This window comes from Symsagittifera roscoffensis, chromosome 2 (assembly GCF_963678635.1).
Source record: "Symsagittifera roscoffensis chromosome 2, txSymRosc1.1, whole genome shotgun sequence".
In the NCBI taxonomy this organism is placed as follows: domain Eukaryota; kingdom Metazoa; phylum Xenacoelomorpha; order Acoela; family Convolutidae; genus Symsagittifera; species Symsagittifera roscoffensis.
In genome coordinates this window covers 1,072,235-1,144,323 of record NC_087063.1, presented here as the reverse complement: position 1 = coordinate 1,144,323, position 72,089 = coordinate 1,072,235, and the positions used below count along the sequence as shown (strand labels likewise).

General features: G+C 35.9%; 3 protein-coding genes across 3 annotated transcripts; 1 reads left to right on the top strand and 2 right to left on the bottom strand.

Annotated features, from left to right (window-relative positions):
- Positions 1–29,058: 29,058 nt before the first annotated feature.
- LOC134838920 (uncharacterized) lies at positions 29,059–51,051 on the bottom strand. The gene is made up of 8 exons (XM_063854237.1): positions 50,904–51,051; positions 48,634–48,739; positions 47,391–47,656; positions 46,987–47,067; positions 46,659–46,670; positions 34,526–34,762; positions 32,720–33,047; positions 29,059–32,312 (listed from the first exon to the last, which is right to left on the bottom strand). Exons 1-8 carry the CDS (start codon positions 50,994–50,996, stop codon positions 29,059–29,061), a joined length of 4,377 nt encoding a protein of 1,458 aa, XP_063710307.1. The 5' UTR covers positions 50,997–51,051.
- LOC134840262 (aquaporin AQPAe.a-like) lies at positions 41,080–46,512 on the top strand. Its single transcript, XM_063856009.1, has 3 exons — positions 41,080–41,504; positions 42,421–42,614; positions 46,091–46,512. Exons 1-3 carry the CDS (start codon positions 41,231–41,233, stop codon positions 46,478–46,480), a joined length of 858 nt encoding a protein of 285 aa, XP_063712079.1. The 5' UTR covers positions 41,080–41,230; the 3' UTR covers positions 46,481–46,512.
- A 7,991-nt stretch (positions 51,052–59,042) lies between the features above and the next one.
- On the bottom strand, positions 59,043–66,027 carry LOC134840079 (GMP synthase [glutamine-hydrolyzing]-like). Its single transcript, XM_063855760.1, has 4 exons — positions 65,300–66,027; positions 64,625–64,891; positions 60,827–61,067; positions 59,043–60,415 (listed from the first exon to the last, which is right to left on the bottom strand). Exons 1-4 carry the CDS (start codon positions 65,936–65,938, stop codon positions 59,469–59,471), a joined length of 2,094 nt encoding a protein of 697 aa, XP_063711830.1. The 5' UTR covers positions 65,939–66,027; the 3' UTR covers positions 59,043–59,468.
- Between the last annotated feature and the right edge of the window lie 6,062 nt (positions 66,028–72,089).

Genomic DNA, 72,089 nt, shown 5'->3' with positions numbered 1-72,089 from the left:
TGACAATGATAGCATGTGAGGACGAACTCTCACTGGTTTTCTTGCTTCCGTTCTACCACGCCACAACAGACTTAATGGTTTTATTCTGTTAAAATTCTTTATTAAAAAAGAGTTAAGTTGATAGCGTGTGAGGCCATGAATCTTCATTCATGACAATGATAGCATGTAATGAACGAACTCTCACTGGTTTTCATGCTTCCTTTCTACCACGCCACAACAGACTTAATGGTTTTATTCTGTTAAAATTCTTTATAAAAAAAGAGTTAAGTTGATAGCGTGTGAGGCGATGAATCTTCATTTATGACAATGATAGCATGTGAGGACGAACTCTCACTGGTTTTCTTGCTTCCGTTCTACCACGCCACAATAGACTTAATGGTTTTATTCTGTTAAAATTCTTTATTAAAAAAGAGTTAAGTTGATAGCGTGTGAGGCGATGAATCTTCATTTATGACAATGATAGCATGTAATGAACGAACTCTCACAGGTTTTCTTGCTTCCGTTCTACCACGCCACAACAGAATTAATGGTTTTATTCTGTTAAAGTTCTTTATTAAAAAAGAGTTAAGTTGATAGCGTGTGAGGCGATGAATCTTCATTTATGACAATGATAGCATGTAATGAACGAACTCTCACTGGTTTTCTTGCTTCCGTTCTACCACGCCACAACAGACTTAATGGTTTTATTCTGTTAAAATTCTTTATTAAAAAAGAGTTAAGTTGATAGCGTGTGAGGCGATGAATCTTCATTTATGACAATGATAGCATGTAATGAACGAACTCTCACTGGTTTTCTTGCTTCCGTTCTACCACGCCACAACAGACTTAATGGTTTTATTCTGTTAAAATTCTTTATTAAAAAAGAGTTAAGTTGATAGCGTGTGAGGCGATGAATCTTCATTTTTGACAAGGATAGCATGTAATGAACGAACTCTCACTGGTTTTCTTGCTTCCGTTCTACCACGCCACAACAGACTTAATGGTTTTATTCTGTTAAAATTCTTTATTAAAAAAGAGTTAAGTTGATAGCGTGTGAGGCGATGAATCTTCATTTATGACAATGATAGCATGTGAGGACGAACTCTCACTGGTTTTCTTGCTTCCGTTCTTTCACGCCACAACAGACTTAATGGTTTTATTCTGTTAAAATTCTTTATTAAAAAAGAGTTAAGTTGATAGCGTGTGAGGCGATGAATCTTCATTTATGACAATGATAGCATGTGAGGACGAACTCTCACTGGTTTTCTTGCTTCCGTTCTACCACGCCACAACAGACTTAATGGTTTTATTCTGTTAAAATTCTTTATTAAAAAAGAGTTAAGTTGATAGCGTGTGAGGCGATGAATCTTCATTTATGACAATGATAGCATGTAATGAACGAACTCTCACTGGTTTTCTTGCTTCCGTTCTACCACGCCACAACAGACTTAATGGTTTTATTCTGTTAAAATTCTTTATTAAAAAAGAGTTAAGTTGATAGCGTGTGAGGCGATGAATCTTCGTTTATGACAATGATAGCATGTAATGAACGAACTCTCACTGGTTTTCTTGCTTCCGTTCTACCACGCCACAAAAGACTTAATGGTTTTATTCTGTTAAAATTCTTTATTAAAAAAGAGTTAAGTTGATAGCGTGTGAGGCGATAAATCTCCATTTTTGACAAGGATAGCATGTAATGAACGAACTCTCACTGGTTTTCTTGCTTCCGTTCTACCACGCCACAACATACTTAATGGTTTTATTCTGTTAAAATTCTTTATTAAAAAAGAGTTAAGTTGATAGCGTGCGAGGCGATGAATCTTCATTTATGACAATGATAGCATGTGAGGACGAACTCTCACTGGTTTTCTTGCTTCCGTTCTACCACGCCACAACAGACTTAATGGTTTTATTCTGTTAAAATTCTTTATTAAAAAAGAGTTAAGTTGATAGCGTGTGAGGCGATGAATCTTCATTTATGACAATGATAGCATGTGAGGACGAACTCTCACTGGTTTTCTTGCTTCCGTTCTACCACGCCACAACAGATTTAATGGTTTTATTCTGTTAAAATTCTTTATTAAAAAAGAGTTAAGTTGATAGCGTGTGAGGCGATGAATCTTCATTTATGACAATGATAGCATGTGAGGACGAACTCTCACTGGTTTTCTTGCTTCCGTTCTACCACGCCACAACAGACTTAATGGTTTTATTCTGTTAAAATTCTTTATTAAAAAAGAGTTAAGTTGATAGCGTGTGAGGTGATGAATCTTCATTTATGACAATGATAGCATGTGAGGACGAACTCTCACTGGTTTTTTTGCTTCCGTTCTACCACGCCACAACAGACTTAATGATTTTATTCTGTTAAAATTCTTTATTAAAAAAGAGTTAAGTTGATAGCGTGTGAGGCGATGAATTTTCATTTATGACAATGATAGCATGTGAGGACGAACTCTCACTGGTTTTCTTGCTTCCGTTCTACCACGCCACAACAGACTTAATGGTTTTATTCTGTTAAAATTCTTTATTAAAAAAGAGTTAAGTTGATAGCGTGTGAGGCGATGAATCTTCATTTATGACAATGATAGCATGTAATGAACGAACTCTCACTGGTTTTCTTGCTTCCGTTCTACCACGCCACAACAGACTTAATGGTTTTATTCTGTTAAAATTTTTTATTAAAAAAGAGTTAAGTTGATAGCGTGTGAGGCGATGAATCTTCATTTATGACAATGATAGCATGTGAGGACGAACTCTCACTGGTTTTCTTGCTTCCGTACTACCACGCCACAACAGACTTAATGGTTTTATTCTGTTAAAATTCTTTATTAAAAAAGAGTTAAGTTGATAGCGTGTGAGGCGATGAATCTTCATTTATTACAATGATAGCATGTAATGAACGAACTCTCACTGGTTTTCTTGCTTCCGTTCTACCACGCCACAACAGACTTAATGGTTTTATTCTGTTAAAATTCTCTATTAAAAAAGAGTAAAGTTGATAGCGTGTGAGGCGATGAATCTTCATTTATGACAATGATAGCATGTAATGAACGAACTCTCACTGGTTTTCTTGCTTCCGTTCTACCACGCCACAACAGACTTAATGGTTTTATTCTGTTAAAATTCTTTATTAAAAAAGAGTTAAGTTGATAGCGTGTGAGGCGATGAATCTTCATTTATGACAATGATATTATGTAATGAACGAACTCTCACTGGTTTTCTTGCTTCCCTTCTACCACGCCACAACAGACTTAATGGTTTTATTCTGTTAAAATTCTTTATTAAAAAAGAGTTAAGTTGATAGCGTGTGAGGCGATGAATCTTCATTTATGACAATGATAGCATGTAATGAACGAACTCTCACTGGTTTTCTTGCTTCCGTTCTACCACGCCACAACAGACTTAATGGTTTTTTTCTGTTAAAATTCTTTATTAAAAAAGAGTTAAGTTGATAGCGTGTGAGGCGATGAATCTTCATTTATGACAATGATAGCATGTGAGGACGAACTCTCACTGGTTTTCTTGCTTCCGTTCTACCACGCCACAACAGACTTAATGGTTTTATTCTGTTAAAATTCTTTATTAAAAAAGAGTTAAATTGATAGCGTGTGAGGCGATGAATCTTCATTTATGACAATGATAGCATGTAATGAACGAACTCTCACTGGTTTTCTTGCTTCCGTTCTACCACGCCACAACAGACTTAATGGTTTTATTCTGTTAAAATTCTTTATTAAAAAAGAGTTAAGTTGATAGCGTGTGAGGCGATGAATCTTCATTTATGACAATGATAGCATGTAATGAACGAACTCTCACTGGTTTTCTTGCTTCCGTTCTACCACGCCACAACAGACTTAATGGTTTTATTCTGTTAAAATTCTTTATTAAAAAAGAGTTAAGTTGATAGCGTGTGAGGCGATGAATCTTCATTTATGACAATGATAGCATGTAATGAACGAACTCTCACTGGTTTTCTTGCTTCCGTTCTACCACGCCACAACAGACTTAATGGTTTTTTTCTGTTAAAATTCTTTATTAAAAAAGAGTTAAGTTGATAGCGTGTGAGGCGATGAATCTTCATTTATGACAATGATAGCATGTGAGGACGAACTCTCACTGGTTTTCTTGCTTCCATTCTACCACGCCACAACAGACTTAATGGTTTTATTCTGTTAAAATTCTTTATTAAAAAAGAGTTAAGTTGATAGCGTGTGAGGCGATGAATCTTCATTTATGACAATGATAGCATGTAATGAACGAACTCTCACTGGTTTTCTTGCTTCCCTTCTACCACGCCACAACAGACTTAATGGTTTTATTCTGTTAAAATTCTTTATTAAAAAAGAGTTAAGTTGATAGCGTGTGAGGCCATGAATCTTCATTTATGACAATGATAGCATGTAATGAACGAACTCTCACTGGTTTTCTTGCTTCCGTTCTACCACGCCACAACAGACTTAATGGTTTTATTCTGTTAAAATTCTTTATTAAAAAAGAGTTAAGTTGATAGCGTGTGAGGCGATGAATCTTCATTTATGACAATGATAGCATGTAATGAACGAACTCTCACTGGTTTTCTTGCTTCCGTTCTACCACGCCACAACAGACTTAATGGTTTTATTCTGTTAAAATTCTTTATTAAAAAAGAGTTAAGTTGATAGCGTGTGAGGCGATGAATCTTCATTTATGACAATGATAGCATGTAATGAACGAACTCTCACTGGTTTGTTGCTTCCGTTCTACCACGCCACAACAGACTTAATGGTTTTATTCTGTTAAAATTCTTTATTAAAAAAGAGTTGAGTTGATAGCGTGTGAGGCGATGAATCTTCATTTATGACAATGATAGCATGTAATGAACGAACTCTCACTGGTTTTCTTGCTTCCGTTCTACCACGCCACAACAGACTTAATGGTTTTATTCTGTTAAAATTCTTTATTAAAAAAGAGTTAAGTTGATAGCGTGTGAGGCGATGAATCTTCATTTATGACAATGATAGCATGTAATGAACGAACTCTCACTGGTTTTCTTGCTTCCGTTCTACCACGCCACAACAGACTTAATGGTTTTATTCTGTTAAAATTCTTTATTAAAAAAGAGTTAAGTTGATAGCGTGTGAGGCGATGAATCTTCATTTATGACAATGATAGCATGTAATGAACGAACTCTCACTGGTTTTCTTGCTTCCCTTCTACCACGCCACAACAGACTTAATGGTTTTATTCTGTTAAAATTCTTTATTAAAAAAGAGTTAAGTTGATAGCGTGTGAGGCGATGAATCTTCATTTATGACAATGATAGCATGTAATGAACGAACTCTCACTGGTTTTCTTGCTTCCGTTCTACCACGCCACAACAGACTTAATGGTTTTTTTCTGTTAAAATTCTTTATTAAAAAAGAGTTAAGTTGATAGCGTGTGAGGCGATGAATCTTCATTTATGACAATGATAGCATGTAATGAACGAACTCTCACTGGTTTTCTTGCTTCCGTTCTACCACGCCACAACAGACTTAATGGTTTTATTCTGTTAAAATTCTTTATTAAAAAAGAGTTAAGTTGATAGCGTGTGAGGCGATGAATCTTCATTTATGACAATGATAGCATGTGAGGACGAACTATCACTGGTTTTCTTGCTTCCGTTCTACCACGCCACAACAGACTTAATGGTTTTATTCTGTTAAAATTCTTTATTAAAAAAGAGTTAAGTTGATAGCGTGTGAGGCGATGAATCTTCATTTATGACAATGATAGCATGTGAGGACGAACTCTCACTGGTTTTCTTGCTTCCGTTCTACCACGCCACAACAGACTTAATGGTTTTATTCTGTTAAAATTCTTTACTAAAAAAGAGTTAAGTTGATAGCGTGTGAGGCGATGAATCTTCTTTTATGACAATGATAGCATGTGAGGACGAACTCTCACTGGTTTTCTTGCTTCCGTTCTACCACGCCACAACAGACTTAATGGTTTTATTCTGTTAAAATCCTCTATTAAAAAAGAGTTAAGTTGATAGCGTGTGAGGCGATGAATCTTCATTTATGACAATGACAGCATGTGTGGACGAACTCTCACTGGTTTTCTTGCTTCCGTTCTACCACGCCACAACAGACTCAATGGTTTTATTCTGTTAAAATTCTTTATTAAAAAAGAGTTAAGTTGATAGCGTGTGAGGCGGTGAATCTTCATTTATGACAATGATAGCATGTGAGGACGAACTCTCACTGGTTTTCTTGCTTCCGTTCTACCACGCCACAACAGACTTAATGGTTTTATTCTGTTAAAATTCTTTATTAAAAAGAGTTAAGTTGATAGCGTGTGAGGCGATGAATCTTCATTTATGACAATGATAGCATGTGAGGACGAACTCTTGCTGGTTTTCTTGCTTCCGTTCTACCACGCCACAACAGACTTAATGGTTTTATTCTGTTAAAATTCTTTATTAAAAAAGAGTTAAGTTGATAGCATGTGAGGCGATGAATCTTCATTTATGACAATGATAGCATGTAATGAACGAACTCTCACTGGTTTTCTTGCTTCCGTTCTACCACGCCACAACAGACTTAATGGTTTTATTCTGTTAAAAGTCTTTATTAAAAAAGAGTTAAGTTGATAGCGTGTGAGGCGATGAATCTTCATTTATGACAATGATAGCATGTGAGGACGAACTCTCACTGGTTTTCTTGCTTCCGTTCTACCACGCCACAACAGACTTAATGGTTTTATTCTTTTAAAATTCTTTATTAAAAAAGAGTTAAATTGATAGCGTGTGAGGCGATGAATCTTCATTTATGACAATGATAGCATGTAATGAACGAACTCTCACTGGTTTTCTTGCTTCCGTTCTACCACGCCACAACAGACTTAATGGTTTTATTCTGTTAAAATTCTTTATTAAAAAAGAGTTAAGTTGATAGCGTGTGAGGCGATGAATCTTCATTTATGACAATGATAGCATGTAATGAACGAACTCTCACTGGTTTTCTTGCTTCCGTTCTACCACGCCACAACAGACTTAATGGTTTTATTCTGTTAAAAATCTTTATTAAAAAAGAGTTAAGTTGATAGCGTGTGAGGCAATGAATCTTCATTTATGACAATGATAGCATGTAATGAACGAACTCTCACTGGTTTTCTTGCTTCCGTTCTACCACGCCACAACAGACTTAATGGTTTTATTCTGTTAAAAATCTTTATTAAATAAGAGTTAAGTTGATAGCGTGTGAGGCGATGAACCTTCATTTATGACAATGATAGCATGTAATGAACGAACTCTCACTGGTTTTCTTGCTTCCGTTCTACCACGCCACAACAGACTTAATGGTTTTATTCTGTTAAAATACTTTATTAAAAAAGAGTTAAGTTGATAGCGTGTGAGGCGATGAATCTTCATTTATGACAATGATAGCATGTAATGAACGAACTCTCACTGGTTTTCTTGCTTCCGTTCTACCACGCCACAACAGACTTAATGGTTTTATTCTGTTAAAATTCTTTATTAAAAAAGAGTTAAGTTGATAGCGTGTGAGGCGATGAATCTTCATTTATGACAATGATAGCATGTGAGGACGAACTCTCACTGGTTTTCTTGCTTCCCTTCTACCACGCCACAACAGACTTAATGGTTTTATTCTGTTAAAATTCTTTATTAAAAAAGAGTTAAGTTGATAGCGTGTGAGGCCATGAATCTTCATTTATGACAATGATAGCATGTAATGAACGAACTCTCACTGGTTTTCTTGCTTCCGTTCTCTCACGCCACAACAGACTTAATGGTTTTATTCTGTTAAAATTCTTTATTAAAAAAGAGTTAAGTTGATAGCGTGTGAGGCCATGAATCTTCATTTATGACAATGATAGCATGTAATGAACGAACTATCACTGGTTTTCTTGCTTCCGTTCTACCACGCCACAACAGACTTAATGGTTTTATTCTGTTAAAATTCTTTATTAAAAAAAGAGTTAAGTTGATAGCGTGTGAGGCGATGAATCTTCATTTATGACAATGATAGCATGTGAGGACGAACTCTCACTGGTTTTCTTGCTTCCGTTCTACCACGCCACAACAGACTTAATGGTTTTATTCTGTTAAAATTCTTTATTAAAAAAGAGTTAAGTTGATAGCGTGTGAGGCGGTGAATCTTCATTTATGACAATGATAGCATGTGAGGACGAACTCTCACTGGTTTTCTTGCTTCCGTTCTACCACGCCACAACAGACTTAATGGTTTTATTCTGTTAAAATTCTTTATTAAAAAAGAGTTAAGTTGATAGCGTGTGAGGCGATGAATCTTCATTTATGACAATGATAGCATGTGAGGACGAACTCTTGCTGGTTTTCTTGCTTCCGTTCTACCACGCCACAACAGACCTAATGGTTTTATTCTGTTAAAATTCTTTATTAAAAAAGAGTTAAGTTGATAGCGTGTGAGGCGATGAATCTTCATTTATGACAATGATAGCATGTAATGAACGAACTCTCACTGGTTTTCTTGCTTCCGTTCTACCACGCCACAACAGACTTAATGGTTTTATTCTGTTAAAAGTCTTTATTAAAAAAGAGTTAAGTTGATAGCGTGTGAGGCGATGAATCTTCATTTATGACAATGATAGCATGTGAGGACGAACTCTCACTGGTTTTCTTGCTTCCGTTCTACCACGCCACAACAGACTTAATGGTTTTATTCTTTTAAAATTCTTTATTAAAAAAGAGTTAAATTGATAGCGTGTGAGGCGATGAATCTTCATTTATGACAATGATAGCATGTAATGAACGAACTCTCACTGGTTTTCTTGCTTCCGTTCTACCACGCCACAACAGACTTAATGGTTTTATTCTGTTAAAATTCTTTATTAAAAAAGAGTTAAGTTGATAGCGTGTGAGGCGATGAATCTTCATTTATGACAATGATAGCATGTAATGAACGAACTCTCACTGGTTTTCTTGCTTCCGTTCTACCACGCCACAACAGACTTAATGGTTTTATTCTGTTAAAAATCTTTATTAAAAAAGAGTTAAGTTGATAGCGTGTGAGGCGATGAATCTTCATTTATGACAATGATAGAATGTAATGAACGAACTCTCACTGGTTTTCTTGCTTCCGTTCTACCACGCCACAACAGACTTAATGGTTTTATTCTGTTAAAATTCTTTTTTAAAAAAGAGTTAAGTTGATAGCGTGTGAGGCGATGAATCTTCATTTATGACAATGATAGCATGTGAGGACGAACTCTCACTGGTTTTCTTGCTTCCCTTCTACCACGCCACAACAGACTTAATGGTTTTATTCTGTTAAAATTCTTTATTAAAAAAGAGTTAAGTTGATAGCGTGTGAGGCGATGAATCTTCATTTATGACAATGATAGAATGTAATGAACGAACTCTCACTGGTTTTCTTGCTTCCGTTCTACCACGCCACAACATACTTAATGGTTTTATTCTGTTAAAATTCTTTATTAAAAAAGAGTTAAGTTGATAGCGTGTGAGGCGATGAATCTTCATTTATGACAATGATAGCATGTGAGGACGAACTCTTGCTGGTTTTCTTGCTTCCGTTCTACCACGCCACAACAGACTTAATGGTTTTATTCTGTTAAAATTCTTTATTAAAAAAGAGTTAAGTTGATAGCGTGTGAGGCGATGAATCTTCATTTATGACAATGATAGCATGTAATGAACGAACTCTCACTGGTTTTCTTGCTTCCGTTCTACCACGCCACAACAGACTTAATGGTTTTATTCTGTTAAAAATCTTTATTAAAAAAGAGTTAAGTTGATAGCGTGTGAGGCGATGAATCTTCATTTATGACAATGATAGAATGTAATGAACGAACTCTCACTGGTTTTCTTGCTTCCGTTCTACCACGCCACAACATACTTAATGGTTTTATTCTGTTAAAATTCTTTATTAAAAAAGAGTTAAGTTGATAGCGTGTGAGGCGATGAATCTTCATTTATGACAATGATAGCATGTAATGAACGAACTCTCACTGGTTTTCTTGCTTCCGTTCTACCACGCCACAACAGACTTAATGGTTTTATTCTGTTAAAATTCTTTATTAAAAAAGAGTTAAGTTGATAGCGTGTGAGGCGATGAATCTTCATTTATGACAATGATAGCATGTAATGAACGAACTCTCACTGGTTTTCTTTCTTCCGTTCTACCACGCCACAACAGACTTAATGGTTTTATTCTGTTAAAAATCTTTATTAAAAAAGAGTTAAGTTGATAGCGTGTGAGGCGATGAATCTTCATTTATGACAATGATAGAATGTAATGAACGAACTCTCACTGGTTTTCTTGCTTCCGTTCTACCACGCCACAACAGACTTAATGGTTTTATTCTGTTAAAATTCTTTTTTAAAAAAGAGTTAAGTTGATAGCGTGTGAGGCGATGAATCTTCATTTATGACAATGATAGCATGTGAGGACGAACTCTCACTGGTTTTCTTGCTTCCCTTCTACCACGCCACAACAGACTTAATGGTTTTATTCTGTTAAAATTCTTTATTAAAAAAGAGTTAAGTTGATAGCGTGTGAGGCGATGAACCTTCATTTATGACAATGATAGCATGTAATGAACGAACTCTCACTGGTTTTCTTGCTTCCCTTCTACCACGCCACAACAGACTTAATGGTTTTATTCTGTTAAAATTCTTTATTAAAAAAGAGTTAAGTTGATAGCGTGTGAGGCGATGAATCTTCATTTATGACAATGATAGCATGTGAGGACGAACTCTTGCTGGTTTTCTTGCTTCCGTTCTACCACGCCACAACAGACCTAATGGTTTTATTCTGTTAAAATTCTTTATTAAAAAAGAGTTAAGTTGATAGCGTGTGAGGCGATGAATCTTCATTTATGACAATGATAGCATGTAATGAACGAACTCTCACTGGTTTTCTTGCTTCCGTTCTACCACGCCACAACAGACTTAATGGTTTTATTCTGTTAAAAGTCTTTATTAAAAAAGAGTTAAGTTGATAGCGTGTGAGGCGATGAATCTTCATTTATGACAATGATAGCATGTGAGGACGAACTCTCACTGGTTTTCTTGCTTCCGTTCTACCACGCCACAACAGACTTAATGGTTTTATTCTTTTAAAATTCTTTATTAAAAAAGAGTTAAATTGATAGCGTGTGAGGCTATGAATCTTCATTTATGACAATGATAGCATGTAATGAACGAACTCTCACTGGTTTTCTTGCTTCCGTTCTACCACGCCACAACAGACTTAATGGTTTTATTCTGTTAAAATTCTTTATTAAAAAAGAGTTAAGTTGATAGCGTGTGAGGCGATGAATCTTCATTTATGACAATGATAGCATGTAATGAACGAACTCTCACTGGTTTTCTTGCTTCCGTTCTACCACGCCACAACAGACTTAATGGTTTTATTCTGTTAAAAATCTTTATTAAAAAAGAGTTAAGTTGATAGCGTGTGAGGCGATGAATCTTCATTTATGACAATGATAGAATGTAATGAACGAACTCTCACTGGTTTTCTTGCTTCCGTTCTACCACGCCACAACAGACTTAATGGTTTTATTCTGTTAAAATTCTTTTTTAAAAAAGAGTTAAGTTGATAGCGTGTGAGGCGATGAATCTTCATTTATGACAATGATAGCATGTGAGGACGAACTCTCACTGGTTTTCTTGCTTCCCTTCTACCACGCCACAACAGACTTAATGGTTTTATTCTGTTAAAATTCTTTATTAAAAAAGAGTTAAGTTGATAGCGTGTGAGGCGATGAATCTTCATTTATGACAATGATAGAATGTAATGAACGAACTCTCACTGGTTTTCTTGCTTCCGTTCTACCACGCCACAACATACTTAATGGTTTTATTCTGTTAAAATTCTTTATTAAAAAAGAGTTAAGTTGATAGCGTGTGAGGCGATGAACCTTCATTTATGACAATGATAGCATGTAATGAACGAACTCTCACTGGTTTTCTTGCTTCCCTTCTACCACGCCACAACAGACTTAATGGTTTTATTCTGTTAAAATTCTTTATTAAAAAAGAGTTAAGTTGATAGCGTGTGAGGCGATGAATCTTCATTTATGACAATGATAGCATGTGAGGACGAACTCTCACTGGTTTTCTTGCTTCCATTCTACCACGCCACAACAGACTTAATGGTTTTATTCTGTTAAAATTCTTTATTAAAAAAGAGTTAAGTTGATAGCGTGTGAGGCGATGAATCTTCATTTATGACAATGATAGCATGTGAGGACGAACTCTCACTGGTTTTCTTGCTTCCGTTCTACCACGCCACAACAGACTTAATGGTTTTATTCTGTTAAAATTCTTTATTAAAAAAGAGTTAAGTTGATAGCGTGTGAGGCGGTGAATCTTCATTTATGACAATGATAGCATGTGAGGACGAACTCTCACTGGTTTTCTTGCTTCCGTTCTACCACGCCACAACAGACTTAATGGTTTTATTCTGTTAAAATTCTTTATTAAAAAAGAGTTAAGTTGATAGCGTGTCAGGCGATGAATCTTCATTTATGACAATGATAGCATGTGAGGACGAACTCTCACTGGTTTTCTTCCTTCCGTTCTACCACGCCACAACAGACTTAATGGTTTTATTCTGTTAAAATTCTTTATTAAAAAAGAGTTAAGTTGATAGCGTGTGAGGCGATGAATCTTCATTTATGACAATGATAGCATGTGAGGACGAACTCTTGCTGGTTTTCTTACTTCCGTTCTACCACGCCACAACAGACTTAATGGTTTTATTCTGTTAAAATTCTTTATTAAAAAAGAGTTAAGTTGATAGCGTGTGAGGCGATGAATCTTCATTTATGACAATGATAGCATGTAATGAACGAACTCTCACTGGTTTTCTTGCTTCCGTTCTACCACGCCACAACAGACTTAATGGTTTTATTCTGTTAAAATTCTTTATTAAAAAAGAGTTAAGTTGATAGCGTGTGAGGCGATGAATCTTCATTTATGACAATGATAGCATGTAATGAACGAACTCTCACTGGTTTTCTTGCTTCCGTTCTACCACGCCACAACAGACTTAATGGTTTTATTCTGTTAAAATTCTTTATTAAAAAAGAGTTAAGTTGATAGCGTGTGAGGCGATGAATCTTCATTTATGACAATGATAGCATGTAATGAACGAACTCTCACTGGTTTTCTTGCTTCCGTTCTACCACGCCACAACAGACTTAATGGTTTTATTCTGTTAAAATTCTTTATTAAAAAAGAGTTAAGTTGATAGCGTGTGAGGCGATGAATCTTCATTTATGACAATGATAGCATGTAATTAACGAACTCTCACTGGTTTTCTTGCTTCCGTTCTACCACGCCACAACAGACTTAATGGTTTTATTCTGTTAAAATTCTTTATTAAAAAAGAGTTAAGTTGATAGCGTGTGAGGCGATGAATCTTCATTTATGACAATGATAGCATGTAATGAACGAACTCTCACTGGTTTTCTTGCTTCCGTTCTACCACGCCACAACAGACTTAATGGTTTTATTCTGTTAAAAGTCTTTATTAAAAAAGAGTTAAGTTGATAGCGTGTGAGGCGATGAATCTTCATTTATGACAATGATAGCATGTGAGGACGAACTCTCACTGGTTTTCTTGCTTCCGTTCTACCACGCCACAACAGACTTAATGGTTTTATTCTTTTAAAATTCTTTATTAAAAAAGAGTTAAGTTGATAGCGTGTGAGGCGATGAATCTTCATTTATGACAATGATAGCATGTAATGAACGAACTCTCACTGGTTTTCTTGCTTCCGTTCTACCACGCCACAACAGACTTAATGGTTTTATTCTGTTAAAAGTCTTTATTAAAAAAGAGTTAAGTTGATAGCGTGTGAGGCGATGAATCTTCATTTATGACAATGATAGCATGTGAGGACGAACTCTCACTGGTTTTCTTGCTTCCCTTCTACCACGCCACAACAGACTTAATGGTTTTATTCTTTTAAAATTCTTTATTAAAAAAGAGTTAAATTGATAGCGTGTGAGGCGATGAATCTTCATTTATGACAATGATAGCATGTAATGAACGAACTCTCACTGGTTTTCTTGCTTCCGTTCTACCACGCCACAACAGACTTAATGGTTTTATTCTGTTAAAATTCTTTATTAAAAAAGAGTTAAGTTGATAGCGTGTGAGGCGATGAATCTTCATTTATGACAATGATAGCATGTAATGAACGAACTCTCACTGGTTTTCTTGCTTCCGTTCTACCACGCCACAACAGACTTAATGGTTTTATTCTGTTAAAAATCTTTATTAAAAAAGAGTTAAGTTGATAGCGTGTGAGGCGATGAATCTTCATTTATGACAATGATAGAATGTAATGAACGAACTCTCACTGGTTTTCTTGCTTCCGTTCTACCACGCCACAACAGACTTAATGGTTTTATTCTGTTAAAATTCTTTATTAAAAAAGAGTTAAGTTGATAGCGTGTGAGGCGATGAACCTTCATTTTTGACAATGATAGCATGTAATGAACGAACTCTCACTGGTTTTCTTGCTTCCGTTCTACCACGCCACAACAGACTTATTGGTTTTATTCTGTTAAAATTCTTTATTAAAAAAGAGTTAAGTTGATAGCGTGTGAGGCGATGAATCTTCATTTATGACAATGATAGCATGTAATGAACGAACTCTCACTGGTTTTCTTGCTTCCGTTCTACCACGCCACAACAGACTTAATGGTTTTATTCTGTTAAAATTCTTTATTAAAAAAGAGTTAAGTTGATAGCGTGTGAGGCGATCAATCTTCATTTATGACAATGATAGCATGTAATGAACGAACTCTCACTGGTTTTCTTGCTTCCGTTCTACCACGCCACAACAGACTTAATGGTTTTATTCTGTTAAAATTCTTTATTAAAAAAGAGTTAAGTTGATAGCGTGTGAGGCGATGGATCTTCATTTATGACAATGATAGCATGTAATGAGCGAACTCTCACTGGTTTTCTTGCTTCCGTTCTACCACGCCACAACAGACTTAATGGTTTTATTCTGTTAAAATTCTTTATTAAAAAAGAGTTAAGTTGATAGCGTGTGAGGCGATGAATCTGCATTTATGACAATGATAGCATGTAATGAACGAACTCTCACTGGTTTTCTTGCTTCCGTTCTACCACGCCACAACAGACTTAATGGTTTTATTCTGTTAAAATTCTTTATTAAAAAAGAGTTAAGTTGATAGCGTGTGAGGCGATGAATCTTCATTTATGACAATGATAGCATGTAATGAACGAACTCTCACTAGTTTTCTTGCTTCCGTTCTACCACGCCACAACAGATTTAATGGTTTTATTCTGTTAAAATTCTTTATTAAAAAAGAGTTAAGTTGATAGCGTGTGAGGCGATGAATCTTCATTTATGACAATGATAGCATGTAATGAGAGAACTCTCACTGGTTTTCTTGCTTCCGTTCTACCACGCCACAACAGACTTAATGGTTTTATTCTGTTAAAATTCTTTATTAAAAAAGAGTTAAGTTGATAGCGTGTGAGGCGATGAATCTTCATTTATGACAATGATAGCATGTAATGAACGAACTCTCACTGGTTTTCTTGCTTCCGTTCTATCACGCCACAACAGACTTAATGGTTTTATTCTGTTAAAATTCTTTATTAAAAAAGAGTTAAGTTGATAGCGTGTGAGGCGATGAATCTTCATTTATGACAATGATAGCATGTAATGAGCGAACTCTCACTGGTTTTCTTGCTTCCGTTCTACCACGCCACAACAGACTTAATGGTTTTATTCTGTTAAAATTCTTTATTAAAAAAGAGTTAAGTTGATAGCGTGTGAGGCGATGAATCTTCATTTATGACAATGATAGCATGTGAGGACGAACTCTCACTGGTTTTCTTGCTTCCCTTCTACCACGCCACAACAGACTTAATGGTTTTATCCTGTTAAAATTCTTTATTAAAAAAGAGTTAAGTTGATAGCGTGTGAGGCCATGAATCTTCATTTATGACATTGATAGCATGTAATGAACGAACTCTCACTGGTTTTCTTGCTTCCGTTCTACCACGCCACAACAGACTTAATGGTTTTATTCTGTTAAAATTCTTTATTAAAAAAGAGTTAAGTTGATAGCGTGTGAGGCCATGAATCTTCATTTATGACAATGATAGCATGTAATGAACGAACTATCACTGGTTTTCTTGCTTCCGTTCTACCACGCCACAACAGACTTAATGGTTTTATTCTGTTAAAATTCTTTATTAAAAAAGAGTTAAGTTGATAGCGTGTGAGGCCATGAATCTTCATTTATGACAATGATAGCATGTAATGAACGAACTCTCACTGGTTTTCTTGCTTCCGTTCTACCACGCCACAACAGACTTAATGGTTTTATTCTGTTAAAATTCTTTATTAAAAAAGAGTTAAGTTGATAGCGTGTGAGGCCATGAATCTTCATTTATGACAATGATAGCATGTAATGAACTAACTCTCACTGGTTTTCTTGCTTCCGTTCTACCACGCCACAACAGACTTAATGGTTTTATTCTGTTAAAATTCTTTATTAAAAAAGAGTTAAGTTGATAGCGTGTGAGGCCATGAATCTTCATTTATGACAATGATAGCATGTAATGAACGAACTCTCACTGGTTTTCTGGCTTCCGTTCTACCACGCCACAACAGACTTAATGGTTTTATTCTGTTAAAATTCTTTATTAAAAAAGAGTTAAGTTGACAGCGTGTGAGGCGATGAATCTTCATTTATGACAATGATAGCATGTAATGAACGAACTCTCACTGGTTTTCTTGCTTCCGTTCTACCACGCCACAACAGACTTAATGGTTTTATTCTGTTAAAATTCTTTATTAAAAAAGAGTTAAGTTGATAGCGTGTGAGGCGATGAATCTTCATTTATGACAATGATAGCATGTGAGGACGAACTCTCACTGGTTTTCTTGCTTCCCTTCTACCACGCCACAACAGACTTAATGGTTTTATTCGGTTAAAATTCTTTATTAAAAAAGAGTTAAGTTGATAGCGTGTGAGGTCATGAATCTTCATTTATGACAATGATAGCATGTAATGAACGAACTCTCACTGGTTTTCTTGCTTCCGTTCTACCACGCCACAACAGACTTAATGGTTTTATTCTGTTAAAATTCTTTATTAAAAAAGAGTTAAGTTGATAGCGTGTGAGGCCATGAATCTTCATTTATGACAATGATAGCATGTAATGAACGAACTATCACTAGTTTTCTTGCTTCCGTTCTACCACGCCACAACAGACTTAATGGTTTTATTCTGTTAAAATTCTTTATTAAAAAAGAGTTAAGTTGATAGCGTGTGAGGCCATGAATCTTCATTTATGACAATGATAGCATGTAATGAACGAACTCTCACTGGTTTTCTTGCTTCCGTTCTACCACGCCACAACAGACTTAATGGTTTTATTCTGTTAAAATTCTTTATTAAAAAAGAGTTAAGTTGATAGCGTGTGAGGCCATGAATCTTCATTTATGACAATGATAGCATGTAATGAACGAACTCTCACTGGTTTTCTTGCTTCCGTTCTACCACGCCACAACAGACTTAATGGTTTTATTCTGTTAAAATTCTTTATTAAAAAAGAGTTAAGTTGATAGCGTGTGAGGCCATGAATCTTCATTTATGACAATGATAGCATGTAATGAACGAACTCTCACTGGTTTTCTGGCTTCCGTTCTACCACGCCACAACAGACTTAATGGTTTTATTCTGTTCAAATTCTTTATTAAAAAAGAGTTAAGTTGATAGCGTGTGAGGCGATGAATCTTCATTTATGACAATGATAGCATGTAATGAACGAACTCTCACTGGTTTTCTTGCTTCCGTTCTACCACGCCACAACAGACTTAATGGTTTTATTCTGTTAAAATTCTTTATTAAAAAAGAGTTAAGTTGATAGCGTGTGAGGCCATGAATCTTCATTTATGACAATGATAGCATGTAATGAACGAACTCTCACTGGTTTTCTTGCTTCCGTTCTACCACGCCACAACAGACTTAATGGTTTTATTCTGTTAAAATTCTTTATTAAAAAAGAGTTAAGTTGATAGCGTGTGAGGCCATGAATCTTCATTTATGACAATGATAGCATGTAATGAACGAACTCTCACTGGTTTTCTTGCTTCCGTTCTACCACGCCACAACAGACTTAATGGTTTTATTCTGTTTAAATTCTTTATTAAAAAAGAGTTAAGTTGATAGCGTGTGAGGCCACGAATCTTCATTTATGATAATGATAGCATGTAATGAACGAACTCTCACTGGTTTTCTTGCTTCCGTTCTACCACGCCACAACAGACCTAATGGTTTTATTCTGTTAAAATTCTTTATTAAAAAAGAGTTAAGTTGAAAGCGTGTGAGGCCATGAATCTTCATTTATGACAATGATAGCATGTAATGAACGAACTCTCACTGGTTTTCTTGCTTCCGTTCTACCACGCAACAACAGACTTAATGGTTTTATTCTGTTAAAATTCTTTATTAAAAAAGAGTTAAGTTGATAGCGTGTGAGGCGATGAATCTTCATTTATGACAATGATAGCATGTAATGAACGAACTCTCAATGGTTTTCTTGCTTCCGTTCTACTACGCCACAACAGACTTAATGGTTTTATTCTGTTAAAAATCTTTATTAAAAAAGAGTTAAGTTGATAGCGTGTGAGGCGATGAATCTTCATTTATGACAATGATAGCACGTAATGAACGAACTCTCAGTGGTTTTCTTGCTACCCTTCTACCACGCCACAACAGATTTAATGGTTTTATTCTGTTAAAATTCTTTATTAAAAAAGAGTTAAGTTGATAGCGTGTGAGGCGATGAATCCTCATTTATGACAATGATAGCATGTAACGAACGAACTCTCACTGGTTTTCTTGCTTCCGTTCTACCACGCCACAACAGACTTAATGGTTTTATTCTGTTAAAATTCTTTATTAAAAAAGAGTTAAGTTGATAGCGTATGAGGCGATGAATCTTCATTTATGATAATGATAGCATGTAATGAACGAACTCTCACTGGTTTTCTTGCTTCCGTTCTACCACGCCACAACAGACTTAATGGTTTCATTCTGTTAAAATTCTTTATTAAAAAAGAGTTAAGTTGATAGCGTGTGAGGCCATGAATCTTCATTTATGACAATGATAGCATGTAATGAACGAACTCTCACTGGTTTTCTGGCTTCCGTTCTACCACGCCACAACAGACTTAATGGTTTTATTCTGTTAAAATTCTTTATTAAAAAAGAGTTAAGTTGATAGCGTGTGAGGCGATGAATCTTCATTTATGACAATGATAGCATGTAATGAACGAACTCTCACTGGTTTTCTTGCTTCCGTTCTACCACGCCACAACAGACTTAATGGTTTTATTCTGTTTAAATTCTTTATTAAAAAAGAGTTAAGTTGATAGCGTGTGAGGCCACGAATCTTCATTTATGATAATGATAGCATGTAATGAACGAACTCTCACTGGTTTTCTTGCTTCCGTTCTACCACGCCAACACAGACTTAATGGTTTTATTCTGTTAAAATTCTTTATTAAAAAAGAGTTAAGTTGATAGCGTGTGAGGCGATGAATCTTCATTTATGACAATGATAGCATGTAATGAACGAACTCTCAATGGTTTTCTTGCTTCCGTTCTACTACGCCACAACAGACTTAATGGTTTTATTCTGTTAAAAATCTTTATTAAAAAAGAGTTAAGTTGATAGCGTGTGAGGCGATGAATCTTCATTTATGACAATGATAGCACGTAATGAACGAACTCTCACTGGTTTTCTTGCTACCCTTCTACCACGCCACAACAGATTTAATGGTTTTATTCTGTTAAAATTCTTTATTAAAAAAGAGTTAAGTTGATAGCGTGTGAGGCGATGAATCTTCATTTATGACAATGATAGCATGTAACGAACGAACTCTCACTGGTTTTCTTGCTTCCGTTCTACCACGCCACAACAGACTTAATGGTTTTATTCTGTTAAAATTCTTTATTAAAAAAGAGTTAAGTTGATAGCGTGTGAGGCGATGAATCTTCATTTATGATAATGATAGCATGTAATGAACGAACTCTCACTGGTTTTCTTGCTTCCGTTCTACCACGCCACAACAGACTTAATGGTTTTATTCTGTTAAAATTCTTTATTAAAAAAGAGTTAAGTTGATAGCGTGTGAGGCCATGAATCTTCATTTATGACAATGATAGCATGTAATGAACGAACTCTCACTGGTTTTCTGGCTTCCGTTCTACCACGCCACAACAGACTTAATGGTTTTATTCTGTTAAAATTCTTTATTAAAAAAGAGTTAAGTTGATAGCGTGTGAGGCGATGAATCTTCATTTATGACAATGATAGCATGTAATGAACGAACTCTCACTGGTTTTCTTGCTTCCGTTCTACCACGCCACAACAGACTTAATGGTTTTATTCTGTTTAAATTCTTTATTAAAAAAGAGTTAAGTTGATAGCGTGTGAGGCCACGAATCTTCATTTATGATAATGATAGCATGTAATGAACGAACTCTCACTGGTTTTCTTGCTTCCGTTCTACCACGCCACAACAGACCTAATGGTTTTATTCTGTTAAAATTCTTTATTAAAAAAGAGTTAAGTTGAAAGCGTGTGAGGCCATGAATCTTCATTTATGACAATGATAGCATGTAATGAACGAACTCTCACTGGTTTTCTTGCTTCCGTTCTACCACGCCACAACAGACTTAATGGTTTTATTCTGTTAAAATTCTTTATTAAAAAAGAGTTAAGTTGATAGCGTGTGAGGCGATGAATCTTCATTTATGACAATGATAGCATGTAATGAACGAACTCTCAATGGTTTTCTTGCTCCCGTTCTACTACGCCACAACAGACTTAATGGTTTTATTCTGTTAAAAATCTTTATTAAAAAAGAGTTAAGTTGATAGCGTATGAGGCGATGAATCTTCATTTATGACAATGATAGCACGTAATGAACGAACTCTCACTGGTTTTCTTGCTACCCTTCTACCACGCCACAACAGATTTAATGGTTTTATTCTGTTAAAATTCTTTATTAAAAAAGAGTTAAGTTGATAGCGTGTGAGGCGATGAATCTTCATTTATGACAATGATAGCATGTAACGAACGAACTTTCACTGGTTTTCTTGCTTCCGTTCTACCACGCCACAACAGACTTAATGGTTTTATTCTGTTAAAATTCTTTATTAAAAAAGAGTTAAGTTGATAGCGTGTGAGGCGATGAATCTTCATTTATGATAATGATAGCATGTAATGAACGAACTCTCACTGGTTTTCTTGCTTCCGTTCTACCACGCCACAACAGACTTAATGGTTTTATTCTGTTAAAATTCTTTATTAAAAAAGAGTTAAGTTGATAGCGTGTGAGGCCATGAATCTTCATTTATGACAATGATAGCATGTAATGAACGAACTCTCACTGGTTTTCTGGCTTCCGTTCTACCACGCCACAACAGACTTAATGGTTTTATTCTGTTAAAATTCTTTATTAAAAAAGAGTTAAGTTGATAGCGTGTGAGGCGATGAATCTTCATTTATGACAATGATAGCATGTAATGAACGAACTCTCAATGGTTTTCTTGCTTCCGTTCTACTACGCCACAACAGACTTAATGGTTTTATTCTGTTAAAAATCTTTATTAAAAAAGAGTTAAGTTGATAGCGTGTGAGGCGATGAATCTTCATTTATGACAATGATAGCACGTAATGAACGAACTCTCACTGGTTTTCTTGCTACCCTTCTACCACGCCACAACAGATTTAATGGTTTTATTCAGTTAAAATTCTTTATTAAAAAAGAGTTAAGTTGATAGCGTGTGAGGCGATGAATCTTCATTTATGACAATGATAGCATGTAACGAACGAACTCTCACTGGTTTTCTTGCTTCCGTTCTACCACGCCACAACAGACTTAATGGTTTTATTCTGTTAAAATTCTTTATTAAAAAAGAGTTAAGTTGATAGCGTGTGAGGCGATGAATCTTCATTTATGACAATGATAGCATGTAATGAACGAACTCTCAATGGTTTTCTTGCTACCCTTCTACCACGCCACAACAGATTTAATGGTTTTATTCAGTTAAAATTCTTTATTAAAAAAGAGTTAAGTTGATAGCGTGTGAGGCGATGAATCTTCATTTATGACAATGATAGCATGTAATGAACGAACTCTCACTGGTTTTCTTGCTTCCGTTCTACCACACCACAACAGACTTAATGGTTTTATTCTGTTAAAATTCTTTATTAAAAAAGAGTTAAGTTGATAGCGTGTGAGGCGATGAATCTTCATTTATGACAATGATAGCATGTAATGAACGAACTCTCAATGGTTTTCTTGCTTCCGTTCTACTACGCCACAACAGACTTAATGGTTTTATTCTGTTAAAAATCTTTATTAAAAAAGAGTTAAGTTGATAGCGTGTGAGGCGATGAATCTTCATTTATGACAATGATAGCACGTAATGAACGAACTCTCACTGGTTTTCTTGCTACCCTTCTACCACGCCACAACAGATTTAATGGTTTTATTCAGTTAAAATTCTTTATTAAAAAAGAGTTAAGTTGATAGCGTGTGAGGCGATGAATCTTCATTTATGACAATGATAGCATGTAACGAACGAACTCTCACTGGTTTTCTTGCTTCCGTTCTACCACGCCACAACAGACTTAATGGTTTTATTCTGTTAAAATTCTTTATTAAAAAAGAGTTAAGTTGATAGCGTGTGAGGCGATGAATCTTCATTTATGATAATGATAGCATGTAATGAACGAACTCTCACTGGTTTTCTTGCTTCCGTTCTACCACGCCACAACAGACTTAATGGTTTTATTCTGTTAAAATTCTTTATTAAAAAAGAGTTAAGTTGATAGCGTGTGAGGCCATGAATCTTCATTTATGACAATGATAGCATGTAATGAACGAACTCTCACTGGTTTTCTGGCTTCCGTTCTACCACGCCACAACAGACTTAATGGTTTTATTCTGTTAAAATTCTTTATTAAAAAAGAGTTAAGTTGAAAGCGTGTGAGGCGATGAATCTTCATTTATGACAATGATAGCATGTAATGAACAAACTCTCACTGGTTTTCTTGCTTCCGTTCTACCACACCACAACAGACTTAATGGTTTTATTCTGTTAAAATTCTTTATTAAAAAAGTGTTAAGTTGATAGCGTGTGAGGCCATGAATCTTCATTTATGACAATGATAGCATGTAATGAACGAACTCTCACTGGTTTTCTTGCTTCCGTTCTACCACGCCACAACAGACTTAATGGTTTTATTCTGTTAAAATTTTTTATTAAAAAAGAGTTAAGTTGATAGCTTGTGAGGCCATGAATCTTCATTTATGACAATGATAGCATGTAATGAACGAACTCTCACTGGTTTTCTTGCTTCCGTTCTACCACGCCACAACAGACTTAATGGTTTTATTCTGTTTAAACTCTTTATTAAAAAAGAGTTAAGTTGATAGCGTGTGAGGCCACGAATCTTCATTTATGATAATGATAGCATGTAATGAACGAACTCTCACTGGTTTTCTTGCTTCCGTTCTACCACGCCACAACAGACCTAATGGTTTTATTCTGTTAAAATTCTTTATTAAAAAAGAGTTAAGTTGAAAGCGTGTGAGGCCATGAATCTTCATTTATGACAATGATAGCATGTAATGAACGAACTCTCACTGGTTTTCTTGCTTCCGTTCTACCACGCCACAACAGACTTAATGGTTTTATTCTGTTAAAATTCTTTATTAAAAAAGAGTTAAGTTGATAGCGTGTGAGGCGATGAATCTTCATTTATGACAATGATAGCATGTAATGAACGAACTCTCAATGGTTTTCTTGCTTCCGTTCTACTACGCCACAACAGACTTAATGGTTTTATTCTGTTAAAAATCTTTATTAAAAAAGAGTTAAGTTGATAGCGTGTGAGGCGATGAATCTTCATTTATGACAATGATAGCACGTAATGAACGAACTCTCACTGGTTTTCTTGCTTCCCTTCTACCACTCCACAACAGATTTAATGGTTTTATTCTGTTAAAATTCTTTATTAAAAAAGAGTTAAGTTGATAGCGTGTGAGGCGATGAATCTTCATTTATGACAATGATAGCATGTAACGAACGAACTCTCACTGGTTTTCTTGCTTCCGTTCTACCACGCCACAACAGACTTAATGGTTTTATTCTGTTAAAATTCTTTATTAAAAAAGAGTTAAGTTGATAGCGTGTGAGGCGATGAATCTTCATTTATGATAATGATAGCATGTAATGAACGAACTCTCACTGGTTTTCTTGCTTCCGTTCTACCACGCCACAACAGACTTAATGGTTTTATTCTGTTAAAATTCTTTATTAAAAAAGAGTTAAGTTGATAGCGTGTGAGGCGATGAATCTTCATTTATGACAATGATAGCATGTAATGAGCGAACTCTCACTGGTTTTCTTGCTTCCCTTCTACCACGCCACAACAGACTTAATGGTTTTAATCTGTTAAAATTCTTTATTAAAAAAGAGTTAAGTTGATAGCGTGTGAGGCAATGAATCTTCATTTATGACAATGATAGCATGTAATCAACGAACTCTCACTGGTTTTCTTGCTTCCGTTCTACCACGCCACAACAGACTTAATGGTTTTATTGTTAAAATTCTTTATTAAAAAAGAGTTAAGTTGATAGCGTGTGAGGCGATGAATCTTCATTTATGACAATGATAGCATGTAATGAACGAACTCTCACTGGTTTTCTTGCTTCCGTTCTACCACGCCACAACAGACTCAATGGTTTTATTCTGTTAAAATTCTTTATTAAAAAAGAGTTAAGTTGATAGCGTGTGAGGCGATGAATCTTCATTTATGACAATGATAGCATGTAATGAACGAACTCTCACTGGTTTTCTTGCTTCCGTTCTACCACGCCACAACAGACTTAATGGTTTTATTCTGTTAAAATTCTTTATTAAAAAAGAGTTAAGTTGATAGCGTGTGAGGCGATGAATCTTCATTTATGACAATGATAGCATGTAATGAACGAACTCTCACTGGTTTTCTTGCTTCCGTTCTACCACGCCACAACAGACTTAATGGTTTTATTCTGTTAAAATTCTTTATTAAAAAAGAGTTAAGTTGATAGCGTGTGAGGCGATGAATCTTCATTTATGACAATGATAGCATGTAATGAACGAACTCTCACTGGTTTTCTTGCTTCCGTTCTACCACGCCACAACAGACTTAATGGTTTTATTCTGTTAAAATTCTTTATTAAAAAAGAGTTAAGTTGATAGCGTGTGAGGCGATGAATCTTCATTTATGACAATGATAGCATGTAATTAACGAACTCTCACTGGTTTTCTTGCTTCCGTTCTACCACGCCACAACAGACTTAATGGTTTTATTCTGTTAAAATTCTTTATTAAAAAAGAGTTAAGTTGATAGCGTGTGAGGCGATGAATCTTCATTTTTGACAATGATAGCATGTGAGGACGAACTCTCACTGCTTTTCTTGCTTCCGTTCTACCACGCCACAACAGACTTAATGGTTTTATTCTGTTAAAATTCTTTATTAAAAAAGAGTTAAGTTGATAGCGTGTGAGGCGATGAATCTTCATTTATGACAATGATAGCATGTAATGAACGAACTCTCCTTGGTTTTCTTGCTTCCGTTCTACCACGCCACAACAGACTTAATGGTTTTATTCTGTTAAAAATCTTTATTAAAAAAGAGTTAAGTTGATAGCGTGTGAGGCCATGAATCTTCATTTATGACAATGATAGCATGTAATGAACGAACTCTCACTGGTTTTCTTGCTTCCGTTCTACCACGCCACAACAGACTTAATGGTTTTATTCTGTTAAAATTCTTTATTAAAAAAGAGTTAAGTTGATAGCGTGTGAGGCGATGAATCTTCATTTATGACAATGATAGCATGTAATGAACGAACTCTCACTGGTTTTCTTGCTTCCGTTCTACCACGCCACAACAGACTTAATGGTTTTATTCTGTTAAAACTCTTTATTAAAAAAGAGTTAAGTTGATAGCGTGTGAGGCGATGAATCTTCATTTATGACAATGATAGCATGTAATGAACGAACTCTCACTGGTTTTCTTGCTTCCCTTCTACCACGCCACAACAGACTTAATGGTTTTATTCTGTTAAAATTCTTTATTAAAAAAGAGTTAAGTGGATAGCGTGTGAGGCGATGAATCTTCATTTATGACAATGATAGCATGTAATGAACGAACTCTCACTGGTTTTCTTGCTTCCGTTCTACCACGCCAACACAGACTTAATGGTTTTATTCTGTTAAAATTCTTTATTAAAAAAGAGTTAAGTTGATAGCGTGTGAGGCGATGAATCTTCATTTATGACAATGATAGCATGTGAGGACGAACTCTCACTGGTTTTCTTGCTTCCGTTCTACCACGCCACAACAGACTTAATGGTTTTATTCTGTTAAAATTCTTTATTAAAAAGAATAGAGCGGATCTAGGATTTTCGAGAGGGGGGGGGGGGTTTGCGGATTTTCAAAATCCAAAATTTGTTCGAGCTTTTTTGAACAACCAAATTGATTTTCTGAGCTCTGTCAAATCACTGTAAAGACCCTATTTTGACCAGATTTTCTGCGCTACGTCAAATCACTGTAAAGACCCTATTTTGACCAGATTTTCTGCGCTACGCAAACATTTTTGATGCCAAAAAGGCGTTTCTAGGCCTTTTTTGGAAATTGTTGACCAATCCAAGTTTTATTCGGCGCGCGCTTGCCCCTCAAAGCTGGTATATTTTAGCGCCTTTAGAACAATTTTAGGATCAGTCAGCCGAAAATTGATATCTCAAAGTAGTACAAAGGGGGACCCTTTGGGTCGGCAGGGGTCGAATCTCCTCGGTTCTCTCACGCAATCTCCTTAAAGCTTCTTAAAATATATCTTAGAAAAAATATATCTCCCTAAAGCTCCTTGTCTCCTTAATATCTCCTTAAAACTCTCACCAAATTAGATAAAACTGTGATAGATAATTTTTCAGTTCCTTCACTGAGAGCTTTGAAAATTCAAAACTTCAAAATGCTTTTTTTTTGCACAATTTGCACTTTCGTAATTGGAAAGCGTTGTAATTTGCCTTCCTGTCATCAAAAGAGCTTGACTTTAACTTAACAACAAAATAAACGAAAAATCGCAAAAAATCATATTCGAGTGCGATTAACTTTGAGACTTCTTTCTGACAAGAAAACCGCACGACCGAAACATGTGAGACCAGTGAAACCCAATTTAATGACTTCAAAATCTGTAATTTTCATCAATTACTTCAATTTTCTTAAAAAATGAAGTAATCAAAAGATTTTGTTAGGTTGAAATAAGCTTAAAACGTTGCTCATTAGATTTGGGAGGGGTGGTTTTCGAGAGAAGTCAAAAAGTTTCAAAAAACCGCAAAAGAATAGATAAATTGACTTTTCCGAGGGTCATACATTTTTGTGTTAAAAAAACTGGACGTAACCGCTTATACAGTGGAGCTTCCCACAACCCGTTCTTCACACTGAAACCAAAATCTCAGAATCGGAGGCGTAGTTTTTGAGAAAAGTCAAAAAGTTTCAAATAACAGTCAAAAATTCGACTTTTCCGAGGGTCATAATTTTTAGTGTAAAACAATTTGGGCGTAACCGCTTGTGTAGGAGAGCTTCCCACAACCCGGTCTATCTATTGAAAACAAAATCTCAGATTTGCGAGGGTGCTTTTCGAGAAAAGTCAAAACGCTTGAAAAAACGGTCAAAAAATCGAAAAATTGACATTTCGAAGGGACAAAACTTTGTGTGTAAGCAAATTTAAGCGTAATCGTTAGGACAGCGGAGCTTCTCACAACCGATAATACTCATTGAAATCAAAACCTCAGATTTGGGAGGCTATTTTTTGAGAAAAATCGAAAAGTTTTAAGAAACGTTAAGAAAAATCGTAAATTTGTTTTTTCTGAGGATCAAACTTTTTGTGTGAAAAAATTTGAGCGTGACCGCCCGCTCATGTAGGAAGCTCACCACAACTCGTCCGTTCGATTGAAAGTAAAATCTCAGATTTGGGAGGGTAGTTTTCGAGAAAAGTCTAAATTTTCAAAAAAAAATGGTCAAAAAACTGAAAATTCGATATTTCTGAGGTCGACAACTTTTTGCTTAAAAAAATTGGGCGTAGCTGCTTTAGCAGGGGAGCTAGCCACAACCTGTTCTGTCCGTTGAACCCAAAATCTCAGATTTGGACGGGTAGTTTCGAGAAAATGTAGAAAAAAATCAAAAAGTTGGGTAAAAATTCCCCCTACACACTTTTTCGAAGGTTGTAGAAAGTGGGGTAAGGTAAAAAGAGACTAGTGGAGTAGGCAGGCACGCAGGGGAGTAACCAGACTGCCCATTGAAGCTACTATTTTGAAAATCGGCTGAGTAGTTTTTGAGAAAAACGAAAATTTTCCAAAGCGTCTAAAAAGACCGATACCAATAACATTTTTATAATACCTGTTTTCATCAAACACGAATTTTGTACCTATTAACGTTAGTTAAGAGATCTAATTAAGTTTTGATTCCATTATTTTTCTGATTTCTTAGTTTTTGTTAAAACTTTGGACTGGAATTCATCTTTTAACATTTCGTCTTGAAGTCGCATCTGCTAGATGGGCGAAACTCATTCCGTCTATACAATTAGGAGTTAGCCACGAGAAAACTTGATAGAAAAACGATTCAGATAAGGTAAATTGAAGATATGCTTACAGATTATGCTGAACAGATAATTTTTAAAACAATTTCGACTGGAAAGAAAATTTAATAAGATGCCAATGTAAATCTACACAAACGAGTAAAATATGTTACATATACGAACTGGTGAATTTGGAAACTAAATAGAAAACAGAATTGCGAGTAAAATTGGACTACGCCAAAACAGAAACAGAGAAGACTTAAAAAGTTGAATTCCAATCACTATTTTCAAACAAGATTCAGCTTCAGTTCTGCGAATTGAGTTCATACGAAAAAGTTAAGCTAACATTGCTAAACCAATTTGTGCAGAACCATATATTCATTTACGTGGCATCGGTTTCATGTGGACAAGAGCGCCGCCTTTTCCCATTCCGAGAGAGTAAGCGATTGCATGACTCGTACCGTCGACTCCATTAAGACCATTCAGTTGTTTTCCATTGGAAGGCGGAGATGTTTTATCTGTGAGGAAAAACCCGCTTTCGTCATTGGCCGCTTGTCCATTCATACTCTCCCTTTCTGGTTCTACTTTTTCACAATCTCCAACTTCGCTTGTTTTCTCTCCTGCACACTTTTCCACAGCAGGTGAAGAGATTTCGCTCCAACTTTGATCAGACTTCTCCTGGTTACAGGTGTGAAAACTTGACTCTCCTTCTGATGGAGTCCTTACACTTGCAGCACTTTCAGTCGGAGTTAGGAAGGAGAACGTTGCGTTATTTACCGTTGAGGGTGAAATTGTGATAGACGCACTTGATTGGCCAGCTGCCGAAACCGAACGAACAACCGCGCTTTCATCGTCCGTCATCAAACTTTGCTCAAACTCTCTCTGTTTTTTGATCCAGTCATTATAATTAATTGCCACTTCATTTTCTGGTAAGTATATCCGGTTGAGTATAATTTCTATTTCCATTGGATTTTTTTTCGCGTCATTCGATGATGCGACATTTAACTCGGCAGCGTTTGCCGATTGAGTAGCATTACTTGCAGTTTTCTTTTTTCGCGAGGGCGTCAAAGATATTGCCTTCTTCCTTCTCTTTGGGGTAAATGCATTAGTTGTTGCGGATGATTTTCTTTTCGGCGTCTCCGATTGTGTTGGTGTCGCGAAGATTTCTTCTTCATTATTATTGTTCGCAACATTCTCATTGATGACCACAGGCGTCTTGTCGGACTCTAGATTAGTATTCTCAGCATTGCTCGTTTTTTCACCTTGAAACTGTTTGGCTAATGGATGAAAAATAAAGCTTCCACCTTTTCCTGAAGCGTCACGCCTCACATCGTTAAGGTTGAAAATTAATTTTGGCGTTTGATGAGAGCCTTCGAAAGCATTCAGTCCGTTCTTGTTTGCCTTTGTCTCCGCTGAGGATGCGCTTCTTTTAACAGACGCATCTTTAAAACCTGCAGTGCTGCCTGTCTTTAAAGCAGCCGACTTGCTGTTCAAATCCCAGCGCGAATACACTTTTTTTACAGGCGGTGTTTTTCGTTTCCTCGGGGAGGCACTTTTCGGCAATTTAGGCCAATTCTCTATTTTTTGAGCCAAGCTCTCCGAGTTGATAACTTTATTTGGTGAACTCGAAGATTGATTTTGAACTTTTCCACTTGCACTTTTACGCGATCGCACCAACTTCCTTCGTTCGCTTATATGTTTAGCCGCCATTTCTTTTGTTTTTTCTTTATTACTTGCTATCGCTTGCATTGCTTGCAAATGAAGTAAGTGTTGTCGTTCAGTGTAAGTTAAGCCATTTACTTTTTGAAGTCTTTCTGGAGTAGGATGGCCCCTGAATTTCGCAGAATCGTTCACCAAAGATTTCACGTTTTCATTAGCTTCATTAATTTTATTTTCCTCATTTCGGTTAGCATCTTTTTTGGCCTTGTTTCCATGAATAATTTCCAGAGCCATTTCTATAGCTAGATCAGGTTTCTGGGGAACTTCAGTAGGCTTGCTTGTTGACAAAAGTGCATTTTCAACCGAGCAAGTTTCGATGTCTATGAATTCACTACCGCCGTCAGCATCTTCAAGAACTACCTCAAACTCGTTTCCTCCGTCTTCTTTCTTGTTAACTGTTGTTTTATCACACTTAATTCCTTCTGCTTTATCGAAGCCTCTAAGCTCTTCTTGGTTAACTTGCATTTGTTGATTCCCAACTTTTAGCTCCAGGGAACCATTTTCTAACTTGGAGTGCCCGGAAGAAGGCAAGCTAGGCATGGTTTGATTCTGATGAATACTCGGCATTTGGTAACTGCACTCATTGCCGTTTAGAACTCCAGTCTTCTCAGTTCGAGCCGAAGTTGTAACATCGTTGGAGACAATGACGGTAGTTTGATTACTCTTTTGTCGCGTAATTTTAGGTCGACTTGTATAATTTCGTTGAGAAGTGCTTTCCGCTTCATTTTCATCTTGTAATTGCAGCTCTCCGTTCATTTCAGCTGTCAAACCTGGGCTTTTGACTTCACCTAGAGAAACTTTACCTTCCTCACAAGCCCGCGATGTCGAAGGCTTCGCAGCGATTCTTTCAACTTGGACACTTGAGGCAATTTGCTCTAAATCACTACAAGCCCCGGCGGGTTTAGCTTTTTGTGGATTGGAATTAATTAAACTGTTGGGAATAAATTTTTTCAGGCTATCTGCAATCACCTGATGCGCAGTTAGCAAACTCTTAACTAGCTCGTTATCCACTACTTGAGGTCCAATTGTCTCCATATTTGCACATTTGCACGAGCAGCAACTATGTATGGGTGGCGCAGTACTGAAAGCGTCGGGAGCCATATCTATGCCCATCAACTCCAGGCCACTTTCATTCAATTGCAGAGAGACCGATCCATACTTTCTTGTCATGTTCGCGTCTGTGAGGAAAAAGGAACGAGCAGCCACTAGCGATAGCAGTGAAGCATCAGCATTTTGATCATTTGTGGGGATCGAGATTACAACTCTTTCGGGGCTACTGCCTGTACCACCCTCACCCTCTATATTCGCACTAATGGTCCTTTCACGCCTATTCACTTTCGGACTCAGGCATCCGCCAACAACATTGTCCTTTTCTCCTCCATGAGTAGCTTTCTTGAACCCCTCCTGAATAACTACCTCTGTCACACTTTCCTCATCATCTTCGAAACCATTTTGTTTCATATCTTCATCGAACTTATCTTCTCGCCGCTCATTATTACACTCACCTGTTTCCTCGACTGCTGTTTCTGTCGAACGTTTCCATTCTTTGTCTACATTCAATGTTTGGACACTTCTGTCATCTATATGTCCATTTTCTAGTTTTCTGTCGCCATTCAAAACTACCTCTGCTATATCAATATAATCGTCATCGAATGCATCTTCGGCATCTTTGTGTGGGATAGTGGTCGCATCAAAAGAGTCGTTAGGATCGCCCACTTCCAATATACTTTCTACACTAGCAGGAGGTTCGCCATTTGCTTCGTTGCTTCCCGATGAGTAGTTAACTTCGCAGGAACTGCCTCTCTCTCTACCGCCTGCACCATCCGTCGGTTGTTGGATTTCGAGACGAAGGTGGTTCCTCTGCGAGAACTCACTCAGCGTCATGCTTGAAGCCTGCAACTTAGCCGCTCGATCTAGAAACAATTGAAATGATACCACAGCACAGATCTAACCCAGAGCACAGTAGATGTTGAGGGGGATCCTTCAGTCCGATCCTTTAGGAAACTCCACTTCACCCCCCACAAACGGATGATGCTTTAATCACTATATTGATTACATGTAGCCTCGTTTGCTTTATCAGAATAGGCTCCAACTTAGGAAAGTCTTGACGGTGCGACCGGCATCTTCAAGCACACTCCCACGCCTTTTACCCTCCCATGTTTAAAACACATGTTCAAAATCGAATTGAATGTGGATGAGGGTCAATCGCTGAAAACTTATTTTTCCACGCCTAAATTGCCACTTTATTCTAATATTGGCCTATTTTTTAGCTTCTTTTTTACGATGCATCCTAAGCCTCAAAGCTTCTTGGTAGTCCTACCTGGCGTGCAGTCTCCGCGATTGGCGGGTGAAGGTGATATGCTGTTGAAAAAGCGTTCGATATGCTCGGAGACATGGGGCTGAATCGGATAAGGCGACCCCATGTGCGGATTCGGAGTTCGACTCAGTGTCGTCTCACCTGGAGACTGAGTCAACTTCATGCTTTGAGAGTACAATGTTTCCAGGAATTCGATTAGAGCTTCACTGGAAATCAAGGCACTCGAATCTGGAGAGCTTTTGCGAATGTGGTCCGAAATTTGTTGCACCATCGGTAGACCAGCCAGTTGAGGCACAGCAGCAAGAACAGAGTCCAACCCAAACACACGGATCTAAGATATCAAGTCAAGTCTCCTTTTGGCACTAAGTCGATTTAAAAAAAAAGACGTACATTGTGACTTTATTCAAACAGTCAAAAATTTCGACTGCTGACTTCTAGAAAACAAGGTTTGTGATCAGGGAAATACACTAATCTAATTTTAAATAACTGCATCAATTAAATTAATTATTTCTGATAAGAATTCCGTGAGCCGATTAATTGTTGCATGAATTTTGTACATAGGAAATGATAATACACTCAAAATTGTTTGTTCATCACGACCTATGACGAAGTCTAAATTACGTTCATCGACTCTTAAAAATGAACCTCAAAAAATCAAAAGCCAACCGCCAATATCGCGTAACCAATTTTCAAGACCTTGTGTGAAAAAACACGACCTATATAAGTGTCCACTCTACGTTCATTGACACTTAAAAATCCGTGAAACCGTGCAAAAAAACTGAGCGCGAGCAAAGTTTCAGAAGTTTTTCGAAAAAAACTACACGATCTAAGCAAGTGTCTTCATTATGTTCATTGACTCTTAAAATATTAGACTTTATACCCCATTGAAACTCTCTGAACCCCCATTCAAACTTTGTTTCTTCGTTGATTGCATATTATACTTTCGGATGCTCTCAACTCATATTTTATGGGTTAGTTTTTATAGCAAACACCGCTTCATCTCATTAAGGCACTAACTTTGCCTCGTGTGGCTCAAAAAATAATCGAAATACATTAAAAACAGCCAACAGAAAATTGGAAAACTCGACAAATTCAAGAAAACCAAAAAAAAACACGATTTGAATTTTATGAAGATTTTCAAATTACGAATTAAATCACCCTAAAACTCTTTAATCTTAGAATATTTTAGGCTAGTTTTTTTTCATAAGAGTAACCCGATTAGAGAAAACTAGGTCAATAGGTGATATTTTTTCCACTAGGAAACTTGAAACTAAAAGCCATCTATAAGAATCAATTTTAAATGAGCTTAAGAAACAATCAAACATGAAACAACGAATTTCAAAACTTCGTGAAACTTTTTTAAAATAAAAAACACGATCTGAATAAGGGTCTTCACATCGTACATGGACACTCAACATTGAAATTGCTTTAGTTTGCTTTTAAGTACACAGAGGCGAAACGGAGCTCCGCACCACTTGCGATACAAAAAAGTTAGTATGTAACAAAAATAACCAGTTCCTGTCTTGATTCGAACTTCTGCCCTATGTATTTAAAGGCAGGTGCGTTATCTCTTTGCCACATGCGCGAATTTAACATCTGACTTTTGATTTCATATGAACCAAAGGTACAATGATTCAAAAGATTCTGTTAAACAAATTTTTAACCCGAAAAAGTCTATATTCCAGTTTGATAACGCTTGCTAATCTCAAGCGTAACTACCACAGATGAAGCAAACTTAGCACCAGATGCTATGCTGAAATAGTGTAAGAAGGACAATTTGAGCATTTCAATTTAATAGCAGCAACTTACTCGCTCCAATAGAGTAGCACCTGTCTTTTCTCTGATATTTCGCATGCTCTTCGCCCACTGCGTGTACAATTCTCCTCTTCCATCGAACCCATTTCCTGCTTCCTTGTCTCCGTCCAACACCAAACTCACAACTCTGTCGATTCCTTTCACCCGTTCTTCGCTTCCACTCGCATAACATCTCACCACAGTCAGAATGTTGTCACGGATCTTCGTCACAACATTGCAATTCGTATGACTCTATAACACAAGAGTCCAACAAACTTAAGCTTCATACTTAATTTGATCGTTTTTTTCAAATTCAGGAATAAAATTTTACCGACGTAGCCAATAAACAGTTGGAAAATTCGGAAAAATTCTAAATAACGACTAATTCCTTTGTGATTTGAGAAAACTTAGATAAATGGGTTAATTTCAGCTTCTACTTAAGAATCTATAAATTGAAATTTCATTTCAAACTAAGGTTCAAGTTCTATTTTTTGCCCCTTTTGCATTTTTCACTTGGAAAGTGTAACTTAACTTCCATATGGAGAATATGGATTTTTAAAATGAAATAAAGTTTTCCCAATAAGAACTTAGTTCAAAATTCACAGAACGGTAACAAACCGGTTAAGCCCTAGGTTAAAAGCTTAAAATATTAATATCAAAGCAACAATATCATGAACTTGTTTTAAAATCAAACTGAAACTTCCAACAAACCATCCCCAACTTGTAACTATAACTATAGTTTTCAGTCACCTTTGAACACCGAATGATTATCTGAAATTTATTCTGCCTCTCAGTTTTGAAACTAATTCATTAAAGTGTGAACAGTTGTAGTAAAATGGATTCTAGTAATTTCGCAAGCGCAATCCGAAACAGAGAAAAGAAGTTTTTTCTGGTGATTCTAGAACAGCCTTTTCTACTTTGACCTTTCTTTGGGTAGTGGAATACACTGTCTGATACCCTACACATTGGTAGAACTGGCGCCGAATTCACAAACCTCTTGTGGAATCCACCCCACCGACCAAATGGGAACATCAATAGCAAACGGTTTTAAATTCTAACTGCCTACATTGGAATGAACGAGTTTGCAAATAACAATTTACACGTAACTCGCTTTAAAAAATCAAAACTCCAGGATGATCCAAAATCTGTGCCTTTTGAAAAAGCAGTCATTTCTAATTGAATTGACATATTAATCAGATTTTTTGCAGGATGACAGGTGCGATCATTTAGATCATTCGTGAATAATTTTTTTTTATTTTCTTGATTTTCAATCATTCTTTTGAGAATTGTTAACGCTAATTTCTTCAATCTCGCGTGTTTTCTCGCAGAAATGATATTCACAGATGAACAGCGCAAACTTATTATTTGCCAGTTTGGTTAAGGATTGTCAGCTGAAAAGCTAAAAGAGAGTCGAACAGGCAACATTTCTGTCGAATGGTCAAACGGAATCAAATTTTATCAGTAACAGTTTAGTCTGCATACGCATGATAAAATGTCAAGAAATGGCGGGAAACATTTCCATCATCTCTTAAAATGTTTAGTTTTCAATGAATTATCAAATATCCGCATCTCTTCTATAACGTGTTAATTTTTTGAGTATGTCAATTCAGTTAGAAATGACAGGCTTTTCAAAAGTGTCAGGTGTTGGATCACCCTGTAGACATAACAAATTCGAACCTGCAGCTTCGCAAACACAAGCGAGAAAGCGGCAAAACACTCGGGAGCTTTACAATGTACAGAAACAAATAACTTGGAATTTAACACTGACGTGAAGCGCAGCTTCGCATCACTTGCAATAGAAAATATCAAAAACAAAAACCGAAAAAAAATGAAAAATGCTGAAAGAATTATACAGTTTAAATTTTCTTATGTTCATCCTAGGCAAACATGCCAGACATTTGAATATTAAACACGAAAACGAAGCTGAACTTTGCACCACTTGCGATAAAGTAAGCCACTAGAAGAATAAATAACGTAAATTTCCTATTTGGTCTCAATTGAAACTAATTTTGACAAAAACCAGCGGCGGAACACAACGGCTAGCGATGGATGAGCATTACAAAAACTACCGAGCAGTAATTGTTCAGACCAAAACGGGAAAAATGGTCATATAAATCCAAACTTAGGACTTTATAAAAAGAAAAAACCAGGAAAAATGATTCATAAAAATTCAAACGTGGGACTGTTTAAAAGCAGAAATTATTTATTGTTTCTTTGATAATTTCAATGTACCATTAAATGGAATCAATTAGCAGCAAAAACTTTCGGACATCACGAGGAATCAAGACTAAGTCCAAACAAACTAAGACGAAAAAAATATCCAAAAGAAAAACGCTGGCAAAAAACAACTGTCGACTATTTCATTTTTTTTTTCGCTAAGATTTCGACCAAAGCTTTATTAAAAAGGAAGAAAATTTTAAAAATTTAATCATGTTTTTAAAAATTTTTCAAGAAGGTCGCAGAAATGATTTTAAAACTTCAACAATACTCTTGCTTATCGCAAAGGTAAACATACCTTGTCAAAGTTGGCACTTTGTCAAAGTAATCAAAAACGACCTGCAACAAATTTAAAAAACATTAGGTAAAGAAGCCGTCAAAATTAGAGCCGACACTTAATAAATCGTAAGACAGCCAAAAAATTCTAATTTAAACAACCACACAGAAAAATCTTGCATCTGCCACCAATCTTGCATGTACTACCACCTGTGAACGAAAATTTTCACGGAAAAATTCTAGTACCCAGTTGCATAACCATTACTTATCGCAAGGGAAATTAGAAAATGGAATAAAAACTGGCAAGAGAAAATAAAGCCGAAAATCATTGAGCAGACACAAGTTGAGCCGGAAAACAACGATTTCATAAAAATCAATCAAGTTTTAAGTCCCTATGGAAGCTACAGAGAACAGCATTTACACTTGCAACTACAAGCCAATTTGCTAATAGCACAAGAATATATGCGATGTGGCAACAAGCCGACTATCTTACAGTAGACACCATTTCAATTTCCCCTGAAACTACATTCAATAACATTTGCTGCTACAAGGAAAGTTCGTTACAGCACAAGCAATATTCGAGAAATGTTAACTGAGCCGACAAACTTTAAGCGCACAAACGAAAGTCCGATAATTAAACTTTTACTGGAAATACAGGACCCAGTCGGGACTCGAACCACTTACCTTAGGGTTCAAAGGCGACGGCGTTACCTCTAGGCCAAGAGGGGAAAAATTTGTAAGTTTTTAAGCTTCAATGATAAAGCACGTATGAAAAGCAAGTGCGATTTGTACCAAAAGGTGGTTATGGGAAAAAGTCTAGGTCACGATTACAAGACACTTCCTCTCCTATGTGTAATAAGCTCAAGACAACAACACTAATTTTGCATGCAATAAATTGGAAAATGCTAAGCCAGTTTCTATAAGCCCGAAAATTGCTGAGAGTATTTACACAGAGGCGACGCCGAGCTTCGCACCACTTGCGAAACAACAATTTAAAAAAGCAATAGAACGTGAAATTAGTATCGGAAGAAAATTTACCGAGCGGTAACAAAGCCGAAAATACCTTAGCAGAAACCCTTTCAGGCCCTCAACCTCAAAACACACAAGCACGCACAAAACTTTTTCGCTGGTCGATAGACGCAAATGAGCCCATTTAAGATATATATTAATAGGCCGAAACCAGTAAAGCCGAAAAAGGAAAAAGAAAAGAAATAATAATAGGCAGAAACTAATTAAGCCAAAAAAGCCATTTAAGTCTATATTTTCTATTAAGATTTTACCAAATTGCGCGATCCAGATGTGAGCATAAAAACTACGTTTCACTGAAACGACTCAAAATTAGGTCACTTCGCCGATAAAATAAAAGCCGAAATCATTTGGACAGAAAATGAAAGCAAAAAAAATTAAAAGGAAAACATACAAGCCAAGAAATTATAAACAGCAGAAGTAAATCAAAACACTAAGATCAACTACAATGTAAACTGCGCATAGCAAGAAAAAAAACAATTCTACGATATGGCAACTAGGCCGACAAAACCTAAGCAGACAAACAATAAGCCGACAATTTTTTTTGAAACGAATATTTCCCGTTTGAAAAAAAAGGTCCCTGTCAGATTCGAACCCAGAACCTTTGCTGTATCAGGCGAATTTGTTACCTCCAGGCTAAGTGGGCCGGGAATGCTAAGAATTTAAAGTGAGACGGAATTGCTCAGGAGGTACCACTAGAGTTGAGTCCAGAAGTACACTAGAGATGAGTCATGTGAACAAAGATGTTTACGGGAAAAAAGTCTAGTACCCGATTGCAATACCCTTGTTTATCGCAAGGGTAATTATTGTACAGTTGTAGGAAATGAATAGCTTTTTGCTTAAATTGAATCATGATAAATCAAATATTTGAGGGCCAATAGTAGCATTCATAAGAATCGCAAAATCATAAGCACTTCCAAAAGTGCTATCAAAAATAGCAATAAGTTTTGCTACTCAGATTGGAAAAAAAAATGAATCAGACTATCACACTACGCTGCCTTTGTGTAAACAGCCAACTGAAAGATGGAGAAAAAAGTTCCAATGAATCTAAAGAAACCAAAACAAATTAAGTCCACGGTAAAGCTTTTTCAAAAAGTTTCTGGTTTTCAGTTCCGATGAAAAAGCATCTCTTTCAACTTCAAAAATTTTCAAAAAAAAACAACGCAATGAGATAAAAACTGGGTCAAAAGATACATATTGGCCAAATATATTAAGCCAATCCACAGTTGGAACATTCAATTGAGCAAGTTCTAAATTAACATTGATTCTATAGTGATTTGAGCAAACTCATTTCAACGGGGTATTTCTTAACTCTGCTGAAAAAGCTTAAAATTAGACTTTGTTTCAAATTGATATTCAACCTCCATTTTTTGCCCTATTAGCACTTTTTACTCGGTGAGTTTAATTTGTCTTCCATATAGCAAATATGGACTTTAAAGTGGACTTCTTAAATGAAATGAAAAAATCAAGACTCAAACAACTAAAACATTTAATTTCGACTAGCGTTTAACGCACCTTAGTTTCCAATATATGCGGTTTCTCATGGGTTGTCAAAAATTCTAAACATCGGAGGTGCGTTAAACGCTAGTCCAAACTAAATTTTTTAGTTGTTTGAATCTTGGTTTTTCCATTTCATTTGAAAAGTCAATAAGGTTGCCTCTTCATCAAATTAGGCGTTTCAAATTTTGAAATTTTTGCAGGTAAGTTATTTGAAAACTTCTGAAAAAATCAAAAACACGTCACATCGCGGAAACTTAAATTACTTGAGCAGTCGCATTTGAACGCAAAACTTGCAACTCCTGAAGCACCCTCACATTATCCAACGACATAATTGAGAATTTCAAATTTTGTGAAACTGAAATTTTATGTCCGAAAATTTTCTTATAAAAACACTAAAAACATCAAATCTCGAAAATTACAAATATTTGAGTAGTCATATTTGGAGGTAGAACCCTGACAACATCCCACTATTCGGCTCCTTATTCTAAACTTGGTGGAATAGAGACCGAATTCAAACTGGAAAATCGAAAAAAAATCTTAACCATTGCAATATACGATATAGCTTAAGCCTGACGTTCTTTCGTTAAACATGCAAAAATAAGGTTGAAAAACCTTAAACTTAGCGACATGGTGAATCCCACATTTTGCAAAATTCGTTTTTACGGCCTCAAAAATAAAGGGCCTTAAAGCTCTTTGAATTTGAAGAACAACCTATGATCGACAATTATTGAATAAAAATAACCTAGAAATTTAGAAGTCGATCACGTTTTTTTGAGACTTTTTTTGTACTTTAGCAGTTCGATAATTGAGTTTGTCTTCCTTTTAACAAAAAAAAATGAATTGAAATTGAAAAATCAAAGGTCACACCTTGAAAAATCAAACTTAAAAGTGAACAACAATTAAGAAATTCTTGAAAAAACTAAAAATCATCGCAACCTATACAAAAATCACTACGTTCATCGACTCTTAAACACTATGCTAAACATGAAAATTACATTTCACAAAATTGGAACAAAACTTCTATCTTGTTTCTAGTTTTTATCCGATAACAATTTCTGCATTTAAAGCTGTCGATAAGCTGATTGTTGAGCTTCCATTTGCATTATGTTATCCAATTTTTCCATTAAAAACTCTTGAACTTTGAGACAAAGAGAAAATTTTCAGCCAATTTAGGATCTTTTACTCCATTTCGCTCTGAATTGTCTGGATAGAACTGACCACCAAACAAGCAGGGGGAAAACTCTGCCAAACACAATTCGAGTTTAGCTTCTGCAGACGCATAATTGCCATAGCGAACAATCTATTTTTATAGTCCTAGTAATAAAGACTATACAACATACGCCTCGATCAATTCCCAAGAATTGCCGTTAACCGGATATGCATGCAAGCTTCCGTGTACATGTTACCTATTTCGTCATTGAAATTGAACCGCAAATCGAATCAGCAGTTATCGGATTTTTTTATCTAGAAGATTTTGCATTCACATTAATAGCTTTTTATAGATAAAATTGTTTTTATGCATTCAAAAGTGCAGCGTAATTATTCTTTTTCACAATCACTTTCTAAATGATAAAATTCTTAAATCTACAGTAGACTCAATTCAAGTAGTCTGGCCTTAACTTGAGCCACCAAAGCATCTGAACAGTAAAAACCTCTTTTATTTAAAAAACTGTTCATATCATCCGGACAAATACACTTCAAATGAACCTTTTTAAAGAAATTTTGTGCGAGTTTTTGGGCACATTCGTACTAATGTTCTTTGGTACATCTTCAATACTACTGAGTGCCAATTCGCCGCACATGGATGACATACTAGTTCCGGCGTTTGGTTTCTTTAGTGTTATCGTGGCCCTAGTGCACCTAATTGGACCCACTTCCGGGTGCCACATCAACCCAGCAGTGACTCTAGCACTGGCGCTGATGGGAAGGATCCACCCCATTCATGCGTTTCTCTACTCTATCGCACAAATGGCAGGTAACTCCTGTTCTTGATAAACCCTTTTTATTTTTCATCAACAGTAATACTTAGCGGTGAAATTTCAATCGTTGCAGTAAAAGGGAATCGCCCTGTTCTCAGTCATATCTAGTCGCCGAATTGTTCACAAAGATCCCCTGTAAGATCCCACTTATGCTGTTCGGTAGAGGAGTTTGCCTTCCTTTTAACAAAAGAAATGAATTGAACATTAAGAATCAAAAACCCTACCGCGAAAAATCATATTTTAGCGTAAACTACTATTATTATTATAAAAAAAATTAATAAATAATCACCACGACCTATTAAAGAGTATTCACTACCTTCATGAATCTTTAAAAAAATAAGACTCAAAATATGTGTTGCTGGAAAAAATGAAGTCAGCTACAAATTCACTTTTTACAGTTTTACTTCAAAGAAAATTACAAAAATACACGCTTTTACTCAGTTAAGAACAATTAAAAACTTTTATTCGACTTAAAAATTGAACTTTCGAAATTTATTATTCAAAACAAACATTTTGGAATCCAAATTAGGTCAAATTTTTAACCTTGCTCTAAAAATTCATCGCTTTAATTTTTCCTGAGCTTTTTACATGAAATTTTCATCCAGGCTTAGACTAACCAATCAGATTCGTTCAATTAACTTACTTTGATCAGTTTTGTCGAATCTATTGCTGACTTCACAAGTTTTGGCAACATTTTCACTCTGAGTCAAAACTTTTGAAGTTCATTCAAAATTTTGGAGCAACGGTGTCTCGAAAAGATTATGATTAAATTTTCATCCCCCATGTGAGTGAGAATCGAATTTGAATCTATTGTCAACTTCACATATGTCAAAAAAACACGACCTACATTAGTGTCTTCACATCGTTCATTGACTCTTTAGAAAGTTAATCCATGTATTTTGCATTTATTAGGTGGCGCTGCAGGCACTGGCTATTTGTACTTGCTATCTCCGCGTGAATGGGTAGACAAGACTAGTCTGGGGATGACGAAGGTGAACCCTTCTCTCAACCTATACCAAGCAGTGGCATGGGAGGTCACTATCACCACCCTATTGGTACTCGCCATTCTGCTGCTCACAGAGAACAATCCAAACAGAGAATTTGAGGTAACCAACTCAACCGTGAACCATCAAAATCAAATAGTTACTACGTTTCGCCAAATGTCATAGAACGTCTTTAAATAAATTGCACTGAACGAAACAGGCAAGTATTGTGACAAAACTATTATTTCGTTCCAATATACTCAATTCGTTCTAATTCGAGACCCCCGCAACACAAATCGACTTCTCCGTAGATCACACCCCCTAATAAAATTGAGCTCTACAATATTGGGGAAGGGGGTCTGAAGGTAACCATTGGAATTTATATGCAAAACAGTTTATACCCTGAATGTTAGAAACAAAATACGTCGCTTTTAAGAGGCGTAAATAAAAAACTAGTTTGCATTAAATTGCAAAAAGTGTTAATGACAAGGAGACGGGTCAGATCAAGACAGCAAACTTGATAGACAATTATGAGAGACAGTAGAGCAAACAAAGCAAAAACGGACACCCAATTAAAAGACAACTATTCGCCGAATAAAGAATCACTATTTACGCAGAGGCAAAGCGGAGCTTCGCACCACTTGCGATACAAAACAAACATTAAAAAAATATAAGTCGAAAAAATTTAGATGTGGAAAACTAGGGGCCAGCTAAAACTGGAGATAGTCTTTGATATTGAATGAATTTGCTATACTTATGCGGCACGAAAAGTGTGATTTCAAAAATTGAATTTTGCCTAAAACATAAGTGTTTTTCTTCTAAAATAAGTGAGATGAGTAGGAAATTTTGAGATGATCAAATTTCCCAAGAAGATAACATTTCTTCATAACAAAAAGTTTCTAAAAACGGTCGAAAGTTCTAGAAAACGTTCAAAATTTCCAAAATCCATAATGTTTTTCTGCACATAGCAGATTATGGCCGCTTCAGCAGAGAAAATTTTCTAAGCTAGGTTTCTCGATTGTACATAACCTGAGAATTGGATCGGTAGTTTTCGCGTAAAGTCAATAAGCTTCCACTGTTGAAGATTCAAAAATTTGACTTGTTTGAAGGCCATAACTTTTCATAAAAACAAAATGGGCATAGCTAATTTGAAAAATGGGCTTTCAACAACCAATTCATTCGATTAAAGCTTTCATATCAGATTTGGCAGGATATTTACCGAGAAAAATAAAAAAACGGTCAACAAATCAAAATTTTGACGACTCCGAAAATCATAGATTTGTGTGAAAAAATTATGCAGAAACGTTATTCACGCAATTTTTGAGAAAAGTCGAAAACTGTCACAAAAAATCAAAAATTTTACTTTTCCGAGGGGCAAAATTTTGACAGTCAGAAATTTGTGCGAAGTCGCATTAGCAAATGAACTTTTCCAAAACCTGTTCTGAGAATTGAACTTAAAATCTCAGGTATGGCCGGGTAGTTTTCGAGAATATTCAAAAAGTTTAAGAAAACGGTCAAAAAACAAAAATTTCAGGGGGCGATAAATTATTGTGTAAAATTTTATGTTAGTGTTCGCTAATGCAGGGGAGCTTGCCACCACCCGTTATCTCATTGAACCCCAATATCAAATTTGGAAGAGTAGTTTTTGAGAAAAGACAAAATCATTAAAAAAAAACTGTCATAAAAACTGTACCCGTTGTCTCCTTGAGCCCACAATATCGGATTTGAGAGGTTAGTTTTCGAGAAAAATCGAAAAAATTCACAAAACGGTTGACACTATGTCAAAAATTTGACAAAAAAAATGACAAAGTTAAAATTATATTTGAGAGTGGTAGTTTTCGAGAAAACAAAAAAAGTCAAAATATGGGTCAAATATTCCCCCACACTTTTTCGAAGGCTGTAGTCAGCGGGGTAGAGTAAAAAAGACTCTAGGGTTTTATGTAGGCACACAGATGAATAAGCGATCTTTTAAATGATACTACTTTTCTGATTTAAAAAAAATCAGAAATTTCTGAGAAAAAAAAACTTTTTGCAAAAAGTAAAAAAATTTTCCAAAACAAAAAAAAATGAAATATCAACAAACAGTTTGGTAAACATACAGCCAACTTGAAAAGTGCGGAGGCGAGTGCTAAAATTGTGTTGATCTTGAAACGTCCCAAAATTAGTAGGTCATTAAGCTGATGAAAAAATTGGCCGAAAAAATTTTGGCCGAGGAATTTTTAGTGAAACAAAAAAAGAAGGAAACATGAAGACAAGGTAAGTTAAAATACAAAATGTAGGCTTAAATCAAACACTTAAAACAACATTAACAAAGCGCGTAAAAAAAAACAATTCCAAGATGTGACAACTAAGCCGACAAAAGATAAGCAGACAAATTGGCCGACAATTTTTTCGAAACAGAACTAATCCCGTGTGAAAAAAAAAACAGTTCTTGGTGAAAATCGAACCCAGGTCCTTCGCCGTCTCAGACATATTTGTTGGCCAAGCATACGCTAAGTTGGCCAGGAACGCTAAGAAATTTGAATACTATGAAACAAGGTAGAGAATAGTCCAGACGTCCAGATGAGTGTGGACAAAGTTGTTTACGGGAAAAAAGTCTAATACCCGGTTGCAATACCCTTGCTTATCGCAAGGGTAATTATATCAGTTGGTCTTATTTTCGTTCGACTTTAGAACAAGCAAGTTGTAAATTAATTATTCGTTTACACGCCTAATTCGTTCAATTACCCGCCAAATGCTGATTTAAATTATCTGGACAAAATTTGAAACTTTTAAACTATTGGGTTGAGATAAGACAATAAAATATGAAAACCAAAGTTGCATAGATGTTTACCAGAATTATTATGATGCAATTTATTTTGAGAATTTTGGCGCCAAAACCTTACCCCACCAATGGGTCATTTTGGTTTCCTTTAGTCAATCGAAAATTACGCTTGATCTAATGATTATAAAAGTTGGCATCTTATACAGCCAAACAAATTTTAAAAGGTATAACCTCAAAAATTTGCCCAAAACGTTCAATTCAAGTTTGTTTTCAAGCAATGAATTTGTATTTTGTTAAAAACGACCATTTTTGGCTATCAAACCCAATATATATATATATATATATATATATATATATATATATATATATATATATATATATATATATATTTAAAGATTTCTCGTGACTCCATCCTAATAGACCTTTGTTGGGCTGTGTAAGAGGTTCCTTCTGATATAAATTTCTCATTAAGCAACGTAGCAGTTTAAACTTAATTCTTGATTAACGAAAAAAAAAATTACCCATTTTTGGGGTAGAATTTTGGTTCTGAATTTTGCAAAAAATAACACCATAAATCTGGTTAAATTCTAAACATTTTGTTTCTCTTTACTTTTAATCCAATCTTGAGAAAAACGCGTTTAAAGTTACGAATTTCTTTTTTGTTTTGTCCGGATAATTCAAATCAGCACTAAATGATATTTAGCAAATTGATCCAAAATTGCGACAACCCCTGATAGTTCCCCCCACGCAATTTATTCCCCCCACGCAATAAAATTTTTTTTCATGTTTTGCAATAATGTATCTTCATTTTAAGATTATTGGGTGATTCCTTTAGGGTGTGCCTGCTTACTCTGCCGGATTCACAGTAGTTGCGTGCATCTTCAGCGGAGCCGGAGCCACTGGCGCTAGTTTAAATCCGGCTAGATCCTTCGCCCCTGCTTTAATCATGTGGGACTTCAAAGATCAATGGGTGTACTTCGTGGGACCTTTGGGATCCTCATTTGTTGATGTCCTTATTTACAAATATCTTCTACAGGAGGGCATTATACATGTAAACCCCCAAGAACTGCCACAACAATACCAACTACAACTGCAGCAACAAAAACAACAACGACAAGAACAAAAACAACAGGGCAAGCAAGAAAAAAGCGCCGAACAAACGAGCAAAACGGTTCATCTTAACGAACTAAACGAGTCATTCAAAGTATCAAACACATGCAGTTAAACGATAAAAAATCTTCCCGGATCATTTTTTGAAATTTATGATAAATTTTAATATGTATATTGTTACTGTTAGCTGTGTAATTGACCGTGCAGATTAAATATTAGTTTGCAGGCTTTGTGAGTACAGAAATGAAGACCAAGCTACCAAGATGCGAGCAATGGTTAAACGTGTTCCTTACCTCGCCGCAGATCTATAATAACTCTTGTTCATTATTGTAAAACTTGAGCTCGTCAACCCAAACTCCCTCTCCCACCCTTACCGATATTAAAAAATTTGTTGATAAACCGATCCAATTTTATGATGCCGAAAAATATTTGACCACACTTTTCGACGCTATTTTCCATCACGAAAATGTTTTTGATACCAATTGTATTTTTTCTATGCTACGCATCCAGCATTTGTTAATTGACTGGGAAACTTAGCTTTTACGCCTTTGTGCATGAGGACTGAATAGATGATCAATGTCGCATGCTTGAGATAATATTGAATGTTTTCATTGAACATACCTTTGGATTGAAGAGTCGTTTAATGCGCTTCTCGAGCTCATAGTCGGTAGCATTGCCTTCATGCACGATCTCTTGAATACACTGAAACCATTTGCAATTGAAACTGATTTCTTTTTGGATCAAAAATTTTTCATTAACAAAGTTGTTCAACAATTTGACAATGACTATTGATACCAATTAGTTTTAAATATCCTTTTTTTCTGGAAAAAAGCAGCCGAGCTTAACAAATGATCAATCACATCATTCAATAACGCTTAAAAACCCCGGGACCTAAACTAAATCAGTATCTTCACTTCGTCCATTGATACTAAAAAGATAATGACATCAGTTTCTACGAATGACTAAAAGCTGAAATAGTACGAACTAGAATTCTACAAGTGACAAAAATACTGGCCAATACTCACCAAAGCATTTAAGTACACAATTGCCCTGGATCTGATCTGAGGCTTGAAAATTTTCGTCAAGTTCTCCAAACTCTCAGAAGCCTTCGTGAAGAGGCCAGGTGTCACTACGATTCGGTCGTCCTTCGATTTGGCCACTTGCTCCACGGCTAAATTGACCATGTGAAGTAGTTCAAACGTGGGGTGTATGTTGCAGGACTCCAAGGCACTCAGGTCACTGGAGAAGAGTCCGTCGTACGGCTGATTAGTGTCATTGTGCGCCACAACTCCTGCAACACAGATATTGTCAGTCCTACTGATCGAACTCAGACTCACCTTGAAGGGAACAAATAAGATCCATTCCTTAAGCCTAGCTGACTTTTGACTGCGATTTTTTATATTTTAAGTTTCTCTGAAATATGTATATGAGATGCCGATTTCGGTGATCCCCTTTCTATGCAACAGCAACAATTTATCCAAGTAAATTGAGCATCCACAAAACTTTCTCGAGTTAATGATACTTAGTCTTAAGCATTTGGCGAAATCCATCTAGTTTGTGACTTCATCGCCGATAAAACCAAACTTACAGGAATGACGCGACAAAAATCTTTTTTTTTCTCATCAAAACCAAAAAAATTACCACGTGTAAATAAATTTATGGCAAAATAGTTTACATAGTTTTTTATATTTTTGATGACAATCAACCAGCTCGAAATCTTTAAAGATCGCTACTGTTCAAATTGAAGAGAATCCAATCTTTTACAAAAACAAAAAAACTGTTAAATAGAAGCCAACCTACCATTTCTAATTTTGACCATACAGCTAAAGAAGTTTACAAAAAAAGAATATCGGAATTGTCACAAAACAAACAGGCTTGATTTTCAGCGCTTCAAAGAAGTTAACTAAAATGTAATTTATAAAGAAATCAAATGTTTTTTCAATGGTTCTGACAAACTGCAGGAAAAAATAATTGCAACAAACTTTTCTCGGAAAACAAACTTTTTCACCAAATGCAATTGTAACTTCTCGTAAAATCTAGTTTAAATCAATTGACAAAGTGTACAAGGAACATAGTTGAACAACCTATGTTATATTCAAACACCCGTAAAATCAATTTTGGACAACTCTTTTGTTGTTTTGGAAGAGGTGAGAAAATTAAAAAGAGGGTAAAACCTATTAGTTCTTACCAAACTTAAGGACCTGTTGAACATTTTTAAAAGTTTTTTGTTTATCGACAAATGAAAGAGAAATAGATAATAATTCTTACTTTTTACGACATGCGTAAGCATATAAGCAATGGCATATTCCACAATCCAACTCTCCACAAACCATGCAGCTTCGTTCGAACTCAAAACTACTCTTTGCGATTCGTCCTGAAAAAAAAACCAAAATTCTTTCAAAATTAATTGTTTACGAAGGAAGGGGGTTCTAAAAATATGTCATCAAAATTCAGGCAACTGATTTAAAAATAACAAACTAATTGGCTCAATAAGCGTTTTTAAACAAAAAGTAGGAGAATGTTAGGATTCTAACTTATCGCACTGCAATTATTCAAACCAGCCAAAAATTCACACATAAAAAGTGAAACTTATAACTTCACCTATAAACAACACTGCTCTACATCAGAATGTCTCGACTCCCCTTCAACTGTTAGAGAAAATTTTTGGCAGAGAAAAAATTCGAGACTACCTGCAAATATCAAATAATAAAAGTTACACAAAGGCGAAGCTGTGCTTTGCTTGCAAACACTATCGAGAAAACCACAAAAAAGCAGTTCTATAAAATGAATAAGAAAAAGTAAACAAGTCTCAAATTAGTAAAACTTTTGCTACGCGACGGATTGGAAGCAGTAACCTAGCGACAAATACTCTCACGTTCAACTCACTAGTCCAAGTTCGCATAACTCTCAACAAGCATAGAACAGATGCTAAGAAATTTCAAAAGCTACATGTCGTGATTACGGCAAAAGTGCCACCAAATGAGCACTTTTATTTGCGACTTAGAAAGCAAAAAAGGAGGTTCATACTAATACACTACGTTGGCTAGTGTAAAACTTTGAGTTGTGAAAAAATTAGAATTAATTTGACCGATAAACTTTACTCGTTTCAATTTGGAACAATTTTGAAAGCGGGTAAATTCGCCACGCATAAATAATTAGCGTTCCGCTGTTAACGCTATAAATAAAGTTTTCAAAGCGCATGCATTAGCCCAGAACATGGCAAAACTGGCCATTTTAAAACCACCTGAACTTTGCCGAACACTCGCAGGTAAATTATCTTTTGACATTGAACTCAGGGAGTCAATATCCTTTAAAAAAGTTCGCTCAAAACTATTTCGATCGCTTGAAAGATTTATTTTCAGTTTTTCTCTTGTTTTTATCACTCCGCACGCTATGCAAATAGTACTAAAACGACATATTTTGCGTCTGAAAACATATAAATTGAGTTTTATAAAGCCTAAATACCCGCCTCAATTGAATTTGGAATGATTTAATTGGCCGCTTACGCCCTAATATGACGTAAAACATCGCGCGTCATTATCCCAATTTGATCAAATTCTCAATTATCAAACCAACATAATTTTATTTAAAAAACTATCAAAGGAAATATCATTTTAACTTTGAGCTTAGGATATTAATAGGTTTCAGATTCCATTAAAATTGCGTCACAATTGAGTTAAAATTGATCTGGAGAAAAAACACCGAGAGAACAAAAATTCAGTCACTTTCTTTTTACGTCGAAACAAAATCTACCGCAAGCAAAATTATTCTGGCTTACATATTATATTTTCAGAGACTGTTAGTTTTTCGAAAGCCTTTGAACATGAAATGTTTTAATGTAAAATAAAATGGAATTTTTGTACGTAGTTGAAATTGATTGATTTAATTAAAACAAGTGAAATTTTTTTAAATTAAGCTTACCGGTAATTAAAAAGCTTGCTTCAAATGTTGAAGTTTCTAACCTGGTTGTACTAATAAACTCATAAATTTTTAAAATTAATTATTAGGTAAATCTAGTAATGTTAGATCCTTTTCTCTTGCACAGTACGTAATAACTGAAACAATCAAGCATATCGGGTCAAACTTTATTGGTAAAACGTAAGATTTATAGAAGTAAAAACAAAATTTGGTCCAAGAAAAACTCTTTTCAACTGCGTGGAGAATTGTTTGAACGCAAAGCTTAAATAAAAGCTGCAACAATCAGTAAAAATTGACAAGGGTTTTCTTTTGATTTACTTAATTTCCAGTTATCTTATACATTAATTTTTTCCCCAGTATAAATAAACAAGGATAGTCAGTTTCTGTGCAAGTATCACACAAATTTTCTGGCCACAATAATTAATGTTAAAAACTTCACGGCCAACAGTGCTTCAAAATGATAACACGTGTGACACCCAGCGAGCTTTTCTGGAGTCGACTTAAATTGCACGAAACTCCACCCTTCAGCAAAGTTCTCAACCGTTAATTTGTGACGAGGTCGGAACAAAAATATTTGCGCCAAGTCTACAAAATTTGAAAGCCTTTGACCAATTACTCACCGTCAACGCATTTTCATCGGCGATTAACTTTGAGAGGCTGGAAATGATGGCAAAATGCGCCTCTGAAGGTTGCGTAGCTCTGATAAGCGCCATTAAACCACACTTCCATCCAATAATGAGCTCTGGTTCTAACAGTCGATGAACATCGAATCTAAAATTTTTGACAACAAATATATTGGGCGACATCGAAAGCACATCATAACGATTTCAAGTGATTATTTTAAGTAATTATTTTCTCTGAGGTAGAAAAATTTGTGCAATCTTGCATATCAACGATTTTGAAGCAAATTGGATTACATTTCAATGATTGACTTGCATTAAACTCTGTAAGTAAGGTTTTTAAGTAAGGTTTTTAAGTAAGTTTGAATGAATATCAAACAGAAAAGACCTATTTGCATCCGCAGAAAAAAAAGCCACATTAATTTGACATCAGAAATGCATGGTTTTCCCGTTTATATGGCTAAGACTAAAAACAAGTGGAAAAACTAAGTTCAATATTTACACAATATTTACAAGGATCTTGCATTTATTACCTTATCTCAGTGAGGCAAACCAAAAAAAATCTTTCTAGAGATAAACCATATGAATTGAAAATTACATTAAAAAACTTTTGAATGCTTCGAAAGTTTCGTGTTGCGTTTTCAATGTTGCCCTACAAAAATTAGCTGATACAGAATGATCAGTAACGTTTTTGTTCAAATGGCAGGAGAGTCAGAAAATCATTAGAGTTCAGCACTAATATGACTTCCATCGATTGTTGAACACCGAAAAAAAACGCGCCGCATGAACAAATGTCAGTATGTCTCGAGAAATTATAGTATGCTCAAATGCCATTTAACTTTTGATTTAATTTCTCATTTCCATGGCAAATTCTAGTTCCGTACAATACTATGGGAATTTTCAAAAGCAAGAGATTGACAGTAGTAACAAAGAAAGCTTAAGAAAACAAAAACGTCTATGACTTGAATAGAACTAAAGTTGAGATTAAAATTTTTCAGTTGTTTGTCGGCAGCACACACTGGCTGATATTATTTTTCAATCAAATTTTCTGCCTAAAACTTTCCTTACATTCAACTATGATAACGCTTAATTAAGACGAAGCCAGACTTGTTCTCAAAAATGAGATCTAAAAATTCCAGACCAAGTTTTTTCAACACAGACAAAATTTGAATCACGAATGAGAGTTATTAACCTGATATGATACTAACTTAATCTCCAACAAAAATACTATGATTACCTGAGGTAGAAGGTAAAACTTTCACCATGAGATATTGGTTCAATAGAAGGCCCGTGGTATTTTTCGCAAGAAGTTAGTTAAACTGAACAGTTTTTTTGAAAAGCAAAACTTGACAAAAGATTCTTATTTGTGTTCTTAGGGTGGTGCAATTTTCGGTACTTAGCAGCGAACGTGATAGGGAACAAATTGCATTATTCCTTTTCCTTGAAGCGAAGTTTGCCCAAACAAAGGTTTACCCAGAAGCGAAGCAGAACTCCGACCAGTTGCAATGCAGAAAAGTGAAAAAAAAAGAAAACAAAGAGAAAAATAAGAAAATAATGTATCGCGAACTTTTTTGAATAATAGAAAGTTAAATAAAAAAACCATGAAAGAAGACTGTAGAAAGATAAAAATCAAGGAGACTAATGGATTTTGCAGGCACATAAGAATGACCGGTCTTTCCATTGGTTTTACTTTGTAGAAGTGGGTTTTGAGCAACACACTTTTGAGCAGAAAGAGGTTTTGAGCAAAAGATAGCCGGTTACTGCGCAAGTAGCACAGAACGTTCCGACCATAGTCTTGAAAAACGTTTTTTTTTTCAAATTAGTGTAGTTTTTTCGGCGTGGTATAGTAAAAATATCAGAACAAAGGAATTAAAGAGATTAGGCATATTCAAAAGTCATAGTAAAATAGGCCAATTGAAAAACAGTTTCTATAGAAAAATGACTAGAAAAACAAAAAGCCAAATCGTTAAATTCTTAAACTTCAAAAAAAAATTTTTTTTTTGCTGAAATTTTTTGAATCTTGAAGATTTGATTCCCAAATTGGAGCTAAAAATTCAAAAAATTAATTTTACTCAAGTAAAATTAAGTTTTCCCAGCTTAAATTAATTTTTTCGTCGTTCGAATCACGACTGAAACGGCTTCAATAGGATACATCACTCGACCCATTCCGATGATTATTTGCCGTAGCTGAAAACAAAAAAAAAGAATAAAAAACTAAAACACACCCGAATACAAAGTTCCACCAAACTTTCCAAATGTTCGGAAAAATGGAACCACAAACGCAAATCTTGATTTAAAAGATTGCCTAAAAATATAGATAAAAAATGAAGAAGTTGTATGTGTATGTATGTATGTGTGCATTGTTATCGAACCCCACCTATGACACAAAGGCAAAGCTGAAAAATCAAAAAAATTCGAAAATGTCGAAAAAACTAGATCTTTCAAAAAAATAAGGCTAGTTTTCAAATTTAAAAAAAGCCAGGAAAATGGTATGTGAAATAAGCGTCGGAAAAGAATTTGCTAAATGGTGCCAAAACCGAAAAAATACCTTGGCAGAAACCCTTTAGAATGAAAAAAAATCAACAAGACTTAAGTTAATAAGTCCCCCTCGCCCTCAAAACACAGACACGCCTAAGCAACTTTTTTTCGAGCTTTAAAAGACGCAATATGGCCATAAAACCGATATAATATAGGCCAAAACCTATTAAGTCGAAAGAAAAAGAACAGAAAAGGCGAAAAAAAACTGTCCGTAAAATCTAGAACTAGATTTTTATTACAATTTTTAGCATTTTGTGCAATCCAGAGAGCGCATAAAAAAATTGTTTTCCTTGAAACAAAACTAAATTAGGTCAGTAAGCCGATAAAACAAAATAGACCGAAATCATTTGGGCAGATAAAACTTTTAAGCGAAAAAAAATAAAACAAAAAGTCATGGTTAGTAAAATTCCAAACTGGGGTAAATCCGAACACTAAAAGTAACTATAATGCAAGAAAAATCAAAAAACAGCAACAATTCAACAGTATGACAATTCAGCCGACGAAACATGAGCAGACAAATAATGAGACGAACTTTTTTGTGAAAAGGAATATTTCTCGTTTAAAAAAAAACAGGTCCTGTCAGATTTGAATCCAAGACCTTTGCCGACCCAGGCGTATTCGTTACCTCCAGACCAAATGTGCCGGAGACACAAAGAAAATAGAATTAATTAAGAACTGAACCTAAATTTACCATTTATAATTTGACCATTCTGTGCCTTAAGTTATTTAAGAAAAAAAATCTAGTACCCGATTGCATTACCCTTGCAATCACTAGTGTAATAAAAATTGTACCACCTCATGAAAAGGTCGAATTCAGCTACTTCTATATTTCTATAGCAGTTTGTTTCTATTAGGTTGTTAAAACTAAGCACGTGCATCTTTATTGTCGAAGTGAAATAAAGTTTTTACTTTGCAATAAAGCCCCCTGAAGTTGACGTTAGTGAAACTTTTTCAAGAACTGTAAAGAGATCAGGACTACCAGATTTTGAGAATTATGGATGACCAGTTAAGGATTACCAGATTTTGGAAAAAATGTTTTGTACCCATTTCCAATGTACTTTTGCTATTGCGAGTGTAATAATACAATTAGGAAGCAGCGCCTTGCACTACTTTCGAGTCATGCTTCAGAAGAAAAACGGTTAAAACACTCGGGTGAATTGAAAAAAATATACTTAACCGAGATTATTACAAAAATGTTCGAAACATTTTACTGGAGAAAATTTTCAATATCTACAATGCTGTTTCATCACTTTGACTAGCGCTCTAAATAATCAATGGAAGTCAATTCAAAACTTACTGTAAATTGGAAAAAATTGAAAATTATCAAAATGTAAGAGCAGAAACTTGACTTACGCTTTTAACTGAAACTTGCTGGGCAAAAAAACATCAATTCATCCGTTGAATTCTTTGTTCTATCCGCTCATACCGTGGAGACAAAGAATCAATCTAATACAGACACAATAAAAAAACTGAGATACTGAAATCGGAGTTGGTAACTCAACAACCGCAAAAAAAATAAATTTCAAACAGAACTGGCAGTTTAAATGCAGACAAGATGAAAAACTTCCAGTTAATAGAAGAAAATACAGATGGAGATGACTACCATTTTCAGTCATCCTGTGAACGGGGTTAAGTCATTTGCGGGGTAAAGTCTAGAATCCTGTTTCAGAAGTCTAGAACCCCGCATAGAAGCCGAAACCATAACAATCGAAAAAATTAAAATATTCAAAATCCGAACTGATAAATTTACAAAGAAACACGACTGCTGCCAATTATAGTAAGACTTGCGTAGTAATTGACGATGTAAAATGTCGACTGGCAATTATAGCACAAAATTCATAAATAGTGAAAAAGCAAGGAGCGACCGGCACTCGAAATCAACGAGCTAGGGTTGCAATGTCAATAATAAAGCAAATTTGTAAAAATCCTTTAAAGCATCGAGAATCAATTTCTGATCGGCAACTGAGGCAACGAAATTGAATCGCCCCCCACTAAGTCAAAAAAATTGGTGTCATAAAACTTTTAGCTATTAGGTTTTGAAACTCATCCCTCCTGAAATGCACGAAACACATTGGCTTCAAAACGTTAAAAAATGACTAAGCTTATATAATAGTCCGAAACCGTGAAAATCAAAGTTATTCAAAAAAAATTAAAAACCCATTCTTTGGAAAGCAAGCTGGTAAAACAGCGTACGAGATAAAATATATTGAACTTGAAAAAAAAAAAACGAAAAATGAGCCGACGGAAATTAAGACAAAAACCATGAAAGCATTTTTCATTGAATGAATGATTTGATTATATCAAACATAGCCAGTAGACAATTAAAAAAGAGTCAGTGAACGCTAAAAACAGGAGACAAAAAAAACACTTGTTTTTCTTGCAAAACCTCAATTTTCAAGTTTTACAGAAAAAAATGATGGCCTTAAAGCTCTTTAAACTTTCAGAACAAAATCTGATAGACACTTTATAGATAAAATCATTCCAATTTCAAAAAACTGGATCAATAGGTAAACTTTGTATTTCGCTGCAAAATCTGATAGTGAAATTGGAAGTCGATCACACTTTTCGTGACCTTTCTTTAATTTCCTTTTAACAATAGAAATGTAATTGAAAAACTCAAACATCGACCCGCGTAATAAACTTTCCTAAAACGAAGAAAATAATAATCACGAACAATATAAAAGTCTGAAAAACGCGGTAAAAAAAAGGCAAATCGAGCAACGCTTTTAGTAAAAAAAAAATGACAACAAAAAAACTTAAAAAAATCAACTATTCCAGAACTTTTTTTAACTTTGAAGGTTTTTACCTAAAATAGCAGTGAAAGCCCTTCGAAAAATAATTTTCCTGGAGTTAAAATTTCATAGCTTATCCTTCCAATTTCAAACAAGTTTTTCTGGACACTCGGACAACAGTTTGAATTTTTGTTACTTTGTTCGAATCAGGACGGAGTGTAACGGCTTGAATATGATATATCCCTCCACCTATTGCGATGACTCTTTGCGATAAATGCTTTTGGATTTGGATGAACACCAAACTGAGCCTGCTCGCTCACCTCATTCGCTCGAAGTTGGACGAAAAACCAAAAATAACAAACAAGTTCTTTTCAAAGCTGGGAAATTTTTCAAAACTTTTCCATGTCGTTCGAATCACGACTGAGAGGGCTTTAATATGATATATCACTCAACTCATTCGATTATTTTTGTGGTACCTGACTTTGCGTGGAAAACAAGAAAGAGAAAAAACTAAACACACACAAAAAAAAAGTTCCTCTCCATTTCATTTGATCGGAACGAAAATAAAAAAAACACCTAACTTTTGGGAGATATTCCAAACATTTGAAAAATACGGAGGAACTTAGTATTCGGATGTCTTTTAGTTTTTTAATCTTTTTTCTTTTTGTCGGAATGGTTCGCGTTATATATATAAAATCTTTCAGTAGTGATTCGAACAACCTTGAATATTTCAAAGTTTTTGTCAATAAAAAAGCAGTGTAAAGCAGTTGTCACCTCTACACCAGATGCGCCGGATAGTTGATTGATTTTGAATTTGTAATTGCCAAGAAGTAACACAGCCGAAAATACCTGAAAAGAAATCTTTCATGCCGAAAAAAATGAAAAGAAATCTTTCATGCCGAAAAAATTGAAAAAAATTCTGAACTAATAAAAAAAAATTCATTTCACTTTTGCCCTCAGAGCAAATTTTTTCGATCCCCAAACTGCACATTTAGAGGCAACTAGGTCGATATAGTTTAAGCCGAAAATGATTAACCCGATAAAGACGAAAAAAGAAAAAAAAATTGACAAATCGCGTTGGTAAAATTACAACCAATATTTGAAACAAATTTCGATTCGGCAGGATTTTTAAAATGCTAATACACTCAAAGCAACAACAGTGAAACTTGTTTACAGAAAAAAAAACGATTCTTATATCTGGCAACTAAACCGACAAATAATAGGCCGAACTTTTTTGAACCGGAATATTTACCGTTTGAAAAAAAATCCTAATTAGATTCGAACAGAGGACCATTGCCGTCCCAGGTGTATTCGATACCTTCATGCTAAGTGAGCAGCAGACACTAAAAAATTTGAAATCATTATGAACCAACGTACCACGAGTCCAGAGAACAAAATTATTAACGGGAAAAAAGTCTAGTGCCCGATTGCAATACCCTTGCTTATCGCAAGGGTAATTACACCACACAAAAAATGACACATATTTGAAAAAAAAAAGTAATTTTGTTAAGACTAGGGTCGAAACATTCAGAGCTATTTTCACAGTAAACGGTTATACTTGTTTTATTTTTTTTTTGAAAAGTTTGTTTTTACCAAGAAAGCGCTAAATCAAGCTTCGAAAATTTGTTTTTCTCGATCAAAACTAAGTTATTCACGGCTTAAGTGAGTTTTCATCAAGCAAACTTTATGCGCTCGAAATGAGACAAAAAGCAATCACTTCAAACCGGTTTTTTTCGACACGGCAAGCTTTTCGAAAATTATCAATAGCCCTCGAATCATGTCATAAAAAGCTTTCAGACTCACTCTAATAAATATTTGTGGTACCTGACTTTAAGCTGAAAAAAAGGGAAAAAAACTAAAGCATACCTGAAGACGAAGTTACTTTCTTGTTTCCGTGGTTGAGACAAGCTTCGAGATAGACCATGGAAAATTTTTAAAAATTCCGTGGCACTAACACAGCAATCTCAGAGCAATTGTAGGTTCGGACTATCGCACGCAATATGTCTATATTTTGCCGCTGTTTTGTGGTGTTCCATGATTATGCAAAGGGAACAACTTGAATCCCTTGGCGAAACAACAATTCAAAAATTACACAAAGGCAAAGCTGCGCTTTGCAAACACTAGCGAGAACACGACCAAAAAGCAGCTCTATCAAGTGGAATAAGAAAAAGTAGATATAAGCCTAGAATTAGCAAAATCTCGGTTTCGTGTCCGATTTTAATCTGCGACCTACCAAAATTGAGACTCACGCACTAATTACTCAGCCACGGATGCCTGAACCCCTAAAAACTAGCCACAAATAACGCCGAAAAATATGCTAATAAATTGCCAATTCGATGCAGCAAAAGTAGCACCAAATACAAAAAGACTCAATTTTGCAGGTAATAGATCGGAAAGTCTAAAGCCCAATTATGTATAAATAATGCATTTCAAAAAAATTGCGAGATACGTTGATTTGGAAAATTGCTGAAATTGAAATCGAGCTTTTATCATTTTACTGCAGTTTGAAACAAATAACTTTTTTTCGGTTCATTTGATGAATTAAAAATGCATCAACTGCGTTAAATTTTTACTAATCAAATGTCAAAGCATATATGACATAATACTGGTACCGCAGAGCATGCCGATTTAAAAGCGCCACCAAAAGTAGCACCTTTATTTGCGACTTAGGTTGGAAAAAAAAAGAAAATTCGTACTAATACACTATTTCGCAAGAGTAAAAACATGAGAGAGGGTCGTATTTTTACAACGGCAACCCCCAAAAATTTCCTTTTGTGGGAAACACATGCAATTGAATTTTCAAATACCTGGCAGTTGTTCTTACTTCTGATGCATAGCAGTGCATGTATAATTGACTTCTAAAAAGGAAGAAATGACAAAACTTTATTCAAACGAATAGGCGGGAAATAAAAATAGGTTGAATTACGTCCTTTATATTTGACATCAAAAAAGACGATGAAACCAGCATTGAATCGAATGTCAAACGAATGGATAAACCAATTGCTTCATACAATTGACATGATATTGAGTTAACACCACGTAACCACCATTTCACAATGTTTTTTAATGAAATCGAGAAATTAAATAAAAGACTACTTGAGAGTATCCGTGGTGCGTGAATATTCTTTACAATTTAGTATAATCAGTTAAATGGTCAATTCATTGATTACGCATTTCTACATAATTTAACTTCCTGTGAACCAATACAGCGGCTTCGGTTGACATTAAAATGGGCAGCAGATTTTCCTCATAACTCGTGTTAATAATTTCAAAACTGATCTCAAATCCGAGTTCACTACTCCCATTCAGTGGTGGCCGGTGGCTTTGAGGTCAAATCATACATCACCCGCGATATTCCAGGAAGCTTCAGGATGGCCTGGTCGATTTTATTCAGCACCGATTCCGCGATGTCCTTTCCTGGTCGCGCTGGTACTCCCGTCATGAAATCTTGAGTCTTGAAGGTGCGTAGAACGACTGACCTTTTGGTTGAGGCCAGTCGTTTCACTGGATCACGGTCGAAATGGATTGGAACTAGCACTACTGGCATTTGACTGACGCTGCTCAAACAGTTGCCCATTTTGAGCGACGTGGTCGCAAGATCATCGGCCGTTCTCAGAAGATCTATGGTCGGAGTGTCCAGATAAGTAACCGTGATGTCATGAATAGGGTAGGACACTTCTCCGCCAAACACATAAGTAACTCTGTTAATGTTGTGACAGCATCTTGGGATGATCCTGGCCAGGAAAAACAAGTGATCCCAGTTAATGTTGGATTTACTGGAAGCGATTCCCGTCAACTGCTGATCTGGACCTGAGCTGTCAGTGCGACTGCCGCAGGAGAATGCTGCGCAATAGCTGTATGTTCTGGCGTCGCCTTGAACGCCTACAGTACTTATGGGAAGCAAGGTCGCCTTGTACTTGCAAGAGCCCGTGATCTTGTCTAGAGTCTCCAGTTCTGACTTAGAGAGCACTTCTATTATTTTATTAAACAGTAGAAAAGGACGCGTTTTGGCGTCGTTGTATGAAGCTAGTTTGTTTAGAATTACTTGTGTTTCTATGAAATCTGTGCCCAAATTCGGGCCTTCAGCACACAGAATTCTAATGGCCAATCCTGGGCCTGGAAAAGGATGCCTCTGCAGAATCGAACAAGACAACTTCAGTTCTGCTCCAATTTGTCGAACTTCATCTTTGTGGAAGTCTTTCAGAGGTTCGATCACTTTCCCACGTGCACGTAAAGATCGAACTAAAAAATGCAAACTTTCAATTTGAAGCACTGGACTCCCCCACTAATTGCCTGAATTATAAATGCTTTATTGGTTATATGTATATCACACTGAGGATAAATTATACATTCATTCATTGAGAATATTATCATTCAACTTATTTTATCACTGCCATTAAGACAGGTTTTTGAAAACGCTTATTGAACACCTTGAGCCGATTGTCTTTACGTAATTGACACACTTTTTCTGCATTTGTGTGAGCAAAACATTGTAAAAAATTGAAGTATGAGAATCTTTCTCGAACTTAGTGTGTCAGATAAAAGGGTTCAAAAGCGTGAGGGGCGAAAAAACGTCACTAACTTTGTGGGGACAAAATTTGCGTAGACAGACCACAATTCATTAACAATCAAAATGCTGGCCCAAAAGCTAACCCAAATCTGTATCGTTGTGATGAGTTTTAATTCGGTCGCATTTCGAGCTGGCATAGGCCGATCCACTCTCTATCAGGTCCGGTCTGAGGGTTCCCTGGCACAACAGTGTGTTGGCGATGTCCAGGCCCTTATCCACGAGGATCTTGTTGAACACCGAGATGAAGCAGTCGCCTATTATCTGTCGCTTTTCTTCCGGGTGTATCGTGCGATTCAACTGCGTGCACGCGCGATATGTGTCGTCCTAAACAAAATCAACTCAAGCTCAATAAATGAAAAAATTACACAGTTTTACAAAGTTGAAAAATGTAGCCAACAAACAGTTGGAAAAGTGTCAATCAAAACTAAGATAAACAAAGAAAAAGATTTCTGACATTTCTGAAACTAGATAAATATAGCCAACAGAGAGCTGTAATTGTTTCGTTGAACACTTGGACTGGGGAAAAATATTACTGATTTAATTTTTGGGACACAGAGGCGAAACTGAGCTTCGCACCACTTGCGATAAACACTTAAGCTGTAGAAATCACAAGATAATAGGTCTTAAACGAAAATTGAAAAACATGAATACATTTTTTTAAATCGTAGGCTCAAAAACCAGAAAATTTTTTATTGCAATCGCTATAGAAGTCAATTACCTTCAAAACACAAAAGAAGGATTTGGGCTTAACTCCATCCATGTTTTTCTGATAACCAATAGATGAAAACGATAAGAAAACACTTCGGTCAAAAAATTGAGATAGGAAAACTCCTAAAACTTCGCAAAAACTGCTCAATAAATCTTGCAACAAACAATCTGCATATCCAATAAGAATAATCGAGGATAAAGACCTTATCCGCTATAGTATAAGATCGAAATGAAAAAAAAAATTCAAATTCATGAATGCAAAAATTACAAACAATTAACACAAAAAACTTGCAGAAAATCTGGAAAAAAAAACTCTGAAACCCTACAAAAATAACACAATTACATTATCAGTTAAGATATTTATACGCAACGGTAATAGAGCTAGATAGCAACAAAAAAGAAACAACAAAAAACGCAAAAAACGGAAACAAAAAAATCATGAAAGGTTTTCAAAAACTTCAGCCGGAAAGAACCACGCGCCTAAATCTCCTGCAGAACTTGCCGCGATATTCCTCTGTAGACAAAATGTCGAAAAAAAAACGAAATTACTTAAACCTAAGACACACCTAACTAATTCAAACTAAATCTAGTTTCACGCACTTTTAGAATGAAAAAATTAGAAACCATGCAACCGAAAAAAAACTTTATTTATTTGCCAAAAAATGTCTGGCAGCAAAATTCAGAAAACGTTTTATTTCTTAGAGAAAATTTTGAAGAATACAAAAACCAGAAGACCATGGAATATAATTACCCTCATGAATATGAAGAAAAAATGTATCAAAGAATCTAGCAAAAAATTACAGAACTAGTTAAACGGCAAGGCAAGTAAGTCGACAACAATTGAGTCGTAATCGAACAAAGCCGACAAAAAAATCAACTTACATCTTCCAGACAATTTTGAGTGATTAAAATATTAAACTTGGATTTTCTACACGACAGCTCCAACAAACTTTTAAACAAATGATTTTTGCTTTTCAAATCACACAAAAAATATTTGCGACTTAGGTCGTAAAAAAAGAGAATTCATACTATCGCACAAGCTTTGCTTGTGTAAAGAAATTAAAAATCAAAGATGAGGGTGTTAAAATTCCTACAAAAAATCATCTCGGCCTTTATAATTGTCATCAACTGACTTCATTGACACTTTAAAATTTCGAGGTTCAAACCAGGGTGACCACATTCTCGATTTGAATAAAAGTACTTTGAAGAATTTTCAAAAAAACCAAGTCATTACAAAGATACTTTCAGGAACAAAAAGTTAAGAACAGAAATTTACAAAATCGAACAAAAATTCAGATCACAAAGTAGCAACTTGAAGGAATGATTCCACGGAGCATCTTTTTCATTTATAAGGGTCGACTTGGTATTGGTCACCGGGAATTCGTAATGCCCACGCAAATTTTACAAGCAAAGAGTCGTTTGCCTTACATTTACCCATTCATCTGAAACGACGATTGGTAAAACCGTGATCGAAGCGAGGTCCCTTAAAAAAACTACTTTTGAAAATTCAGGAACCATAAAAGTACTAGAACGTACCATGCGGTCATCCTGGTTGAAACCATGAAAAACTTCAATTTTACAGCTAAAATACGTACAAAGATGCGAACTGAGCTTCGCACCACTTGCGATACAACAGGCAAAAGATTAAGACAGCAAGACACTGAAGAGGACTTCGAAAGTTGTAAGCGTAGAAGAAACGACTAGAAACAAAAAAATGAAAATCAATTTTTCTATGTTTAAGTTTATTAAAGTTTTTAAAAGAATTCCAAGTTTCAAGGAGCATTTAAAAATTTAAATTTGGGGCCAAAGTCTTAACGATCTCATGAACAATATCGAAATTTTTTAGGAGACAAAATATTAGGTAAATAAGCCGACAGAATCAAAGCCGACAGCCAATTAGCTTAAATTCAGCTGTCGACTTTCATGAACAATATCGAAATTTTGTAGGAGGCAAAATATTAGGTTAATAAGCCGACAGAATTAACGCCGACAGCCAATTAGCTGAAATTCAACCAAAATTGTTCGGCAAAATATTATTGGAAAATATGCTGCCCAAATAGTATCCACGAAAGCCATATAGGTGCTGAAATTAAGGTGGTATACACAATTCGGAAGCTAAACCGAGAGCTGAATCCAAACCCGAAAAATTATCAGCAAAAAAAGTAATATCGATGTTTTATAACTATACATACACCCAATCTATCAAAATGCATGAAAATTGTTTTGAAAAAAATGCAATATACCAGAATGCAAAATTGGCATCGGAACACAAATAATCAAGCAGTAACAAAATAGAAAAAACCTCAGCAGTAGCCCTTCATACCGAAACAAAAAAAATGAAAAAATTCATTTAAAAAACTATGAGTCCGCCTTTCCCCTCAGAAAACACGTACGGAAACTATTTTCGGCCATCAAACGATGCAATAAGGGTCCACTAAGTAGACAGAAAATAAGCCGAAACCGACTAGGTCGAAAAAAAACAGACAAAACAATTGAAAAAAAAAAAAAACTAAATTTTATCAAATCGAGTTGGTAATCTTACAACCAATGTAAAAAGCAAATTTCGATTTGGCCGGATTTTTTTAAATGCTAAGACACTAAGCAACTACAGCGAAATTTGTTTGTACCAAATATAAAAGATTTTTAGCTCTTGTAACTAAGCCGACAAAACAAGCAGACAAATAAGAAGCCGAAATTTTTTTGAACCGGAATTTTTACCGTTTGAAAAAAACAGGTCCTCGTCAGATTCGACCGCAAGACCTGTGCCTCCCAGGCGCATTCGTTACCTCCAGGCTAAATGCGCAGGAGACAGTAGGATATTTGAATTGGTTATGAACTAAGGTACTACCAGGAATCGATGAGTCCTGTGGACAAAGTTGTTTACGGAAAAAATTCTAGTACCCGAGTGCAATACACTTGTTTATCGCAAAAAAAATTACAAACCGTTACATAGCAGTATTTGGACAACCGCGTATTCAAGACTCGTCAGTGTTTAGACAAATACTGTTTCAACCAATCAGAATCGAGACAAAGAAGAAATTAATAAATAATTATTATATATTTTGGATTATTTATGTCTTTTCTCGATTCTGATTGGTTCATACAGTATTTGTCTAAATACTGACGAGTATAAATACGCGGTTGTCTAAATACAGGCTGCACTCCTTACAAACCTTCTGCAAAATTCTCGTAGTCGCCACACTAAAATTCTTTGCTTCATTGTAGACTTCTAAGGTGACCCCAATTTCGGCCAAACTTTTTTCCACCAATTTGCTCTCATTGAGTCGCATGAAGCCGTTGTCGATGTGCACTGGGTAAATTTTTTCCTTGCCGATCGCTTTCTGCAGCATCGCGGCACACACCGCTGAGTCCACTCCTCCGGATATTAAACACACTACGTTCCGTTGACCAACGCTGTCCTCTATTTCTTTTATCGTGGACTAAAAAAAATCACATTGGAAACACATAACTAAACAAAATGAAAAAGGAGGCAGGTAAAATGATAAAATCGATGAATATTTCTGATATGAGCCAAGATTATATTTGTTTTTTTTCCGCTTAGTTCTATGCAATAAATTTAACATAATATAAACAATTAAAGCTAGCTTGAAAAAAAAAAGCTTATATCATTGATTCCTATCATGATTTGATTTTTCATATTCTGAGTGGGTAAAAAGAAGGGTACCTTACACCAAAAAAATGAAAATATTGATTAATTTTTTCGCAATAAGAATCCTTTAAACAAATTATTTTGTCAACTTAAATTTACGATGAAATTAACCATCAAAATAGATAAATTGGTATTGTTCTGCAGAATAAGTATTTTCAAAAAATAAATAGTTGCTTACCTTCAAACGAGAGGTGAGGGTGTAATCTGGCTCAACTCCACAAATTTTACAAAAATTTTTAAAAATCACTTTTCCATTTGGTGTTAGATCCGTTTCAGGGTGAAACTGCACGCCGTAGAATTTAGCAGATTCGTAAGACAATGCAGAAATGGTATCCCCGTGTTTTCCAACAATTTTCAATTCACCTCCTACGTTGGTGCATGTATCCCCATGGGTAAGCAGTACCGTTTGCTTACTATCCAAGCCAGAGAAGAGAGGGCAATCTGTATTGATTTCGATCTCACATTCTCCATCTTCTCGAAGTGCGGTTCTCTCAACTACTCCACCAAACAATTTATTCAAAAGTTGCATGCCGAAACATATTCCAAGGACTGGAACGCCGAGTTTCAAAATTCTGTCACCGTTTAGTCTTTTAAATTCTTGATCTTCAAGAATAACCGTACCAGGTCCGCCCGAAATGATAACACCTTGAACATTTTCGTTTACTATTTCCTCCGCTGTAAAATCAAAATCAAGAAAAACAGTTCTGATGCTCAATTCGCGCAACTTTCGGTCGATTAACTTTCCATACTGTGATCCGGCATCTAATATGGCTATACTTTTTATGTCATGCTGATGGCTATTCATTTCTTCCACCATGCATTACACGGCTATTCAGAGACTCAAATACTATTAAACAAGGTATCACAGAATTCAGTCGACCCATTTCAACATTTCGAACTGAAATAAAACTAATAAGGTTCTTAACAATCTTGGGTAATAAAAGTGCTGTTTAGAATTTAGCTTAGTTTTTGTGAAATATCTTGATACTGAAAAAAGGAACAAAAAGTATTACAAAAAAATCATAAGTTGTCTGATTATCGTCGAACCAGAGAGAGAGAGAGAGAGAGAGAGAGAGAGAGAGTGAGAGAGAGATACAGACGTAAGCCAAAGATTTTGAACGAATGCCGATATGAATTAGCTGAATTACTGTGTTCTATAATGCAAAACTCCTGGGATAAGGGAGAAATACCCGAAGATTGGAAATGCGCAAATATAACAGCGATTCACAAAAAAGACGCAAAAAGTGACCCAAACAATTACAGACCTGTTAGCCTCACATCAATTTATTGCAAAATAATGGAAAAAGTGATAAGAAGGCACCTGTTTGACTTTTTGAGACAAAACAACATCTTATCAGACAAACAGTATGGTTTCTTACCAGGTCGATCAACGACTCTCCAGTTATTAAAAGCGCTCGATGACTGGACTGCGGAACTGGACAAGGGTTTTGAGGTAGACATAGTGTACATTGACTTCCAAAAAGCTTTTGATAGCGTTCCCCATAAAAGACTATTGAACACAATATCCAAATATGGGATCAAAGGGAAAACTTTAAGCTGGATCACAGTGTGACATTCGACCAGAATGGACAAAATGCAGATTCGGCGATTTCGAATAGTTAGCAGCTAGCCTTCCGAATTGACAGTTTTGAGAGATTAGTGACGTTATTGGGACGATTAGTCAAACGGCGAAGGTCAAGATATTCTGGTATTTTGAAATTTTAAAAATTCGAACTGAGAAGTCGCACTTCTGAGAAACGCCAAAAACCGCCATTTTGGAGAAAAACCAGAAGAAACTCAGAACAACAATAGTTGCGATAGTGATAACTATGAGAATTGCGACAGAAAAACAACAACGAATTGCAGAGTTAGCAGAGACCGTTCCGAGTTGCAACGATTGTGTCGCTGCAATCGTTGCAAGGCCGTTCACAACAACGGTGAAGGGTAGAAAAACAGCCTTCCGGAAGGAAGATAAGGTTGTTATTTCCCCGGATAAAGGAATCCGGAGGGGTCTCGGGATTTGAACTGAAACTGTTTTATATAAACTTTTAGCTTCCCGGTTATGTCTTGAATTGAATTTATTTAATATCTGAATTCATTTTACGAAGATGAGAAGCTAGGAGTTGGGGGAAAGGGTTGATCCGTTGGTTCGATGGAGATGATGATTTTAATCTACTGAACAAAAACAAAAGTATTATAATACGTAGTAAAAGCCCTGTTTTAAGGAGTGACCTCAAGGTCTAATTTTGCATGTAAGTAAGTTAATTTGAGCGTTCTAGTCGAAGCCGGAGAACAGTAACGTTTTTGTCGACCCGATGTTGAAAAGACCACCAAAAGAACTGGCTTTGGTAGAGACGGTGAAAAGCATTTAGAGCTCTGTTTAGACGTTGGCCAGTCGTTTTAGAACCTAGCTTTATTTTCCGTCGATATGTACTTCCGGGTGAATGTTACACAGACGTTTTTATGGCGCTCCTGGGTGTTATTCTTTTTTAACCTCATGACCGGCAGAACCGTTAACGAGCACTCCGCGCCGAGCGGATGCTCATAATAACGCCCTTAATAGGCCCTAACCGCCGGGCGGAAGGGTAGTTCGGAACGCGGAAGCCTTCCGGATTACCGTGAATAGCTTCTTAACGTAGTTAAGACCGAAAATTCACGTTCAAGGAAGGGTGGGGGGATTGGCCGTCCCCTCGTTCCCTGAGAGGTCTGTGACCAAAAACACTTAAAGATATACAAGAAACCAAACAAAAAGCAGTATAGTACCCAAGAAAAACAAAAAACATTAAAAAAATAACCGAAAAAACCAAAAACAGTAAAAAAGTAAAAAACCAGGAGAAATCATCCCCCCAGACAAGATGTGATCCGACCCTCTCGTTTGTTGTTGTGTTGATAGATATATTGTTGTTACAGGCATTTATATCAATGAATATCAATACGATCATTTTTGTGGCCCGTTTGTGAGGCTTGTACTGTAGGGTTATTTGAGTATTTAAGCACGTTAATGCTAATTTGCGCTCAATCCGGAAGGGTCTGCTGATTTGCGCTCAATCCGGAAGGGTCTTGGGAGAAGACTGATCCGGTAAGCAGTACAAGGAGCAACAAGATAGGGCTCAACGACAACAATCGACTGTTGGGTATCGTTAACAAGTTTTGTATCCCTTTTGGTACAAAAAGTAAGATAGTATTCTGTGGGGGGCTCGACAGTGCTGCACTGTAGTGACCCTTCACCGAACTGCAAATTTCCGAGTTAAGCACCTTCAGTTTGATATTGAACAAACCCGGAGGGGTATAGTATTACTAGTATTATTACTTATATACCCTATATTAATACCCTTATATCGTTTTTCAGCGAAGATCACAGTAAGCGGACCGGTGTTTAGGGTCAAAATAGCGATATTTTGATCCCCCCACAAATCGCGAATTTTGAGATATCGATATTTTTTGAACGGAAAAAAGCGCTAAATTAGTGAGTTACATCGTAACTGTGCTAGTATAATAGGTATAATTGGTTGAGTTTAGTTCAGAAAGGGTTGGAACTAATTTGGTACAAAAACCGAATTTTCGTGATTTTTGAAAAACGAAACGCTATAAAAAAAGAAAATTTGTGCCATTCTGCCAGATGACACAGCACAACCTTCCGGCGACGTAAAAAAGAACGATTAAAGGCCTTATTGATAAAAAAGTATTGCGAAGGAGGGTCGGAATATTCTGGAATTTTTATTTTTAAAATTTCGATTGGAAGAAGAATATTTCTCAGAAATACGAAAAACGGTAATTTTGACTGAAAAAGTGACAAAAATAAGAACAACGACAGATATTGTGAAAAACAGTCGTACCAGAGACGGAAAACACGAAGCCTCTTATCGTGGCAACAACGCACGATAAGACACTTGTTAACAGATATTGGTGGAGAAGGAGGCTTGAGTGGGGGAAGAAATACACCACGGGACCCTCCCGGGACACGAATTATAAGAGATAAGAGCGTTATCTCGGGAATATTACGGGAGCGGAGGCTTGGTCCCCCAGAGACTGTTCTATGTGAAGGGACTGTGTAGACTGACTGTATAGCTGCTGTAATGTCATAGATCTTAATTAACACCGTTATTGTTTAATATTTCAGAGTATGAGTAGCTAGAAAGAGGAAAGGGTCAATCCATCTCCAATGGATTTAATATAGAACTGTCACACAAAAACATGTTAAAATAGGTTGTTTGAGCCGTGTTTTTAATGACAATCATGTAGTCTGAGGATCCGAGACTCAGCTATGTGGTTGTGTTCGCATGTAAACGAAAGCTGATCAAAAGTCCTTTGACTGATGGCCTAAAAATGGTAACTTTTTACTTTGCCCTAAAAAGACCAGAAAATCAACTGGCAAGGTCGAGACGGTGAAAAACGAGTAGGATTAAGGTAACTGACGCCTGCCAGTCGTTAATAGGTACTTTTCCTACGCTCCGTCGCTGTGTAGTATTTGGGCGAATGTTACATAGACGTTTTTATGGCGCTCCTGGGTGGGCCTGTTAAAGGCATGAAACCATCATGATCAGCAAGCGTTTCAGCGACGTACCCTCCGCTCCGGGCGTATGCCCGAGTTAGAGGCCTTAATGACCGTTGTTGTACTAGGGGGAAGGTGCGTACCCTCCGTCTAGTACAATTTAGCTTTTTAACTTAGTTAACACCGAAAATTCCGGGGGCCGGAGGGTTAGGTGGGAAATCTAGAGCCCGCTTGTCCTGAGGTCCCAGGACCAAAAACAATTAAAGAGAAAGTGTAAAACCAAACAAAAATAGTGTATAACCAAGAAAAAGCCAAAAATAAATTTATTTAAAAACAAAAAAGTACAAAAAACAGTAAAAAAAAAAAAAAATCCAAAAAAGACCAAAACAGTAAAAAATGTAAAGTGACAGTTTATATGTTATTTCCGGACGAGATGTGATCTGACCTTCCTATTTGTTGTTGTTTCAGATTGATTTATATCGTTTCTGATAGAAAGATTGTATGTTTTGGTGAAGGGTTGGATACCCTCCCTCGACAGGGACATCAAGGACAACATCCGCAACGACTGTTGGGTTTTGTTGAAGCAATTTTAGTATCGTTCGGGTACTATTTCGTTAAAACTTAAGTGGTGGGGGGCACGATTGGCGTGGTCCGATGGTACCCTCCATCGATTACAAATTTCCGAGTTAAGGGTCTTAATTCGGGTATTTTGGTGCAAAGGAGGGTATAGTACTATTCATTAACGACTATTAATAGATTATTATTCTTATTATATATTACTTATCTCCTATTTAGACCCAAGAAACACCCATTTTTTGTCGAAAATTACCGATTTTCGACCAAACTGTAGACCCCCAAATTTTTGGATATCAGAGCTTTTCCGAACAACAAAAAGCTTTTATATAGGGAGTAGCTACGTAGTTCGATCCCCTTCACTAAAGAAACCGCGTGAGCAAAGACTCAGTAGAAGTTAGAAAAACGGAAATTTTTCCATCAAAATTTTGATAATTTTCTGTATTTTGTCAATCTGTTTTGGGGATCGAGTTTTTGAGTTTTTAGAGTTAGAGCAATAAAATTTTTTGCGTTAGGAGCGTGCTAGCATAACGTGCTCGGTTATTAGAGAAATTTTTGGGTAACCCTCCGAGTAGCTCCGTGGATAGAGCTAACGACTTAAGGTTTGGAAAAGGAAGGAATCGGAGGGTCCAAATTTGATAGTTTTTGGCCAAATTTTTGTTTCTAAACCAATTTTGGTCCGGTTTTTTGCATTATTCCAGTGCCGTACAGGGCTACTACGCTCATTTCAAGTATTTTTAGGCACTTTCGACCGGAATTGCGAAAAAAGTCTTTCAGATCCTATACAGGTGGTGAAAAAGGCCATTTTGACGAACGCGTTTTTGGCGATTTCTCAAAGACTAGTTATCCGATCGGGATAATTTTGGTACCATAAGTCGACGTTTTTGACCACTTTTCCGAAGCGCAACCGTTTTTGGGATTGATTATTTCGGAAAAGAAAAACTTTTCAGAATTTGTTGGTTCGGAGGGTCCAAATCACGAGGAACGCTCCGAGCGGCATAAGATTTTGATAAAATCACCTTTTATCCTACTGGGAAGGTTGACCGAGTCAGCCAACCTAGTTTTAAGCCAGGTAGACCGCTCTCAGTGGCTTTACTGCGGTGATATAACCCTTTTTCTTGATTTTGGGGGAACCCTCCGAAGTGACCCTCCGGAGTCAGCTAAATCCCTTAGCAACCCTCCTTAGTGGAAAATTTCCACGAGATCACCCAAAGAAGTTAAAACAGCTCCCCTTAGAGCTCCTAGCTTGTTTTGACGCTTTTTGAAGCTAGTGGGAGAACCTTCTAAGCGAGATCAAAAAATTTGAAAATTTTGGAGCATATTAAGCATCTTATTGACCCTCCTTAGTAAATTTAGGGGGACCCTCCGAAGTAACTTGGGTGATTAAGGTACCCTCCGAAGTAACTTAGGTGATTAAGGTACCCTCCTAAGTAACTTGGGTGATTAAGCTACCCTCCGAGGTAACCCTCCGGAGTGTCTTAAACCTTCTAACGATCTTCCTTGTTAGAGACTTGAGTAAACCTTCTGTGGCAATTTGGGAAACGGAAAATATCCATTTAATTAGGATCAAATTAGGATATTAGGCGTGCTTATCAGGATCATAAGAACCCATTCTGACCCGGAAATTCGTGATCAACTTTGGATTCTACATTGGGTGTATCAGAAGTACCCGAACAAAGGAATTTTTTTTGATTGTGATTTTGGTCGTGTGGTTGCCTTGAGCTACCTAATAGAAAAGTTCGGGCAATCCGGGAACAAGTAAAGGAAGACCTCGGTGGGTGTATTAGGCAAATACACACCCACTTGAGAAGAAAAATTGTTCCCTACTCTCGTGCACTTGGAGCAGTCCGAGTGTGGGAGAGCTTTTTCATAGACTTGACGAATTTTCGATCAGAGGTTGCCT

Bases quoted from the DNA above. Each gene is read 5' to 3' on its own strand.
- LOC134840262 (XM_063856009.1), top strand. From the start codon at position 41,231: ATGAACCTTTTTAAAGAAATTTTGTGCGAGTTTTTGGGCACATTCGTA. The intron at 41,505-42,420 runs GTAACTCCTGTT...TGCATTTATTAG, and splicing joins CTCTATCGCACAAATGGCAG to GTGGCGCTGCAGGCACTGGC. The intron at 42,615-46,090 runs GTAACCAACTCA...TGATTCCTTTAG, and splicing joins ATCCAAACAGAGAATTTGAG to GGTGTGCCTGCTTACTCTGC.
- LOC134838920 (XM_063854237.1), bottom strand. From the start codon at position 50,996: ATGGCGCTTATCAGAGCTACGCAACCTTCAGAGGCGCATTTTGCCATC. The intron at 47,068-47,390 runs GTGAGTATTGGC...AAATGGTTTCAG, and splicing joins TTGTGTACTTAAATGCTTTG to TGTATTCAAGAGATCGTGCA. The intron at 32,313-32,719 runs GTAGGACTACCA...AATTGTTTCTAG, and splicing joins TCGCGGAGACTGCACGCCAG to ATCGAGCGGCTAAGTTGCAG.
- LOC134840079 (XM_063855760.1), bottom strand. From the start codon at position 65,938: ATGGTGGAAGAAATGAATAGCCATCAGCATGACATAAAAAGTATAGCC. The intron at 64,892-65,299 runs GTAAGCAACTAT...GATTTTTTTTAG, and splicing joins CCCTCACCTCTCGTTTGAAG to TCCACGATAAAAGAAATAGA. The intron at 60,416-60,826 runs GTTAGCTTTTGG...TGCATTTTTTAG, and splicing joins TCACAACGATACAGATTTGG to TTCGATCTTTACGTGCACGT.